The sequence below is a fragment of the Saccopteryx leptura genome, chromosome 8 (genome assembly GCF_036850995.1).
Source record: "Saccopteryx leptura isolate mSacLep1 chromosome 8, mSacLep1_pri_phased_curated, whole genome shotgun sequence".
Taxonomy (NCBI): Eukaryota; Metazoa; Chordata; class Mammalia; order Chiroptera; family Emballonuridae; genus Saccopteryx; species Saccopteryx leptura.
This window is the reverse complement of record NC_089510.1, coordinates 90161570-90233658: the sequence shown is the minus strand read 5'-3', so window position 1 is coordinate 90233658 and position 72089 is coordinate 90161570.

Here is a 72089-nt window from a genome sequence, read left to right as displayed (position 1 = left end):
ATTATGTGAGGTTTTGAATATTAACTAAGTTTATTGTGATAATTACTTCACAATATATACATATATCAAATCATTATATTGTACACCATAAACATACAATTTTATACGTAAATTCTATCAATAAAACAGAAAATAAAAAACATAATACAAGAAACAAAGCAACAACCATATGCAGTGACAACAACTGGAAAATTATGAGAAAAATAACAAAAAGGAAACTATAAAAGTCCTAGAAATGGAGGATACCTAGTAAATGAAACTGAAGGAATGGCAGAAGTCTTTACAGAAAGCTTTCCAGCTGGACAGGAATGGTAAACCCAGAAGATACGAGCAGTAACAGGTCACTAGCAATTCTTAAATCAGCTTTCATTTGGGAAAATTTCACTTAACACTCTGATTCTACTCTATGAGAAAAGCAACTGTTTCTATTTTTCTCTGATGTTCTTTTTTTAAAATTAATTTTAGTGGGGTGACATTAATAAATCAGGGTACATATGTTCAAAGAAAACATCTCCAGGTTATCTTGTATTTCAATTATGTTGCATACCCTTCACCCAAAGTCAAATTGTCCTCTGTCATCTTCTATCCGGTTTTCTTTGTGCCCCTCCCCTCCCCCTCTCCCTACCTCTCCTCCCCCAGTAACCACCACAATCTTGTCCATGTCTCTTAGTCCTGTTTTTATGTCCCACCGAAGTATGGAATTATGCAGTTCTTAGTTATTTCTGATTTACTTATTTCACTCTGTATAATGTTATCAGGATCGCACCATTTTGCTGTAAATGATCCGATGTCATCATCTCTTATGGCTGAGTAGTATTCCATAGTATATATGTACCACATCTTCTTTATCCAGTCATCTATTGAAGGGCTTTTTGGTAGTTTTCATGTCTTGGCTACTGTGATCAATGCTGCAATGAATATAAGGCTGCATGTGTCTTTACATAACAGTGTTTTTGAGTTAGGTAGGTATAATCCCAGTAGAGGAAATGCTGGGTCATATGACAGTTCTATTTTTAATTTTTTGAGGGACCACCATACTTTCTTCCATAGTGGTTGTACTACTTTGCATTCCCATCAACAGTGGATGAGGGTTCCTTTTCCCCCCACAGCCTCTCCAACACTTGTTATTACCTATCTTGTTGATAACAGCTAATCTAAGAGGTGTGAAATGGTATCTCATTGTAGTTTTGATTTGCATTTCTGTAATAGCAAGGAAAGTGAAGGCAAAGATAAATGAATGGGACCACATCAGACTAAGAAGTTTTTGCACAGCAAGAGAAACTGACAACAAAATAAACAGACAGCCAACTAATTGGGAGATGATATTTTCAAACAACAGCTCAGATAAGGACCTAATATCCAAAATATACAAAGAACTCAAAAAACTCAACAACAAACCAACAAACAATCCAATAAAAAAATGGGAAGCAGAAATGAACAGACACTTCTCTCAGGAAGAAATACAAATAGCCAACAGATATATGAAAAAATGCTCATCTTCTCCGATGTTCTTGAACACTCTCTTTTGGTGGTTATATTTACATACTAACTTCTCTGAGACAGTAGATATTGTCAAGTATACCCCCTTCGTGATTACTGGGCAGCCTCACAAGCTATTCAGCAATTGCTTTATGATAAACTAAAAAGTCACAGAATGCTTCAGATAGACTTATATTCTCTTTGGCAATTCAATTCTCTCTAAATTTAAGTCTTAAAAGATAACACAGGAAGACCTGAAGATGGCAGCGGAGTAGGCAGATGCATAGACTCCAGGCTCACACTACCAAACTGCATTACAGATTAATTTAGGAAGAATCAGGATGAAAAACCAACTCTAAACTAAAAGAACAGCTCTCAAAAACCAAAAGCAAAAAAGAAGCCACACTGAGCCTGGTAGGGAGCAGTGAGTAGCAGTGAGTCTTCTCTGCTTACAGGCACAAATGGGGTGTAAGGATGAAAGCCCAGAAGGGCTCTCATTCCAAGGAAAAGAGTAGTAAAAATTGCTCACAGCCATTTGCCTGGGGACCTGGGAACAAGATGTGTTGAAAAGGCTGGGTTATCTTCCAAAAGAAAAGGGGGGAGAGAGAGACAGATGGTGACTGGGAGAGGAATGCATGGAAGGACCCAAGAAGCTGACTAATCCAGTGCTGGAGTCGGCCATAGCTGGGGGAGGGGTTGATCTTTCCACATAACACAAGACAAGTGGTTCCAGGTCACCCATCTCCAGAACATCTCTCCAGCTCCAATCAGTGCAAGAAGACAAAACTGAAAACAAGAAATGCGAAGGAGGGGCAGTAACACAGGTCTCCATGAAGATCTGAGATACACCTCCTCCTACTGAAGGTGAAAAAGTACCTTGCCCCCAGAGAGAGTAACTGGCAGATCAGGCCTTCAGAGTCTCAGGTTACATCCACCACATTCCTGGAAAGAGTTTCAAATAAGCCCCCTACTGAGATCAGTACACAAGACTACCACCAAGATAACTGAGAAGAAAACAAACAAATCAAGACTTCAAAGAGGTTCTACTAGAAAAGCCAGACATGACAGTGGATTACAAACAACAGCTGATGCCAACTCAAGAAGACCTAGAAATAACACAACTAAAAATTGGAGGCAGATAACATCAAACCTAGACTTAACCAACCCTACAAACAACATACTCAAACACAGAGTCATAATGAGAAGACAGAGAAGTGCAATCCAAATGAAAGCACAAGGGAAATTTCCAGAAAAGGAACTAAGTGATATGAAAATAACCAAACTGCCAGATGCAGAATTCAGAATAATGATTGTTAGGATGCTTAAGGATCATAGATCAACAATGAATGATCATTACAAACACCCAAGTAAAGAGATAGTAGGTATAAAAAGGACATTGAAATACAAAAAAGAATCAGTCGGAGGTGACAAATACAATATCAGAAATGAAGAACACAATGAAAAGAATTAAAAGCAGGATGGATGAAGCTGAGGATCAAATTAGCAAGTTGGAAGACAAGATGAACAAAGGGACAAAAGCAGAGCAGAAAAAAGAAAAGAGACTCAAAAAGTCTGAGGAAACTCTGAGAGAGCTCTGTGACAACATGAAGAGAAATAACATCGCATCATAGAGGTTTCTGAAGAAGAAGAGAAAGAACAAGGGATAGAAACTTTATCCAATCAAATCATAGCTGAAAACTTCCCTAAATTGATGCAAGGTAGGGTTTCACAGGTTCAAGAAGCACAGAGAATTCCATTAAGGAGAAACCCAAAAGACCTACACCAAGACACATCATAATTAAAATACCAAAGCTAAGCAATAAAAAAAAAATTAAAAGCTGCTAGAAAAAAAAAGAAGGCTATCACCTACAAAGGAGCTCCCATAAGGCTGACTTCTGACTTCTCAACAGAAACACTTGAGGCCAGAAGGAAATGGCAAGAAATATTCAAAGTAATGTAGAACAAGAGCCTACAACAAAGACTACTTTATCCAGCAATGCTATCATTTAAAATTGAAGGAGAAGTAAAAAGCTTCCCATGCAAAGAAACAAACAAACAAAAAAAAAACCCTCAAGGAATTGATTACAACAAAACCAATGATGCAGGAAATGTTAAGGGGCCTGTTGTAAGATCAAAGTGAGAAAAGAACATAGCAAAAGAGGAATACAGCTTTAAAGAATAAAATGGCAATAAACAACTACATATTACAAATAACCTTAAATTTAAATGGATTAAATGATCTGATAAAAAGACATAGGGTAGCAGCATGGATAAGAAGACAAGACCCATACATATGCTGTCTACTAGAGACACACCTTAAAACAAAAGATGCACATTGACTGAAAGTAAAAGGACAGGAAGAAATATTTCATGCAAATGGAAATGAAAGAAAAGCTGGGGTAGCAATACTTATATCAGACAAAATGAACTTTAAAACAAAGACTATAATAAGAGATAAAGAAGGTTACTACATAATGATAAAGGGAGCAATCCAGCAGGAAGATATAACCATCATAAATACCTATGTACCTAATATAGGAGTACCTATATATATAAAACAGACTTTGATGGATATAAAGGGTGAGATCAACAGCAATACTATAATAGTAGGAAATTTCAATACCCCACTAACATCACTAGATAGATCCTCAAGAAAGAAAACTAACAAAGAAACAGCAGACTTAAAGGACACACTAGATCAACTCAATTTAATAGATATCTTTAGAATCTTTCACCCTAAGGCAGCAGAATATACATTCTTTTCAAGTGCTCATGGTACATTCTCTAGGATAAGGCACATGTTAGGACACAAAAGCAGTCTCAACAAATTTAAGAAGATTGAAATTATATTAAGCATTTTCTTTGATCACAATGGCATGAAACTAGAAATCAACCACAACAGAAAAACCGAAAAATTCTCAAACACATAGAAATTAAATAGCATGTTATTAAATGGATTAACAATGAAATCAAAGAAGAAATAGGCCTTGGCCAGTTGGCTCAGTGGTAGAGCATTGGCCTGGTGTGCAGGAGTCCCAGGTTCAGTTCCCGGCCAGGGCACACAGGAGAAGTGCCCATCTGCTTCTCCACCCTTCCCCCTTTCCTTCCTCTCTGTCTCTCTCTTCCTCTCCTGCAGCCAAGGCTGCATTGGAGCAAAGTTGGCCCGGGCACTGAGGATGGCTCTATGGCCTTGGCCTCAGGCGCTAGAATGGCTCTGGTTGCAACAGAACAACGCCCCATCTCCCCCTGGTGGGCATGCCAGTTCGATCCCGGTCAAGTACATGGGGGAGTCTGTCTGAGTGCCTCCCCGTTTTCAACTTCAGAAAAATACAAAAAAAAAAAAAAAAGAAAAAAAATTTCTAGAAACAAATGATAATGTACAAACAACAACTCAAATTTATGGGACACAGCAAAAGCAATCCTGAGAAGGAAGTTCATAGCTCTATACTCATTCTTTAAGAAGCTTGAAAAAAGTCAAATGAACAGCCTAACCCTTCATCTATAAGAACTGAAAGAAGAACAACAAGTAAGGCCCAAAGATAGCAGAAGGAAGAAAATAATAAAGATTGGAGCAAAAATAAATGACATAGAAGTTAAAGAAACAATACAGAGGATCATTGAAACCAAGAGCTGGTTCTTTAAAAGGATAAACAAGATTGACAAACCTTTAACAAGACTCACCAAAAAAAGAAGAGAGAGGATTCAAATAAATAAAATTAGAAAGACAGTGGAGAAATAACAACCAACACAACAGAAATACAAAATACTCTAAGAAAATACTATGAAGAAATGTATGCCAAAAAATTAAACAACCTGGTGAAATGGACAAATTTTTTGAAATATATAATCTTCCAAAAATCAATCTGGAAGAATCATGAAAATTAAACAGACTGATTATAACAAAAGAGATCAAAACAGTTGTCAAAAATCTCCCAAAAAACAAAACCCCTGGGCCCAATGGCTTCACTGGTGAATTCTAACAAATATTCAAAGAAGAACAAACTCCTATCCTTCTCAAGCTATTTCAAAAAAATTTAAGAGGAAGAAAGACTTCCAAGCTACTTTTATAAGGCAAGCATAATTCTGATTCCAAAACCAGGCAAAGACAACACAAAGAAAGAAAATTATAGGCCAATATCCCTGATGAATTTAGATGCTGAAATCTTCAACAAAATATTAACAAACTGGATCCAGCAATACATGAAAAAAATCATACATCATTATCAAGTGGGATTTATTCTGGGGAGGCAAAGATGGTACAACATTCGTAAATCAATTAATGTGATTCATCACATAAACAAAAGGAAGGAGAAAAACCACATGATAATTTTAATAGATGCAGAAAAAGCATTTGATAAAATTCAGCACCCATTCATGATCAAAACACTCAGCAAAGTGGGAATACAAGGAACATACCTCAACATGATAAAAGACATCTATGACAAACCCACAGCCAACATTATAATTAATGGACAAAAATTAAAAGCAATTTCCTTAAAATCAGAAACAAGGTAGAGGTGCCCCCTTTCAGCATTCATATTCAACATAGTCCTGGAAGTTCTAGCTACAGCAATTAGATAAGAAGAAGAACTAAAAGTCATCCAAATTGAAAAAGAAGAAGTAAATCTATCATTATTTGCAGATTATATAAAACTGTATATAGAAAACCCTAGAGTCTCAGTCAAAAAACTACTAGACCTAATGAAAGAATTCAGTAAGGTGACAGGATATAAAATAAATACACAGAAATCAGAGGCATTTTTATACAGGAGCAATGAACAGTCAGAAAGAGAAATTAAGAAAACAATTCCCTTCACTATTGCAACAAAAAAAAATAAAGTACCTAGGAGTAAATTTAACCAAGGAGGTTAAAGACTTGTACTCAGAATATTATAAAACATTGATAAAAGAAATCAGGAAAGATACAAACAAGTGGAAGCATATACCATGCTCATGGTTAGGAGGAATAAACATCATTAAAATGTCTATATTACCCAAAGCAATTTATAAATTCAATGCAATACCAATTAATATACCAATGACATACTTCAAAGATATAGAACACATATTTCAAAAATTTATATGGAACCAAAAAAGAACACGAATAGCCTCAGCAATCTTTAAAAAGAAGAATAAGTGGGAGGTATCACACTTCTTGATATCAAGTTATACTACAAGGCTATTGTACCCAAAACAGCTTGGTACTGGCATAATAACAGGCATATAGATGAATGGAACAGAACAGAGAACCCAGAAATAAACCCACAGCTTTATGGAAAATTGATATTTGACAAAGGATGTAAGTGCATACACTGGAGTAATGACAGCTTCTTTAACAAATGGTGTTGGGAAAACTGGACAGCTACCTGCAAAAAAATGAAACTAGACCACCAACTTACACCATTCACAAAAATAAACTCAAAATGAATAAAGGACTTAAATGTTAATCATGAAACCATAAGCATCCTAGAAGAAAACTTAAGCAATAAGCTCACTGACATCTATGGCAGCAATATATTTGCTGATTTATCTCCACAGGCAAATGAAATAAAAGACAGAATAAACAAATAAGACTATATCAAACTAAAAAGCTTTTGCACAGCTAAATACAATATGAACAGAATAAAAAGACAAAGCACACAATGGGAGAACATATTTGACAATACATCTGATAAGGGAATAATAACCAAAATTTATAAAGAACTTTTAAAACTCAACAACAGGAAGACAATCCAATCAAAAAAGGGCACAAGAAATAAATAGACACTTCTCCAAAGAGAACGTACAGATGGCCAATAGACAAATGAAAAAATGTTCAACATCACTAATCATTATAGAAACGCAAATTAAAACCACAATGAGATACCACGTCATACTAGTCAGAATGGTGCTCATCAACAAAACAACACAGAATAAGTGCTGGCAATGATGTGGAGAAAGGGGAACTGTCCTGCACTGCTGGTGGGAATGCAGACTGGTGCAGCCACTGTGGAAAACATTATGAGATTCCTCAAATAATTAGAAATGGAAATGCCCTTTGACCCAGCCATCCCACTTATAGGAATATATCCCAAGGGCACCATATCTCCGACTGAAAAAAAGAAATGCACCCCCATGTTTATGGCAGCATTGTTCACAATAGCAAAGATCTGGAAACAGCCCAAGTGGCCATCAGTGGACGAGTGGGTTAAAAAGCTTTGATACATATATACAATGGAATACTATGGGGCTATAAAAAAGAAGGAAATATTACCTTTTGCAACAATATGGAGGGACCTGGAAACTATTATGTTGAGTAAAATAAGCCAGTCAGAGAAAGAAAAATATCATATGACCTCACTCATTTGAGGAATCCAAGAAATAATAAGAACTGAGGAATGGAATTGAGACAGAGGAGGAATCAAAGGGACCAGAGGAAAAGAGGACAGAGGGAAAGGGGATGATAGAATGGGATAAACCTGAAGGGAAGGGGGGAGGGCTCTGTTGGGAGGGGGGCAAGGCAGATGTTGAGGGGAATATGGGGGAGAGGGGATGCATTTGTGGTGACCCTAGAATCTATGCAAACACAATTAATTAAGTAAAAAAAATAAAATAAAATAAAAAATAAAAGCTGATCTGATTGTTTCTGCTGAGTATTAAGTTTTAGTGAGCTTTTACCATTCGAAAAGTTTTTTAACTTCTCCTTTATCTACCAAATCTAAAGCAAATGAACATATTTAATATAGTTATTTTTGCACTCCCCCATTCAGAAATATATTTTATTTTAATTTTAACATTTATATTTAGGAGTATGATCTATTTCAATTTAATATTTTATATGATGCAAGAGAATAATCAACATTCTTTTTATTCTATATAAGTATTCTATGCCTCCTAAAATCATTATTGAAAAACAATCAATTTTTTCACTAAATTGTAGTTCTGTCTTTTATAAATCAGATTACTATATATGTATTAGAATGTATATTAGTTTTATTTGTTTTATTATCTATTTGTATAAGTTTTACCACACTAATATCATATAACATGTCAATGTTAGGTAAATATCCTATTATCTAGTTTTCTTGTACAAAAAATCAAATTTGACTAAAAATTTCTATGCAAAAAAAGGGTATAGATATAACTTTCCTTGTTTGAGGGTATAGATATAACTTTCCTTGTTTGCATATCTATTAAAGAAATACAAAGATATCAATTTAATAAAGAATTAATTGAAGGCATTTACACTGAAGTAAAAAATAAGAGATTGTACCATTTTCTAATAGTATTAAATAATTGGAAGTTCCAGAAAATATATAGATAATCAAATAAAAAAGTTATATTTTATTATTATTTAAATATATACATTTAACAAGAATAATATAAACTTTTATCCTAATTAGTTTAATGAGTATGACAAATGCAAAATTCACACAAAAAATATCAATACTTTTTATATACTAGCCATAAAAAATGTAAATTATAATGAAAGCAGGATTTACCTTAATGTGTGCAATGCAAAGAAAACAAAATAAAAATAAGTTGTTTAAGCACAGAATAACCTAAATTCCTGAATAAATCATTTTAGTATACTCTTGTTTATTTAAAATGCACACACATTCAAAAGCAAATTTTACATTTCTCTGTGCACATGTAGTTCTTCAAAATTTATTTAAATTATCAATAATAGTTAATTGTGTTTCAATCTGGGGAAGAGAATAGAATTTGGGGGAGAAAGTAGATTAAAAGTCACATTGCCTTTTCTCTATTTTATAATGTTTAGGAGAATATAATTAAAAAATTAAAATGATTCTTAACGTATATTTCAGTATATTTGCTTTGGTAAAATTTTCTTTTTCTAATTGAATTTATTTGGATAACATTGTTTAATTAAATTACATAGGTTTCAGGTATAAAATTTTATAATACATCATCACCTGTGTGTTATACATGTTTACCATCCCAAGTCAAGTCTCCTTCCATCACCATTATCTCCCCTTTAACCCCTTCTTCCTCCTCACAACTCACTTTCCCTCTTGTAATTAGCACACTGTTGTCTGTGTGTATGCATTTCTTTATCTTAATCCCTGACCTTTTTCACCCACCTCCCCAACCTTCTGACAGCTGTCAGTCTGTTCTCTGTATTTATGAGTATATTTCTATTTTGTTCTTTAGATTCCACATATAAGTGAAATCTTATGGTACTTGTCTTTCTCTGACTGTCTTATATTATTTGGCATAATACTCTCCAGGTAAATAGAAGAAATAGACTTTCATAATAGTTTTAAGAACATTCCAATCACTTAACTATTGGATATTTTTACTAGCCAGATTTATCCTCAGTCTCCTGCAATATATTTCTGTGTAAGTCAATAAAGGCTCACCACTCTTCTTTTTCTGCCAATTTCTTGTTCTTCATATAGATTATTTTAGTTATGCTTGATTTATTTTATAATTTTCATGGTGTTCCATCTACTAATTTTTGAGTGACATAAATTTATAGCATGTACAAATATTTTTTTTCTTTTGTGTGAGCCAATTACTTAGGGATAGAAATCACTCAAGTCAAAATTTTATTTTATTTTGTTAAAGAAGAGAACAATTTGTACCTAAGGTATAAAAGAAATACTTTTCTTCTGGTTATGTAATAAAACAAGAAATTGATGTTTTAGGAAATATATTTAATCAGCATTTTATTTTTTCACAAAGAGAAATTATTGATTATAGGATAAACAACCTACTCATGATAAAATTGCCAGTGATATGCATACATTTGAATCTAGCTCATATGTCTGATTCTAGTAAAGTATCTTTATTTTATTTTTAATTTTTTATTAAAATGTGACTGGGTATTGATAGATAAAATGGCTCTTCAGCTGTCATCTCAGAACAATGCAGGCCTGAAGGAAGAAGGAATTGCTTACTTAGCAACCTGGTCCAGACCTTCTTTTCAGCTAGATACTGATAGGGACAAATGAGTCAGGGTACAAACAGATTTTGGGGAGCTGTGGTACCACTCAAATCCACAAAGGAAACTGTCTTGCACCAGCCGATGTAGCAACATCAGCCACTTTTGCCCAAAGCCCTTGGATAAATCCAATAAACCCTCCCCTATCTCCCCTTTGGGGCTGATACCCTTTGCTGATTTCAACTCACTTGCACCCAGATGTTTTTAAAATAAATTTTCCTTTGTCAACACACCAGCCTTATGTTTTTGGTTGGGCCCATGGTTTCTGACTTTCAGGTATATGTCTCATTAAAAAAAATATATCTTAATTTAAAAACATTATCATATAACCTATATAAATCATTTATGATCAAAGAATCTTACAAAAAGTCATATGCAGAGTCCTACTTAATAAGATTCATTAATTTTTAAATTTTATGGTTAAAAAATTTACTTAATGATCAATTAAATTTATCTAAAAATGATTCTTCCCTAAAGTGCACTACAATAAAACATTTGCATGTTCATGTACCAGTTTCAAAAAAGCCTTCAGAGTGTGTAACTTGTCTAATTCTGAATTTTAAAGGCTTTAAAAGAATAGACTGAATAAAAATGCAACCTACTGACATTAGTTTGTGGCTTATCACCACAAATACACTTAGGCTTTTGAGGAACATAACCCACCGGGACTCCAGGAAGACCACACTCCTGCAATAAGTAACTCAGTACTACCTTCATGGTTCATAAAAAAGAGTTAAAAAGAATTATCTAAAGCTATAACTTATTACTTACCCTGAAATCATCTAAATTTACAATATTAAATATATATATTATAATCTTGTAAAAATACTGAAATGTTAAATAGATTAAAAAGTATTATTTTTGGAACAGACTTTATTCTTAGTTGTTCTGTAACAAGTCATAACTATTTGCTGTATATCAATGGAATAATATCTCTATTGAACTATTAGTAGATATAATTTATTTTTCAGTGTTAAAGCAAACTAATATACACATATTTACATTTAGGTCTATATATTTACATTTATACTTATATATGAAAAACAATTTAAATGATGCTAAAAGCCTATAAGACCTAGTCAGTTCTCTATTTCCTCCAAAAGCACAAAGGTCATTTTGCAAATGCAGTAGTTCTTCATTCCGAGACACTGACTTTCATAAAGGTTTCTACTAGGTTTTTTAAACATTGTTTATATATTTAGATGATTTATAACATGAAGTGAATTTAAAACTAAAAACTGTATCTTGGAATTAATTTAACAGCATATGTTTCATTTGCAGTTTCTTTTAAATGTGATTCGTGTTTTCACATGGGTGTTTTTAAGCTTTTTTGAGTTTCTTGGTCACTGCACTAAGTTTTCACTGTATTATGAACAAGTGTAGCTTTGCTCAGAAATTTCTCAATGTACACTTCTTCCCTTTGACTTATTACTAAATTATGAACATAATTCTTAATATCTATTAGACAGAGTTTTTAAAATTAATTTTAATATGGTTACATTGATAAATCAGGGTACATATGTTCAGAGAAAACATCTGCAGATTATTTTGACATTTGATTATGTTGCATACCCCTCACCCAAAATCAAATTGTCTTCTGTCAGCTTCTATCTGGTTTTCTTTGTGCCCCTCCCCTTCCCACACCCCCACCCCTCTCATCTTCCTCAATCCCCGCATTACCATCACATACTTGTCCATGTTTCAGAGTCTCATTTGTATGTCCCATCTATGTATGGATTCATATAGTTCTTAGTTTTTTCTGATTAAATTATTTCACTCTGTATAATGTTATCAAGGTCCATCCATATTATTGTAAATGATCCGATGTCATCATTTCTTATGGCTGAGTATTATTCCATAGCATATATGTACCAAAACTTTTTAATCTACTCATCCACTGATGGACACTTGGGCTGTTTCCAGATCTTCACTATTGTGAAAAATGCTGCCATAAACATGGGGGTGCATTTCTCCTTTGGGAACAGTTCTATGGTGTTCTTAGGGTGTATTCCTAAAAGTGGGATAACTGGTCAAAAGGCAGTTCAATTTTTAATTTTTTAAAGAATCTCCATACTGTTATCCACAGTGGCTGCACCAGTCTGCATTCCCACCATCAGTGCAGGAGGGTTCCCTTTTCTCAACATCCTCGCCAGCACTTAATCTGTGTTGTTTTGTTGATGAGCGCCATTCTGACTGGTGTGAGGTGATATCTCATTGTGGTTTTAATTTGCATTTCTCTAATCATTAGTGATGTTGAGCATTTTTTTATATGCTTATTGGCCATCTGTATGTCCTCTTTGGAGAAGTGTCTATTCATTTCTTTTGCCCATTTTTTGATTGGATTGTTTGTTTTCCTGGTGTTGCAATTTACAAGTTCTTTATAAATTTTGGTTATTAACCCCTTATCAGATGTATTGTCAAATATGTTCTCCCATTGTGTAGTTTGTCTTTTTATTCTGTTCTTATTGTCTTTAGTTGTGCAAAAGCTCTTTAGGTTGATATAGTCCCATTTGCTTAACCTTTCTTTTATTTCACTTGCCCATGGAAATAAGTCAGCAAATATATTGCTGCGAGAGATGTCAGAGAGCTTACTGGCTACGTTTTCTGCTAAGATGCTTATGGTTTCATGGTTTACATTTAAGTCTTTTATCCATTTTGAGTTTATTTTTGTGAATGGTGTAAGTTGGTGGTCTAGTTTCTTTTTTTTGCAGGTAGCTGTCCAATTTTCCAAATACCATTTATTAAAGAGGCTGTCTTTACTCCATTATATGCCCTTACCTCCTTTATCAAATATCAGTTGTCTATAGAGCTATGGGTTTATTTCTGGGTTCTCTGTTCTGTTCCATTGATCTATATGCCTATTCTTATGCCAGTACCAGGCTGTTTTGAGTAAAATGGCCTTGTAGTATAACTTGATATCAGGAAGTGTGATACCTCCCACTTTATTCTTCTTTTTCAAGATTGCTGAGGCTATTTGTGTTCTTTTTTTGGTTCCATATAAATTTTAGGAATATGAGATCTATATCTTTCAAGTATGTCATTGGTATATTAATTGGTATTACATTAAATTTATAAATCGCTTTGAGTAATATAGACATTTTAATAAAGTTTATTTTTCCTAACCATGAGCACAGTATATGCTTCCACTTTTTTGTATCTTCCTTGATTTTTTTTATCAATGTTTTATAATTTTCTCTGAGTACAAGTCTTTAGTCTCCTTGGTTAAATTTACTCCTAGGTACTTTATATTTTTGGTTGCAATAGTGAAGGGAATGTTTTCCTAATTTCTTTATCTGACTGTTCATTGTTGTATAAAAATACCTCTGATTTCTGAGTATTGATTTTATATTCTGCCACTTTGCTGAATTCATTTATCAGGTCTAGTAGTTTTTGACTGAGACTTTAGGATTTTCTATATACAATATCATATCATCTGCAAATAATGGTAGTTTTACTTCTTATTTTCCAATTTGGATGCCTTTTATTTCTTTTCTTTTCTTTTTTTTTTTTTTTTTGTCTGATTGCTGTGGCTAGGACTTCCAGAACTATGTTGAATAAGAGTGTTGAAAGGGGGCACCCCTGCCTTGTTCCTGATCTTAAGGGGATTGCTTTAATTTTTTGCCCATTGAGTATGATGTTGGCTGAGGGTTTGTCATAGATGGCTTTTATCATGTTGATGTATATTCCCTGTATTCCCACTTTGCTGAGAGTTTTGATCATGAATGGGTGCTAGATTTTATCAAATGCTTTTTCTGCATCTATTAAAATTATCATGTGGTTTTTCTCATTCCTTTTGTTTATGTGATGAATCACATTAATTGATTTGTGAATATTGTACCAGCCTTGCCTACCCAGAATAAATCCTACTTGATCATGGTGTATGACTTTTTTCATATATTCTTGGATCCAGTTTGTTAATATTTTGTTGAGGATTTTAGCATATATATTCATCAGGGATATTGGCCTATAATTTTCTTTCTTTGTGTTCTCTTTGCGTGGTTTTGGAATCAGAATTATGCTAGCCTCATAAAAGGAGTTTGGAAGTGTTCCTTCCTCTTGAATTTTTTGAAATAGCTTGAGAAGGAAAGGAGTTAGTTCTTTGAATATTTGATAGAATTCACTTGTGAAGCCATCAGGACCAAGACTTTTCTTTGTTGGGAGTTTTTTGATAAATGTTTTGATCTTATTTGGTGTAATTGATCTGTTTAGGTTTTCTGATTCTTTCAGATTGATTTTTGGAAGATTGTATGTTTCAAGGAATTTGTTCGTTTTATCTAGGTTGTCTAGTTTATTGGCATACAGTTCTTCATAATATTTTCTTACAATATTTTGTATTTCTGTTGTGTCAGTTGTTTCTAATTTTATTTATTTAAGTCCTCTCTCTTTTTTCTTGGTGAGTCCAGTTCAAGGTTCAGCGTTCTTGATTACCTTTTCAAAGAACCAGCTCTTAGTTTCATTGATTCTCTGTACTATTTTTTAAGCCTCTATATCATTTATTTCTGCTCTGATCTTTATTATTTCCTTCCTTCTACTACAGTTGGGCTTCACTTGCTGTTCTTTTTTTTAGTTCTTTTATGTGCAGGGTTAAGTTGTTTATTTTAGCTTTTTCTAGTTTCTTAAAGTGTGCCTGTAGTGCTATGAACTTCTCTCTCAGTACTGCTTTTAGTGTGTCCCATAAATTTTGAGTTGTTGTATGCTCATGATCATTTGTTTCTAGGAATTTTTTTATTTCTTCTTTGATCTCATTCTTAATCCATTTGTTATTTAAGAACCTGCTATTTAGTTTCCATGTGTTTGAGAATTTTTGAATTTTTCTGTTGTGGTTGATTTGTAGTTTCATGCCATTGTGATCAGAGAAAGTGCTTGATATGATTCAATCTTTGTAAATTTGTTGAGTCCACTTTTGTGCCCTATCATGTGGTCTATCCTAGAGAATGTACCATGAGCACTTGAAAAGAATGTATATTCTGCTGCTTTAGGGTAAAAGGTTCTGAAGATATTTATTAAATTCAGTTGATCTAGTGTGTCCTTTAATTCTGCAGTTTCTTTGTTAATTTTCTTTCTTGAAGATCTATCTAGTGATGTTAGTGGGGTATTGAAATCCCCTACTATTATAGTATTGCTGTTGATCTCCCCTTTATATCCATCAAACTCTGCTTTATATATTTAGGTGCTCCTATATTAGGTCCATAGATATTTATAATAGTTATATCTTCCTGTTGGATTGCTCTCTTTATCATTATGTAGTGACCTTCTTTATCTCTTACTATAGCCTTTGTTTTAAAATCCATTTTGTCTGATATAAGTATTGCTACCCCAGCTTTTTTTTCATTTCCATTTGCATGAAATATTTTTTCCATCCTTTTACCATCAGCCAATGTGCATTTTTGTTTTAAGGTGTGTTTCTGGTAGACAGCATATGTACGGGTCCTGTTTTCTTATCTATGCAGATAAGACTTTATGTCTTTTGATCGGATCATTTAATCTATTTACATTTAAGGTTATTATTGATATGTAGTTTTTTATTGTCATTTTATTCTTTAAAGCTGTATTCCTCTCTTGCTATGTTCTTTTCTCAATTTGATCTGTTTACAACAGGCCCCTTAACATTTCCTGCAGCATTGGTTTGGTTGTAATGAATTCCTTAAAGGGTTTTTTTGTTTGTTTTTGTTTGGGAAGGTTTTTATTTCTTCTTCAATTTTAAATAATAGCCTTGCTGGATAAATTAGTCTTGGTTGTAGGCTCTTGTTCTGCATTACTTTGAATATTTCTTTCCATTCTCTTCTGGCCTCAAATGTTTTTGTTTAGAAGTCAGATGTCATCCTTATGGGGGCTCCTTTGTAGGTGATAGGTATTTTAATTATGATTTGTCTTGGTGTAGATTTCTTTGGGTTTCTCTTTAGTGGAGTTCTCTGTGCTTCTTGAACTTGTGAGAGTTTCTCCTGCATTAATTTAGGAAAGTTTTCAGCTATGATATGATTGAACAAAGTCTCTATCCTTTGTTCTTTCTCTTCTTCTTCAGGAACCCCTATGATGCAGATGTTATTTCTCTTCATGTTGTCACAGAGCTCTCTAAGAGTTTCCTCAGACTTTTTGAGTCTTTTTTTTTCTTTCTCAGCTTTCATGCCTTCAACTTGTCTTCCAACTCTCTGATTCGATCCTCAGCTCCATCCATCCTGTTTTTAATTTCTTCCATTGTGGTCTTCATTTCCAATATTGTATTTGTTGTCTCTGACTGATTCTTTTTTAATATTTCAATATCCTTTTTTATACTTGCTATTTCTTTATTTAGGTGTTTGTAATGACCACCCATTGTTGTTCTAAGAACCCTAAAAATCCTTACAATCATTATTTTGAACTCCGCATCCAGAAGTTTGGTTATTTCCATATCACTCAGTTCATTTCCTCGATGTTTCTCTTGTGGTTTCATTTGGATTGCACTTCTCTGTGTTTTGGGTGTATTGTTTGTAGAGCTGGTTGAGTCTAGGCTTGGTTTGTCTGCTTCCAGTTTTAAATTGTGTTATTTCTATGTCTTCTTGGGTTGGCATCAGCTATTATTTGTTACCCACTTTCAGATTTGGGCCACTTTGAAGTTTTGATTTGTTTGTTTTTTCAACAGGTGATAGTCTTTTTTACTGATTTCAGAAGAGGGCTTATTTAGGACTGTCCAGGAATGCGATGGGTGTAACCTGAGACTCTGAAGGCCTCTTTCTGCCAGTTACTTTCTCTGGGGGCATGGTGTTTTCTCAGCTTCAGTAGGGGGAGGTGTATCTCAGATCTCCATGGAGACCTGAGTTACTGCCTTTCCTCTCCACTTCTTGTTTTCAGCTGTGTCTTGTTGCGCTGATTGGAGCGGCAGAGATGTCTGGAGATCTGTGACCCAGAAGCAGTTTAATATTTTGTTTTGTGGAAGGATCTGCCCCTCCCCCAGCTTTGGCACCTCCAGCACTAGATGAGCCAGCTTCTCAGGTTGTCCCATGCATTCCTCTGCCCCTCTCCATCTGTAGCTCTTTATCTCCTTTCTTTTTGGAAGACAAGCTGGCCCTTTCAACACACCTCATTCCCTGGTCACCAGGCAAGTGGCTATGAACAGTATTTTCTGCTTTTTTTCTTGGAGTGCGAACCCTTCTGGGCTCTCAACCTCACCTCATTCTGTTCCTGCAAGCAGGGGAGATTCAGGTGCTCCCTACCAGGTTTGTTGTGACTTCTTCTTTGCTCCTTGGTTTTTGAGAGCTGTTCTTATAGTCCAGAGTTTGTTTTTCACACTAATTTTTCCTAAATTAATTTGTAATCCAGTTTTTTGGTGTAGGCTGGGAGTCTGTGTGTCTTCCTACTCCGCTGCCATCTTCAGGTCCCTCTATTAGACAGAGTTCATGGAAGATTGCTTTCTACATTCTTTCTCTAAATCTATTCAGTTGAATTATGTTCTAAGTAAATACATCAATTTGAATATTAGACCATGTATTGGTGACTAACTTTCAACTGAGTTGTGTTCTTAAAAATCAGGCATTATATGTGAGGACAGATGATATATATTTAAAAGTAATCTTTTCATGTAATATTTTCATTCATAAGAGAAATAATAACAGAATAGAAATATAGCAAACTGGAAATATATCACACTTCTCTTCAGCTGTGGAGAAAATGACAATAGTTAATTATCTGATCACCAAACAGAATAGAGAGCTAAAAGAGTCTGTAGTCCCTACTGTTTAAAAATTATTAAGTTTGGATAAAGTTTTGTATGATAATAAGTAATATAAAGCAACTAATTAGAGACTAAAGGGAAAAATGTATTGGAGAACAGAAAACAATGCTTTACAGAAAAAACTCAGAAATAGAGAATCTGATTGATCTAATAGGCTGTCTTATTATAGAAGTAAAGTTACCATGTCATTATTCTGAAAACTGATAAATAAAGGGGTGGAAAAAATCTGATGTTTAGCCTGCTTTTTATGTACTAAATGTATTTCAGTGTAACTACATTACTGAAAAAAAAATCTTATTTAGAGACATATTTCTGCTAATAAATGCTATAGAAATGATAAATTACAAAACTACCATTTTGTGATTGCTAATGACAACAACAGATCTAAGCAACAGTCACTAAAGACTGTTGAAACTTAGGTGACAGCTTGACAGGGGTCTTTATCGTAGATCAGTGTTTTTCAGTTGCCAGTCCATGGGCCAGTGCTAGTCTGCCAGACATTTCATGCTAATCTATAAAGAATTTAACCATTCTGATGTTGTATGAAGATTATAGACCCAAAGATTTTAGCCAAATTTACTTAAGCTCAGGGTAATTGCCACTTATCAACTTGTATCATTAATGCAAATACTATTTAGGTTGTTTTAGATAACTTTGGAAATTGTAGGCTCCTTTGAACAGTCTTTTGCACCATGCAGAATATTTACAAATCATGTGTAATAGACAAAAAAACATTCAGTCTAACTTATGTTATATTCAGTGCATCATACATGTTGAGTTCGAAAATCAAGCACCAGCTTGTACTGTATTACACTGCTATGCACAATAAGATAAAACTTCGTTGTATGTTTTTGTTTTTGGCCAATTAAGTTATACACAGGCACAAACTCCCATCCTCTCTCTCTGTTGTTCATTTTTTTTATGTTTGTACAAATAGACAAACAAGTAGCATTCACTGCATCGTACAAGTAGCATTCAGAAAACAAGCACCAGGTTGCATCTTAAAGCACTATTAAGTACAGTATAAAACTTTATCTGTTGCATGTTTTTGTTTTAAATCCCTTCTCTCACTCAGTACTACACTTTTTTACACTTGCACAAATAGTCATACATATACTTGCCTTTTCAGAATGTGTCTATATTTGCAAATAAGTTATTGTGTGTTTTAGTGTCATTGTGCTGTAAACCCCTGCAAAATGGAAAGAGAAAAACAACAAAACATTTTAATGTTCTTCAAAGGCAAAAACAATATTCAAAAGAAGAGTAAGGATAACACTTAAGGTACACCAAGTACTAGTGCTTTAAGTTTAAAAGAAACAGTGCACTGATCTCTTTCCCTTCTCTGATCCCATCCTCTCATCCCCTTTCCTTCTGTCCGCTTTCCCTCTGGTTCTTTTATCCTGTCTCTGCCTCTATTCCATTCCTCAGTTCACATTGTTCATTGGATTCCTCAAATGAGTGAGGTTATATGATATTTTTTTCTCTGCCTGGCTTATTTCACTTAACATGATAGTTCTCAGGACCATCCGTGTTGCAAAAGGGATAATTTTCTTCCTTTTCATGGCCCCATAGTATTCCATTGTGTATATGTACCACTGTTTTTTAATTCACTTGTCCACTGATGGGCTCTTTGGCTGTTTCCAGATCTTGGCTATATAAACAATGCTGCCATAAACATGGGGGTGCAGTTCTTTTTTTGAATCAGTGATTTGTTGTTCTTAGAATATATTCCTAAAAGTGGAATTGGTGAAATTACATATACATAACACAGCATTATAGAGAGCAGAAAAGCAAATCCTGGAGGGAAGGGGAGAGGGAGTTTGGGGGAGGGGGACAAGGGGAAGTTGAAGGAAATGTAGGGGAGGGGAAGATGTATTCAGTGGGACACTTGAATCTATGTAAACACAATGAATTAAAATTAATAAAGTATACAATTCAAAAAAAAAGAAAGTGCAAATAAAATGTGTTGATAATTTGGAAGGTACAACAGAAATGAAAAAGAAAAAATCTTTGTGAGGCAGTGTGATAATGACTATTTTTTAAAGGCATCTGAATCTTTTTTAAAGACTTTATTTATTTTAGAGAGAGGAGAGAGAGAGAGAGAATAGGGGGAGGAGCAGGAAACATCAACCCCCATTTGTGCCTTGACCAGGCAAGGCCATCTCAGCATTCCAGATCGACACTTTATTTGCTGTGAAATCCAGGTCAGGCCACAATAATGAGTATTTAAAATTTGTTTTTTGGGGTTTTTTTGTAGCAACCAGTAGTGAATTATTGCCATGACATTTGTGTGTTGTATGTTCTGAAATTCGATCAAATGATGCAGTTAAACCTTCCAAACTTACTTGTCATTTGCATTAGTAACACAGTAGTCTTATTAAGAAACCACTAGATTTTTGAAAGATAATATAATGAAATGAAAAATCAGAAAATTCAAAGGAAGAAAATGATGACTAGTGATAAATCATTGCTTTGGGTGTCTTATTTAGCTGCCCTTTAAATCTCAAAAATGAAAAAAAAAAACATTCACTATGGGTGAAGAATTTGTAAAGCCTAGAGTCTTAGATGTCAATTGGGAAATTTTAGGTCTTGAATCTGCACAAATACCTGAGTTTATATTACTTTTGTACAATACTGTTCAGAAAAGAATTGCTGATATGATCAATGACATTGAAGAATGAAATGTAGAGGGTATAAAGAAATCAAAATGTTTTGCCATTCAACTTGAATCAGACAATAAAGAATTTAGGGAAAACATATTCTGTTGTCTTGATCTACCTGGTCAGACCACTAGTTCAGTGATATTTAATGCTCTTAATGAATACTTTCAAGTGAAGGGCTTAGACAAGGGTAAGTGCATCAAAGTGTGTACAGACAGTGCTGTGAGCATGATTGGAGCAGGGTTAGTTGTGAAAATAAAGGACACTGCACATCTAGAAATATTTTCCACACCCTATATGATTCATTGGCAGCATTTAGTTGCAAGGAAACTTTTCCCTAAATTGAACACAGTGATGATGACACAGTGAAGATAGTTAATGATATTCATAGTTGATGTTTGAACACCAGAATATTCACAGAACTATATGAAAGTATGAATTTTCAACACCAATACCTCCTGCTCTACATAGAAGTGAGGTGGTTCTGAAGAGGAAGGGTTTTCTCACTCCTCTGAGAGAGGAAGTGAAACTATTTCTGGAAAAGTGAAGTTTGCATTAGTAGAGTTTTTGTTGGATAAAAAATATGAATAAGCTATACATGACAAATATATTTAGCCTCTTCAATGAATTAAATATTTCTCTCCAGGGGCTTAACATGAACACATTTACATTAATAAATAAGACAAATATATTTAAAAAAATTGTTCTTTGAAAATTTGCATACAGGAAGATGTTGAAATATTTTCACTTTTCTAAGACTTTTGATTGCTGCAGACCTCAACTGGACATTCATATTTAATATAAGTCAATATTTAAGAATATTAGTTCAAAACTTTATTACTTTTAATATGAGGATTCCCATAAAGGTAACCACTGGGTCAATAACCCATTCATAGAAGATATTAACACCTGCTTCCTTAATTGTTGTGATAAAGAAAAACTAGTAGATTTACCTTCTGATGTCATTCTGGTGTCCAAACATGAAATGTAATCTTTGACACTATTTTGAATATCACTGAAAGAAGAATATCCATCTCTTAGCTACAAAGCTGTTAAATTTTTTATCTTATTTCCTACTACCTACTTGTCTGAGAAGCCTTTTTTTTACCCTACCACTATTAAAAACAAAATAGAGAAACTGAAGGGATGTCATTGCAGTTTTGTCTCTGTTTTCCTGCAAAGAAGTAGCAGCAGATTTTGTACTAGGTTTACTTAATTTAAATATTGCTCTCTAGAAATTTCAGTTGTGTTTTATTAAAAAATATACTTTTTTTACTATTTGCTTATTTTAGAGTTTTCATTTTATAGCAGTATAATGAAAAAGTAATGCATAAAACACTAATAATGGTTTTTATTTCTGCCTTAGTGGTCTTCAAAATAATTCTTTTATTTTCAATGATCCCCAAGTATAAAATGTTTGAAAACTGCTACCATAGATGTATCAGGTTTACAATATCTTCATCCACTTGTATTAATTTTCTTCTGTTTATGCCATAACAAATACCACAAATTTGGCAACTTAAAACAACACAAATTTAATATTTCATAGCTCTTAAGTAAAAAGCCCAGGTTAATTGACATTTTTTTTTTTTGCTCTAGACATGAGAAGGCCAAAATCAAGGGATCAACCAGCCTGATATCTTACTAGGAGGCTCTGGGAAGAATCTGCTCCCATATTTACTAAGGTTGTTGACATAATAAGTAGAACTGAGGTCCCTCTGTTGGCTGTCACCTGAGTACTGTCCTTAACTCTTAGAGACCTCAAGTCACAGCCATTTTTTTTATGTATCTAATGCAAACAGCTTTAGGCCTTTTGTGAGAGAAGAGGTTGTTTTCTGTTTAATAAGGGTGATAAAATGAATATCAAAATAGCAAAGAATAGAATGTAAATTGTAGTAAATGTCATTTGAAAGGGAAGATATATTGTTAAGAAAGTTCAGAGGAAAGAACATTGGTTTAATAAAAGTTTATAAACTCATTTTGTTAATGGCCAGATAGTAAAAAAAAAAAAAAAAAATAAGCTTTTAGAGCCAAGAGACGAAGTTGAGACTAGCATTCAGGTACTCATATATAAATTTTAAAAAAATGAATGCTCACTGACATTTTATTGTTAAGTTAAAACCATAATTGTATTATTCAGTTAGGGCTTTTATAACAAATAGAAGAGGGTGCTGGCTTAATAACAAAAATGTAGTTTGTCCATAGTTCTTGCACCTGGAGATCTGAGAACAAGGTGCTGGCAAGTTTAGTTTCTCCTTAGGCTTCTCACCTTGACTTGTAGGTAGTTGGCTGCTTTCTTGCTATTCTCTCACATGTTCTTTATTCTGGTCCCACACATTCTTGGTGGCTCTTCCTCTAGGAACACCAGTTCTTTCAGATTAAAGCCCCACCCTTATGATCATATTTAACCTTAATTACCCCCTTAAAGGCCCTATTTCTAAATACATTGAAAGGTAAGGCTTTAACATATAAAATTGGGAGAACACAATTCAGTCCATGATGACAAAACAACAAAATAACTGAATAAGACTTCTGTAATGAGTGTAAGGAGAAGAATGGGGTATTTGGAGGGGGTACAACATTTTGCTTAATAAAGGTTCAAAGTTAGTGCTCCTTGCTTCAAAATCTATTATAAAAGTTTATCGGTTAATGGTCATCTGTAAGAGATTTTACATATTTCATCTTAAAAGTATCTTTTCATTCAGGTAAAGTACAGAGGTGAAACTTTAAGTGTTGTGAACTTATTACTGTATCACTGAGGTTTACATTGTAGATAGGAGGGAATGGGGAAAGAAAAGGCAGCCATGCAGGCCCAGGAACAGAACAGAACAGAACACAGGGTTTTGTCCAGTGATTTTCTGCCTGTCTTCTTTGCAGGCACCACTGAGTCTGCACTAGCAGCATAAATAAAAAATGAATACATTATCTAATATAATTAAACTCCTACAAGTTAAATGGATACTCTGTCTCTAAATGTATCATGGGTATAAATTAAGGCAGGTAAGGTGTACCTACTACCCAAAGGTAAATCATCTTTCATCACACATTGCAGTATGTAGATCCTGTATAATAGAAAGCTACAGTTGATTTTTATAGCATTAACCAATGTTACCCCAATAAATTAAAAAAAATAAATATATACATTAAAGCAAGTAATATGCAATGAAATTGATTAGAGTTAGAATCTAAATTAATTGAAAGATATAGTTCTAGTCATGCCCCAAATGTATCTTTGTAAGATGTTTGTGTTTGTGCTAAGTGATCATCCTCTTGAACACACATGGTAAACTGAATATTTAAATGTTCTTCAATTTTTTCTTTTATTTCTCATTCACTTTTATTTCTATGCTCTATAAGAAAAACTTAACCTGTTTATTATTCTTATATACATTAAAGATTTTTCTATTCAGCTGTTTATTTTTTTAGTCTAATTTTACTTTTTAATGTCTACAGAATTAAAAAAAGGATAAAAGCACATTAGAAGTAAAGGTGATGAGAAAGTATGAGAAATAATATGGCTGAATATATAAATGGACTGATTATTAGCATATATTTTACTGAAAGAAAATTTATCTGGTAAGGAGAATATAGTAAACGTGCTACTTTAGAACCTTATATTGTCAATTTAGACTTTTAATCAAACAAACATGTACTATGAACCAAATGTTTAATGATTAATAATTCAAAAAATGTCAGAATGAAACTAATAAAATATGCATGCCATTATAACATGTTCAAAGTAGTTCCTGTTTTCAAAATTGTAGTCAGTATTTCAAGAATCACATACATTTTATAAAAATGAGTAATTGTCCATCAATATAATCAATTAAAATTGATTAAAAGGAAATTTATTTTATCAGAAATATAAGTTGATTTAGTCAATATTGCATGTTTGGACTTCTTTTATGTCATTTTGAAAGAAATTATAGTTAGATTTTTGATAACATTATTTTAACTATTCCCACCCATTTAAATATATAATATTTAAAACCTGGAGTATAAATAAGTTTTAGTAAAGCAACTGTACTGAAGTTAAGTAATAATGTATTGTACAATTCAGGGTAGCACCTGAATTTCCCTGAAAGTTTAATTTATGGGTAATAATAAGATTGTGAAACTATTCATCAACAAAATTGGAAGAATCAACTATATGTCTTTTTTCTTTATTGCAACAAGGGGCATATAAACACTTCTCATCATTGTCAACATTTATTTCTTCATGGTATTTTATAAAGAAGCTCTTATTATTATAGAGGAAAATAATTATATTATTTTGAATTATGTTGATAAATTTTGAAATGTAGACATTAGTTGTTTTATGAAAATATCATTATAGACATTGTACAAGACCATAATCCTTTGAAAGTTGAAACACAGAATTACCACTTCCATAGCAATAAAAAATTCAATAAAAATTAAGAAGAAGGCCCTGGATGGTTGGTTCAGTGGAAAAGCGTCGGCCTGGCATGCAGGAGTCCCGGGGTTCAATTCCCGGCCAGGGCACACAGGAGAAGCACCCATCTGCTTCTCCACCCCTCCCCCTCTCCTTCCTCTCTGCCTCTCTCTTCCCCTCCCACAGACAAGGGTCCATTGGAGCAAAGATGGCCCGGGTGCTGGAGAAGGCTCCATGGCCTCTGCCTCAGGCGCTAGAGTGTCTCTGGTCGCAACAGAGCGGCACCCCGGATGGGCAGAGCATTGCCTCCTGGTGGGCGTGCCAGGTGGATCCCAGTCAGGCGCATGCGGGAGTCTGTCTGACTGCCTCCCTGTTTCCAGCTTTAGAAAAATACAAAAAAAATAAAATAAGAAGAGTTTTATAGGAATTTACATTTCATTTCTGAAATGTAAAACATAAGTTAATAAACATTTAATAAACTTATATTTGTAATGTATTTAGTTATGAGCCATGTTTAAAGCCATTTAGTCCAGTTGTGACATGATGATTATATCTTCTTTGCATTGATTTTGTCAAATGATCATCACAATGAGTACACTGAGTAATAAGAACTCAACATTTAATAAGATATTGCATTCTGTCTTTGAAAACCTATTACAAAGTATTTATCATTGGAAAAGATAAAGAAAATATTACTTAAAAAATCTGGAAGGGCTTGACCTGTGGTGGCGCAGTAGATAAAGCATCGACTTGAAACACTGAGGTCACCAGTTTAAAACCCTGCACTCTTCTGATCAAGGCACATATGGGAGTTGATGCTTCCTGCTCTCTCTGTGACCCTTTCTCTCTTTCTGTCTCTCTCTCTCTCACTCTCTCTCTCCTCTCTAAAAAGAAAAAACATTCTGGAATATAGTACACATTTTATATTTATAACAACTGTAACAATTTCAAATCATAAATGCTTTATTTTTATTCTATTCAGTCTCTCTTATATAGTCAATGAAAGATATATAAATGTAAATAATACATGACATCACAACATTTTAAAATATTTATTCATTGGAGAAATAATATTTCTTCATTTATATGTTCACTTGGGTATTCTATTTTATACATCTAATATATAGTGGATAATTTATGTTATAATCGTATGTTCATATCTTTTAAAGTTTAACTAAAAATTTAGTTATATTCTACTTAATACTATACTCTTCATGGTATGGATTAAGTATACTATGAATAGTTGTTGAGTAGTTATATACCAAATTTATGGAATTTAAAATGCTTTATTCATTTAACTATTACATTATTAACTATTTAAAATTTTTTTCATTAATTTTCAAAGCAATCTAATAATATTTTATTCTTATTATAGAAATTTGTAGTTTAAAAAAAATCTAAAATATTTCTCTATTTAAAATATTTTTAATTAAACCACATAAGTATTTGATAATATAATATATATGTATTTGTGCCACTTTTTTTTCTAAAAGTAAGCTAACAAAAAGAGTATGATAACTTTTAATATTGCTTTACACAGTTTTCTTTAGTGAATGTTACACAATGTACTCAATTCTCAGTTATGTTCCAGCTTTTTTTTTGAGGGTCAAACAACATTCTTATTAAATTATTGGGGTAACATTGATTTATAAAATTATATAGTTTCAAATGTACAATTCAATGAAACATTATCTGTAATTGCATTGTGTATTTATTACCCCAAATCATGCCTTGCCACAAATGCTACCATTTGCAACATGCCCCAGGTTTTATTATCAATTTTATTCCCCAGTATTATTTTCATGTATATGGTTCTCCATGTTAATTAGAATTTATGCTTCATTTAATTTCAAATATTTCTTATGCAAAATTTTAAAACCAAGACTCAAAATACAAGGTTGTGTTTCTAAGATATGTTGTAAAAGCTGTATTTGGCATTATATCATGGAATTTTTGTAATACTACAACATATAGCCCCTCAATTAACAACTGTTCATTCAAAAGATTGCACATATGTGCTATAGTTTAACAGTTGTTGAGTATCACTGTTTTGTAGTTCTATTCTTATATAATCCTATATAAATACAACTTTCAAAATAAAAATACATTTTTCAGTCCTTAGTCAAATCCAGTTATATGCTAACCATTTTATAAACATATCATTTAATCTTTACAAGTACCTAAATATAAGTATGTTATTAAATTTCTTTGTTAGAAAAGGAGTATGAAACTTCTTTTAAAGGAGTTTAATAATTTTTTAGAGGTCACAGAATTAACAAAAACAAAAGTAGGAATTGAAAAAGATTCTGTCTTAACTGAGAAGCATACATAGACTTTTACAACTACTGGCTTGTAAAATTGAGCTTTCCATTTAAAAAGTTGGAGTCATATATTCATCTAATTCATCGGTTATCAACCTGTGGGTCGTGACCCCGGCAGGGGTCGAATGACCAAAACACAGGGGTCGCCTAAAGCCATCAGAAATACATATTTTATTTAAAAATGTATTGTATAATAAATATGTATTTTCCGATGGCTTTAGGCAACCCCTGTGTTTTGGTCGTTCGACCCCAGCCGGGATTGTGACCCACAGGTTGAGAACCGCTGATCTAACTACATATTCATACTGATATAAAAGATTTCTCTTTAAATACTTTTAAAATGAAGTGAAAAAAATAAGAATGAGCTTAGAAATAGTTGCCCAAATGATCAATAGTCCAAAAATTAATGTAATAAGACAGGAGAAAAAAAAGAAATCAATAGCCAAAATAACAGTAAACTAAAATTTATAAAAAATTGTTCTGCTGCCAAATGGCTGATTTGAATACTAATTTTTAAACTTATAGGACTGGAGATTTCCATTAAAATTAAAAGGACAAAATAGTAGCCTTGTCTCTTAAAGCCAGTACCTCTGTCAGATCCCACTGTAATATTCCACAAACATCCTCAAAAGTCAGAGCACTGGTGTCGTACAGAAGTGTCATTTCCCTTTCTGTCTATAACTAATCATGGAAACTCCTCTCATGAATGCAGCTTTTAGCTGGGCAGCTGTGTGCCATACAGTACAAAGGGCTGCCACTCATATCTGTTCGGTGGGAGTGGGGCATGTAACTGGGCAGTGTGGTGGCCCTGTGTCTTGTCATCTCCACTTTCATCTCTATGCCCCTACACTCTGGAAGGAAAGAGGAATTGGAGTCTCTGGATGTATACGTGTGTGCATGTGCACATGTGTGTATAAAGTAATATATATATATATATATATATATATATGTATATATATGATTAAAGGTTTATTTCTGGTGTCTGAACTAATATTCTCACTTTTAAATCTCAGTTTACACTTGCAGTGCACTAAGGGACTGAGTTGATATGTGCATATTTGTGTGTGCACCAATGTATTTATTTTAGGGAGGGAAGTTCATTTTTAGTATCCCATTCTGAGGTTCTCAGATGCAGTGTGTGTGCACAAACATGGTACCTTCTGAAGTGTGGTTCTTTCAAATATACCCAATATTGGAAAATGTGAGTCAAAAGTAGAGTCAGGATGAATTATTCTTAAGGGAAATAAAAACTAAGTTGAACATCTATAAATATCTCAACATTGAAAGTGATAAATACTAAAATGAGTAACAGATATTATAGTGTCTTATTTTTTAAAAGTTAAGAAAATATGTAAAATACTGTGGTGAACAGAATAATGACCCCCTCAAAGATGTCCACATCATTGTAGATGTTAGGTTACATTGAAAATTGCAATTAAGGTACTGGTGGAATTAAGGTTTAAAGTGAGCTGACTTCAAGACCTGAAGATGGCAGCAGAGTAGGCAAATGCACAGACTCTTAACTCACACCACCGAACAGGATTACAAACTAATTTTTAAACAATCAATATGAAAAACCAACTCTGGACTACAAGGATAGCTCTCAAAAACCAAGGAGCAAAGAAGAAATCACAAAAAAACCTGGTAGGGAGCACCTGAATCTCCCCTGCTTACAGGAACAAAGTGGGGGGTGAGGCTGAGAAGCCCCCAGAAGGGCTTGTACTCCAAGGAAAAGAGCAAAAAATATTGCTCACAAACACTTACCTGGTGACCAGGGAACGAGGTGTGTTGAAAGGGCCCACTAGTCTTGAAAAAGAAAGAGACAGAGAGAGACAGACAATGAGGGGCAGAGATATGCAGGGGACAACTTGAGAAGCTGACTCATCCAGTGCTGGAGGTGGCCATAGATAGGGGAGGGGCTGTTCCTTCCACAAAACAAAACACTGAAGTGCTTCCGGGTCACAAATCTCCAGACATCTCTCTAGCTCCAATCAGTGCAACAAGACATGCTGAAAACAAGAAGTAGGAAGAAGGAAGGGCAGTAACTCATGTCTCCATGGAGATCTGAGATACACCTCCCCTTACTGAAGCTGAGAAAACACCCTTCCCCCAGAGAGAGTAACTAGCAGAAGACACCTTTAGAGTCTCAGGTTACAACCATTGCATTCCTGGAAACAGTTTTAAATAAGCCCCTGGCAGAGATCAGTAAATAAGACTATCACCTGTTAAGAAAACAAACAAATCAAGACTTCAAAGTGGCCCAAATCTGAAAGTGGATTACAAATAATAGCTGATGCCAACCCAAGAAGACATAGAAATAACACAATTGAAAACTGGAGGCAGACAACACCAAGTCTAGACTCAACCAGCTGTACAAACAATACACCCAAACACACAGATATAATGAGAAGACAGAGAAGTGTAATCCAAATGAAACCACAAGAGAAACATCCAGGAAATGAACTGAGTGATATGGAAATAACCAAACTTCTGGATGCAGAGTTCAAAATAATGATTGTAAGGATTCTTAGGGATCTTAGAACAACAATGGATGGTCATTATGAATACCTAAATAAAGAAATAACAAGTATAAAAAAGAATATTGAAATATTAAAAAAGAATCAGTCAGAGATAACAAATACAATAATGGAAATGAAGAACACAATGAAAAAAATTAAAAACAGATTGGATGGAGCTGAGGATCGAATCAGCGAGTTGGAGAACAAGTGGAATGAAGGCAGAGAATAAAAAAGGACTCAAAAGTCTGAAAAACTCCTAGAGAGCTCTGTGACATGAAGAGAAATAACATCTGCAACATAGGGATTCCTGAAGAAGAAGAGAAAGAACAAAGGATAGAGACTTTGTTCAATCATATCATAGTTAAAAACTTGCCTAAATTAATGCAGGAGAAACTCTCACAAGTTCAAGAAGCAGAGAGAACTCCATTAATGCGAAACCCAAGGAGTCCTATACCAAGACACATCATAAATAAAATATCAAAGCTAATTGACAAAGATAAAATATTAAAAGCTGCTAGAGAAAAAAGGCTATCAGCTACAAAGGAGCCCCCATAAGGATGACATTGGACTTCTCAACAGAAACAATTGAGACCTGAAGGTCTCAATATTCAAAATAATGCAGAACAAGAACCTACAACCAACACTACTTTATCCAGCAGGGCTACTATCATTTAAAATTGAACGAGAAATAAAAAGCATCCCAGACAAAAAAAAACTCAAGGAATTCATTACAACCAAACCAATGCTGCAGGAAATGTTAAGGGGCCTGTTGTAAACAGATCAAAGTGAGAAAAGAATATGCCAAAAGAGGAATACAGCTTTAAAAAATAAAATGGCAATAAACAACTACATTTCAATAATAACCTTAAATGTAAATGGTTTAAATGATTCAATCAAAAGACATAGAATAACCGCATGGATAAGAAAACAGGTCCCATACATGTGCTGTCTACAAGAGACAAACCTTAAAACAAAAGATGCACATACACTGAAGGTATAAGGAGGGAAAGAAACATTTCATGCAAATGGAAATGAAAAAAAAAGCTGGGGTAGCAATACTTATATCAAACAAAATGGACTTTAAAACAAAGGATATAGTAAGAGATAAAAAAGGCCACTATATAATGATAAATGGAGCAATCCAACAGGAAGATATAACTATTATAAATATCTACGCACCTGATATAAGAGCACCTAAATATATAAAGCAGACTTTGATGGATATAAAGGGGAGATGAACAGCAATACTATAATGGTAGGGGATTTCAATACCCCACTAACATCACTAGATAAATCCTCAAGAATGAAAATTAACAAAGAAACAGCACACTTAAAGGACACACTAGATCAACTCAATTTCATAGATATCCTTAGAACCTTTCACCCTAAAGCAGCATAATATACATTCTTTTCAAGTACTCATAATACATTCTCTAGGATAGACCACATGTTAGGGCACAAAAGTGGTCTCAACAAATTTACAAAGATTGAAATCATATCAAGAACTTACTCTGATCACAATGGCATGAAGCTACAAATCAACCACAACAGAAAAACTCAAAAATTCTCAAACACATGGAAACTAAATAGCAGGTTGTTAAATAATGAATGAATTAAGAATAAAATTAAAGAAGAAATTAAAAAATTCCTAGAAACAAATGATAATGAGCATACAACTCAAAATTTATGGGACACAGAAAAAGCAGTACTGATAAGCAAGTTCATAGCACTATAGGCACACTGTAAGATGCTAGAAAAAGCTCAAATAAACAACTTAACCCTGCATCTTAAAGAACTAGAAAAAGAACAGCAAGTAAAGCTCAAATGTAGTAGAAGTAAGGAAATAATAAAGATCACAGTGGAAATAAATGACATAGAGGCTAAAGAAACAATACAAAGGATCAATGAAACTAGGAGCTGGTTCTTTGATAAGGTAAACAAGATCACTGAACCTTTAAGTAGATTTACCAAGGAAAAAAGAGAGAGGACCCAAATAATTAAAATTAAAAATGAGAATGGAGAGATAACAACTGACACAACAAAAATACAAAATATTTAAAGAAAATATTATGAAGAACAGTATGCCAAAAAACTAGACAACCTAGATGAAATGAACAAATTTCTTGAAACACACAATCTTCCAAAAATCAATCTGGAAGAATCAGAAAACCTAAACAGACCAATTACACCAAATGAGATCAAAACAGTTATCAAAAAACTTTCTACAAATAAATGTCCTGGTCTTGATGGCTTCACAAGTGAATTTTACCAAACATTCAAAGAAGAACTAACTTTTATCCTTCTCAAGCTATTTCAAAAAATTCAAGAGGAGGAAAAACCTCCAAGCTCCTTTTGTGAGGTGAGCATAACTCTGATTCCAAAACCAGGTAAAGACAACACAAAGAAAGAAAATTATAGGCCAATATCCCTGATGAATATAGATGCTAAAATCCTCAACAAAATATTAGCAAACCAGATCCAATAATATATGGAAAAAAACATACACAATGATCAAGTAGGATTTATTCTGGGGAGGCAAGGCTTGTACAATATTCACAAATCAATCTATGTGATTCATCACATAAACAAAAGGAAGGAAAAAAACCACATGATAATTTCTATAGATGAAGAAAAAGCATTTGATAAAATCCAGCATCCATTCATGATCAAAACTCTTAATAGGCCCTAGCCGGTTGGCTCAGTGGTAGAACGTTTGCCTGGCGTGCAGGAGTCTTGGGTTCAATTCCTGGCCAGGGCACACAGGAAAAGCGCCCATCTGCTTTTTCACCCCTCCCCCCCTCCTTCCTCTCTGTCTCTCTATTCCCCTCCCACAGCCAAGGCTCCATTGGAGCAAAGTTGGCCCGGGCACTGAGGATGGCTCTGTTACCTCTGCCTCAGGTGCTAGAGCGGCTCTGGTCGCAACAGAGCAATGCCCCGGATGGGCAGAGCAAAGCCCCCTGGTGGGCGTGCTGGGTGGATCCCAGTTGGGCTCATGCGGGAGTCTTTCTGACTGCCTCCCCATTTCTGGCATACTTCAGCATGATAAAAGCCATCTATGACAAACCCACAGCCAACATAATACTCAATGGTAAAAAATTAAAAGCAATCCACTGAAGATTATGAAGAAGGCAGGGGTGCCCCTTTCACCACTCTTATTCAACATAGTCCTGGAAGTCCTAGCCACAGCAATCATACAAGAAGAAGAAATAAAAGGCATTCAAGTTGGAAAAGAAGAAGTAAAACTATCATTATTTGCAGATGATATGATATTGTATATAGAAAACTCTAAAGTCTAAGTCAAAAAACTACTGGACCTGATAAATGAATTAAGCAATGTTGCAGGATATAAAATTATTACTAAGAAATCAGAGGTATTTTTATACACCAACAATTAACATCAGAAAGAAAAATTAAGAAAACAATTTCCTTCACTATTTCATCCAAAAAAATAAAGTACCTAGGAGTAAATTTAACCAAGGAGACTAAAGATTTTTACATGAAAAATTATAAAACTTTGATAAAAGAAATCAAGGAAGATACAAATAAATGGAAGCATATACCATGCTCATGGTTAGGAAGAATAAACATCATTAAAATATCTATATTACCCAAAGCAAATTATAAATTCAATGCAATACCAATTAAAGTACCAATGACATACTTGAAAGATATAGATCACATATTCCAAAAATTTATATGGAACCAAAAAATAACACGAATAGCCTCAGCAATCTTTAAAAAGAAGCATAAAGTGGGAGGTATCACACTTCCTGATATCAAGTTATACTACAAGGACATTGTACTCAAAACAGTTTGGTACAGGCATAAGAACAGGCATATAGATCAATGGAACAGAACAGAGAACCCAGAAACAAACCCACAGCTCTATGAACAACTGATATTTGACAAAGGCGGTATGGGCATACAATGGAGTAGAGACAGTCAGTCTCTTTAATAAATGGTGTTGGGAAAATTGGACAGAAACCTGCAAAAAAATGAAACTAGACCACCAACTTACACCATTCACAAAAATAAATCAAAATGGATAAAAGACTTAAATGTAAGATGTGAAACAATTAAGCTTCTTAGAAGAAAACATAGGCAGTAAGCTCTCCCATGTCTCTTGCAGTGATATATTTGCTGATTTATCTCCATGGGCAAGTGAAATAGAAGACAGGATAAACAAATTGGACTATATCAAACTAAAAAGCTTTTGCACAGCCAAAGACAACAAGAACAGAATAAAACGACAAACTACACAATGGGAGAACATATTTGACAATACATCTGATAAAGTGTTAAATACTAAAATTTATAAAGAACTTGTAAATCTCAACACCAGGAAGACAATCCAATCAAAAAATGGGCTATAGAGGCCCTGGCCGGTTGGCTCAGCGGTAGAGCGTCAGCCTAGCGTGCGGAGGACCCGGGTTCGATTCCCGGCCAGGGCACACGGGAGAAGCGCCCATTTGCTTCTCCACCCCTCCGCCGCGCTTTCCTCTCTGTCTCTCTCTTCCCCTCCCGCAGCCAAGGCTCCATTGGAGCAAAGATGGCCCGGGCGCTGGGGATGGCTCTGTGGCCTCTGCCTCAGGTGCTAGAGTGGCTCTGGTCGCAACATGGCAATGCCCAGGATGGGCAGAGCATTGCCCCCTGGTGGGCAGAGTGTCGCCCCTGGTGGGCGTGCCAGGTGGATCCCGGTCGGGCGCATGCGGGAGTCTGTCTGACTGTCTCTCCCTGTTTCCAGCTTCAGAAAAAATGAAAAAAAAAAAATGGGCTATAGAAATGAATAGACACTTCTCCAAAGAGGATATACAGATGGCCAATAGGCATATGAAAAAATGCTCAACATCACTAAACATTAGAGAAATGCAAATTAAAACCACAATGAGATATCACCTCACACCAATCAGAATGGTGCTCATTAACAAAACAACACAGAATAAGTGCTGGCGAGGATGTGGAGAAAAGGGAACCCTCCTGCACTGCTGGTGGGAATGCAGACTGGTGCAGTCTCTGTTATAAACAGTATGGAGATTTCTCAAAACATTAAAAATCAAACTGTGTTTTGATCCAGCTATCCCACTTTTAGGAATATACCCTAAGAACACCATAGAACTGTTCCAGAAGGAGAAATGCACCCCCATGTTTATGGCAGCATTGTTCACAATAGCGAAGATCTGGAAACAGCCCAAGTGTCTGTCAGTGGACGAGTGGATTAAAAAGCTTTGGTACATATATACTATGGAATACTACTCAGCCATAAGAAATGACGACATCAGATCATTTACAATAACAAGGATGGACCTTGATAACATTATACAGAATGAAATAATTAAATCATAAAAAACTAAGAACTATATGAATCCATACATAGATGGGACATAAAAATGAGACTCAAAAACATGAACAAGAACGTGATGTTGTAATGGGGGGTGGGGTGGGGGGGTTGGTTTGGGGCGAGGAAGGAGAAAGAGGGGCTGGGGGGAGGTGAGGGGCACAAAGAAAACCAGATAGAAAGTGATGGAAGACAATTTGACTTTGGGTGATGGGTATGCAAGATAATCAAATGTCAAAATAATCTGGAGATGTTTTCTCTGAACATATGTACCCTGATTTATCAATGTCACTACATTAAAATTAATAAAAATAAGATAAAAAATCAGCTGACTTGAGAAAATGTGATATATGGCACAATGACATTACCAGCATGCCTATATTTGAAAGAGGGAGCCAGAACAGGAGTTTGGTGATGAAATGTGAAAAAGATTTGACACTGTGTTGTTATTGAGTTTGAAGATCAAAGAACAGGGTCATGATCCAGGAAATAGCATGGAAATAGATTCTCCTATAGAGCCTCTAGAGAGAAACAGAATCCTCCTGACATCTTGGATTTAGCCCTGTGAGACTTGTTCTAAACTAGGACCTCCTTAGTTGTTAGACATTAAATTTGAGTTATTTCAAGCCACTCAGTTTTTAATTGTTTTTATTTCACAGCAGCAACATGAAACTAATATAATACTTTAGGAAAACAATATGTTCTATTATAATAATATTTTTTCCCATTTCATAATTATAAATTTTATTTCAAAATAACTTTTGGAAATAAAGCTATTTTAAATCCAAAATATTCAAACATTAAATATATAAAACAATAAATTGTAACAGCCATCTTAATTTTAAGTACAAATTATCTCATTTTCCCAGTTACACAGATAAATAGACTAATTAAGATGCTATGTTGGCACTGTCATCTTAAAAATAATTTTTCTAGATTATTTTTATAATATTCTGTTTGTGTTTTTCTGCACTTTGATGTAAACATAATATTCATCATGATTAAGGTTTATTGTTTGTTTATTTTTGGAATTTGTATAATAAAGTATTACATCATTCTTAGAAAACTTATAGCTTTTATTTTTTTTTTTATTTTCCTTATTTTCCTTTTCCTCTTTTTCTGGAAATTTAATTAAAATATTTCAGATATTCTGACTATTTTTTATCCTTTTGACTCTCCAGTTTATTCCTGGAATTTTTTAAACTTCTTGATCAATTCACTTATTTTTTCTTTATCTGTGTTTAATCTATAATTAAATATGTCTAATGATTTATTACCTTCACTTCTTTTGTTAGTTTTAGTCAATTTTATTTCCCAGAAAAATCTGTTAAGATATGGTACTTACTCAAATATTTGTCATCTATTCAAAATATTATACATTTATACAGAAAAATAAAAAGGAGTAAACATGCATAGCTTTAATGCTTTCAGTGAAGTTTGGAACTGTTTTCCTCTTTTTGTGGAACCTCGAATTTCAGATCCTGCAGCAATAAAAACTTTCTCCTGTGGCATGTTAAAAACCCCTCCTAGGTCAAGTTTTGCAATCTTCTGCCCTGGTAAAGTCTTCAACACTGCTATGACTTCTCCTTTCTTCATGCCAAAACAACAAACTACCCCATCACGATCCTCAAAAACTGACAGTGACCACCAGACCCCAGGCCTCAAAACGAAAACAGTTTGTGACCCCTCTATGGGTAAACTCCACCTTTAGCAGCCTCAGTGGGACAACTTCCATTTTTCTGTTTCTACAGTATATTTGGTTAGTTTTGTTTTGGTTTTTAGCTTCTATGGTTTCTAATACTTTGGTAACATTTTAAATATTTTTTCATCACCTTAAACATAATATTAAACCCCTTTTAAAATCTGTTTATATTAATAGCAGTATCTGGAATCCATATATTTTTTTTTCTGATACTTCTGCTGATTTCATGTATGATAGTATTTCCTAATCTCTCAGATTAGTTTTCATCATGTTTGTCTTTGTTTATAATTTTTTTCTAGAAAAAACTAAAGCATAAGTTTATTATACCATACTCCTAATAATTATTCCCTGATTTACGTTTTCCTGTCTGCTGCTCACACTCACCACTGATACATACAATCCCACTCCTCCAAAAATAAATTGAACTGAATTTCTTATGGTCACACACTCATATGTTTAAACTAAACTGCACTTTGCATACAAACTTGTTTACTTCTAGTCCACTCTGAATTCTACAGTACAATTTACTGTAGTCCCAATACAAAGCACAGAATACGTACCAGTGCCTTAATTCTTGGCAAGTTGTGTCCTTCAATTTTAAACGATAGCCTTGCTTGATAAAGTAGTCTTGGTTGTAGGCTCTTGTTCTGCATTACTTTGAATATTTCTTGCCATTCTCTTCTGGCCTCAAGTGTTTCTGTTTAGAAGTCAGATGTCATCCTTATGGGGGTTCTTTTTTAGGTGATAGCCTTTTTTTCTCTAGCAGATTTTAATATTTTCTCTATCACTTAGCTTGGTGTAGATTTCTTTGGGTTTCTCTTTAATGAAGTTCTCTGTGCTTCTTGAACTTGTAAGAATTTTTCCTGCATTAACTTAGGGAAGTTTTCAGCTATGATATAATTGAACAAAGTCTCTATCCCTTGTTCTTTCTCTTCTTCTTCAGGAACCCCTATGATGCGGATGTTATTTCTCTTCATGTTGTCACAGAGCTCTTTTAGAATTTCCTCTGACTTTCTAAGTCTCTTTTCCTTTTTCTGCTCAGCTTCCATGCCTTCATTTATCTTGTCTTCTAACTTGCTAATTCAATCCTCAGCTTCATCCATCCTGCTTTTAATACCTTCCATTGTGGTCTTCATTTCTGATATTGTATTTGTCATTTCTGACTGATTTTTTTTTATTATTTGAATGTTCTTTTTTATATTTGCTATGTCTTTATTTAGGTATTCATAATGACAATCTATTGTTGTTCTAAGATCTTTGAGCATCCTAACAATCAATATTTTAAACTGTGCATCTGGTAATTTGGTTATATCTGATTCATTCAGGTCCTTTTCTGGGAATTTCTCTTGATTCATTTGTGTTGCATTTCTCTGCCTTCCCATTTTGTCTGTGTATAAGAAGGTTTTGGCCATTGGTGTCCAATGGGTGTGGCCTCTGTGTTCTCTAGGTGTGGTCTGTCTGCAATCCCGCCACCCCCTTTGCCGCTGCTGCCCAGGGCATTTGGGTATGGGCGCCGCTGGTGCCAGCCCACTGAGGCTGTCATGGTGGTTTCTGTCTCTCCTCTATGGGAGTTGCTGTGATTACATGCCTGAGTCTACAAGCCTGGCAGCCTCAACTTTGCTCCAACCTCGCAGGTGTGGTTATGTGCTGTTTCCGGGCTACAAGCCTTGGCACCGCAGGCAGGAGTGAGAAACTTTGCTCAGCTGTAGGTCTCCGCTGTTTCCGGGTTTCGCCCCCGCCCCATAGGAGGAGTCCGCTCATGTGTCAGCTGCAAGCCTCAGCTCCACTGCTCAGGCAGAGCTGCATTCCTGTGCTCAGTTGTGGAACTCCGCCTGTTCTGGGCTTTCACCCACACCTGTGGGAGGAGCCGGCTCCCACGTCAGGCCACAAGCCTCAGTTCCTTTGTCTGGGCAGGGCTGTGCACCCACGTGCCCTGCTCAGTGGTGGGTCTCCGCCCTTTCTGGGGCTCCCGCCCTTCCCCCCACAGGCTGGATTGCAGGCAGGCCCACAGCTTGGCCCACCACCTTTGTATGTTTCCTCTGCCCCCACCAGGCAGGACTGAGCTCACACCTGGGCCTCGGTCATGGCTTGCCAGCTGCTGCCCTTGCCGGTGGAACTGTGTTTCCAGGTCTCACCGTCCTCCACCCTCTGGTGAGCCCTCAGCCATGTGGGTGGGGGCACTGCAGCACAGACCCTAACACTCCATATTCTAGTCCTGAAAGCTTCCTCCTTCTAAGTGACTCTGTTCTGAGTGCTGCAGGAGAGCTTGTTTGTCTGGTGTCCTGCTTTCCTTTGCTGGTATGGCTGTTTCCAGGAAAAATATTTGCTTCAGATTTGGGTTGTGACTCTGCCCAGGGGTTAGGATGGCTTTCCCTCAAATGTTTCTCCCTGTCCCTCCTAGATTACACTCTCTTCCCACTGCTCCATTCATCTCCTCTCTCCCATCTCCCAGATGGGTGGTTTTGAGAAAGGTTTTCTGTATGGTCCCTTTAAGAATCCTGGGTCTGAGAAATCTGTCTCCTTCTCAAAAACAGTATCCTGAATTGTTTTGCAGCTAAATACTGTCCATACACCTCTTCTAGGCTCTGGGGCTGCAGGCAGGGGCTTTGTTCCTGGGGCTCAGGTCCCTCCTCTCTTTGCCAAACTCAATTCCTGCCATGCAAGTCTCTCCAGGCTGCTGTTCACTCCTGGGAGCTGGGCAGCCCTCTATGAGTTTCTGCTTTTCCTACCAGTCTCAGTGTGGCTTCGTCTGTGTTATTTGGTTAAAGAGTCCTCTTAGTTTAGTCCAAAGTTGGTTTTTCCAGATGATGGTTCTTAAAATTAAGTTGTAATCCACTTTGGTTCTGGGAGGTAGAAGTTGGTACGTCTGCCTACTCCATCACCATTTTGCTGCCCCCTCCTTTTTTATGAGAGAGAAAGAGAGAGAGAGAGGTGATAGACAGAGACAGACAGGAAGAAAGAGAGATGAGAAGCATCAACTCATAGTTTTGACACGTTAGTTATTCATTGATTGCTTTCTCATACATGCTTTGATTGGGGGGCTCCAGCCAAACCAGTGACCCCTCACTCAAGCCAGCAACCATGGGTTCAAGCCATAACCTTGAGGTCATGCCTATGATCCCACACTTAAGCTGGTACCTCAGAGTTTTGAACCTGAGTCCTCAGCATCCTAGGTTGACTATCCACTGTACCACCACCTAGTCAGGCTTAAGGGTACTTTTAAAAGTGCATATATATGAGTTCCACTTAGAACTACTGAATCAGATGCATTGGTGCTGTGGCTGTTCATATTTAGTGTTTTTAGTTCATTTTGTGCATATACGGTAATAATTTGATAACCTTAGTAGAAGGTATAATAGGGCAATGTGTTACAAAAGTAAATTTTTCCTTATTTCTATTCCTTATTATCATTATTAATTATTATTATTAAGAAACAAAGTTCTCCAAGGGTGGTCAGAAAGAAAGAAATCATATATCTGTCTAGGGTTCTTAGAACAAGTGGCCCTGTGATAAGATTTTGAGAGTAAAGTATATTTCAGGTAGAGGAAACACATGCAGAGACATTATTGTGGAAGTATGCAAGTGATTGTATGGAGATGAGCATAACAAATTGAGTAAATTGCAGATGAGGAGTATAATGGGAGAAAAAATAAAAGATTATTTGGAGCAATGATGTGGTCAAATTTGAATAGCAGCAGTATTAATGCTATTTAAATAACACATATTTAGTATATTTCTGGAGGTCAGAAGTTCAAATTATATTGGCAGAACAACATTCTTTCTGGCAGCTCTAAGGGACAATCTGTTTCTTTCCCTTCAGTTTCTAGATGCTTCCTGCATTTTTTGGCTTCTTGCCCATCCAGCAAGAGCATCTGACCTCTGTTACATTTTCAACTCTCCCCTTCTTGCCTCCTCCTTCACATTTAAAAACACTTGTGATTATATACTGGGTCTGCATTATCTGATTTAAAAATATTGGTTCAAATTTAACTCAGATTATTTTATGAAAACACTCTAAGTAACATTATTCGTGGTGAAAATTAGCATGCCACATTATTTAGGGAATCTTACTTGTCTTTGCTATTTGTATTTTTATGGCTCAGATGTATCAAATAAATATCATATTAAAATAAAAAGTAAAAATTTCAATATGGGGTTGCAATTTCAGTATGTCATTTAATGACAAATATGAGGATTGTTTGAAGTAGGGCATTATACACCCATATAAATTATGATTGGGGCCAGTTTAATTTTTTCTGGGTTACATGAGAATGAGAAAATAGATGTTAACATTTTTATGAGGTCCAAAAATGTCAATTATTAAATAATGATTATGAATAAATATCTTTGCAGAATTTTAATTTTTCCGTTCTACTCTGAGAGAACCGCTTCAGTAATGGATAGGCACTTCCTGTCTACCATTTCAATTCAGGACTCACTTTAAAAACACTCTTTACCATTTAACAGCTGTTTTTTTTATTTTTGTCCATTTTACATTAATCAGAGACTTCTCTCCTTACTACTTCCTTGCCATAAATTCCTTGATATTATTGTCACAATAGTGTAGTAAGTGAAATATAATATGATCTACACACACAAGACAGGGCAAGAATATATGTAATAGGATTGTTGTATCATGTTTGTGTAAGTGGAACATTGTATTATATTATATATTGGAAAGCTTGTTTGATCTGATGATGTGCTGGGATGTGATAAAGTAATCAGGCAGATGACAGCAAGGAATAAGTTCTATGGCCAATGAACTTTAAGAGGATATTATTTTGGTTTTGTTTCTACAAGAGCTTTGTGAAAAGCAGTATCAGCTACCAAGGCATCATTTTTAAAAGGCCCTTATCACCTAATTATATATCCTGGGATAACTTGGCTGATAATTACATTTGGAGTAGCAGAAGGACATGGCATACTAGCTGGAGAAGGGGGCTGAAAAAAATTAGAGAGAATTATAGTAGAAAAATATTTTGAAGGAAGGAAAAACAAAGTTCCCTTACCTGTGAACCTTGTCCCTTCAAATATTTTTTGCCCACTGTTTTATAGTATCAATATATTTTGTTTGTTTTGTTCTTTTTCAGTTTCATCAAGATACAATTGACATATAATATTATATTATTTTTAAGCATACACGTGATGTTTTATATAATTATATATTGTAAAATGACCACTACAAGTTTAGTTAACATCACCTCACATGATTACAAATGTTTGTTGTTGAGACAACTGTTGAGATCTAGTCTCTTAGCAACTCTCAAATATATGATCCATTATTGTTAACCTTACTTGCCAGGCTGTACATTACATAACCAGAACTTATTAATCTTACAACTGGAAGTTTGTAACTTTTAAACATCTTCACCTATTTTAGCCTACCCACCATCCTCTTTTCCTGGCAACTGCCAATCAGTTCTCTGTATTTATGAGTTTTTTTTTATTTCCTTTCACATATAAGTAAGATAATATAGTATTTGTTTTTCATCATCTAACAGTATAACATCAGTTTCAGGAATCAAGATGGAAGAAGGAAAGAACATTGATTCTGAATTCAGAAAGACCAAGGTGATTCCTGGTTCTGTCACTCAGCATATGGGACCTTCAAGCTACATAACTTTCTGAGCTTTGTTTCTTTGTGCTTTCACATCACAGATTGTGGTGAAGATAAATTTACATGTGTAAATGTCTAAGATTACCTGGCAAAGCATGGGGCTTCAACAACTGGGACTATTTTTTTTTCCTCTCAACTAGCTTTCTAATTTTTATTTTTAAACATATTTATGTTTCTTTTATTTTGAAGACTTTATTTTTAGTCTCACTTTCTCCAGGAACTACTCTTTTTTGTTTCTTATTCATTAATTACTAATATGTTCACAAAATTGGTCAACACCCATTTTTTTACCATCTACTGACTTCTTATACCTTGAAATCTGTGTCTTACTCTTATCACCTGGTAGACTATGCTACAGGCCTGTTAGCTGTGCTAACTCACCCATTTTTAGTTCTTATATCACACCTTTCCTTCCGTAGCATCTCTGCCTTTGGCTTTCCTAACTTCATTTTTTTTTTCTTGAACTTCTAAAAGTCTAACTGCACTTTTTAATCTTTATAGCAGACTCTTTTTTATGTTGTTAAACTTAAGAATCTTATTTCCTAACATTATGCACTAAGTTTTTTCCAATTGTCTCTTAGAGCTCTCTTCTTGAATAATCTACTCCACAAATTTCAGTTAGCAGGTTTATGTTTCACTTTTGAATGCTACTTCTGACTAATTTAGCTTCAGACCTTTATTTCAGGCTGGATTGACCAATATCATGGATGTTCAGCAAAACATCGCATATTCAGTATATTCAAAATGAAGTGTTATTAACTATGAAAAAGTGATTCTCTCTTTAGATTCTCTTCCATGTTTTAAAGTATCGTCATGCCTTTATTTTTTCTAAATAGATGTCTTCAGTAATTTTTAGCACATCCCTTTCAACAATAGGGATTTTATCAATTCTTTCTAATTCTTAGCTTTGAACAGATTTTTCTTCATCTAGTCTATCACAGTTCCTGACTGTTATTCAAAATGAGAGTGAGCTACTCTGGTCAAAAAGTTTTAGGATAGTTCAAGTAAAAATCTTTAGTGAGACATCAAGTGTCTTCTATGATCTGTTTTTGCCAGTGTCATGTGCAAAATGTTATTCAAGCATCCTGTATTTCAGTTACATGGAAATAATGCCCATTCTCCAACCAATCCATCTACTGCTTTTGTTTAACCATTATTACCTTCTTCATGCTTTTACCACATTTGTTATGGTAGCTCTTCTCTTTCATTCTGCCCCTAATACAATTTAAATTGACCTCCAGAAATCATAGAAGGCATTTCTCAGCCTTAATAAAATAACCAATTATGATTAGTTGATAGTTTTAATTAGTTAATCAGCATATTGGTGTTTAACTCTTTAAAATTAATTATTTGTGACTTTCTTCTGGTATACTATAAAGTAAAAGATTTATTTCTCCCTTTCTCTCAATACACCATGGAATGCTTGAACGTCATAAACATTAAAAACATTTAATTAAATGATATAAAATGAGAAATAAATCAGGTCTAATTATACAATTTAGGAGAAATAAATATAAATCTCTTACAATTTAGCAGCACACTCATGTTTGGTGGCAGATTATAACAGTGGTTCCATCATAAATTTACATGTCTCTATGTATTTGTGGCATTTATTATTTTACTACATTTTCAAACTCTATCTCATCCCTTTTCTCTCACCCATTTATGTTTGACAAGGGCAAGCATGTGCAAGTAATTAATCAGCTGTGACTTAGGGATTTCTCTGCTCTCTATACATTTCCAAAGTCCAATTTTCAAACCTGAGCTTTTGAATAGATACTGTAGGATTTTTCTTTAGATAATATTTGCTAGAAATATCCTCTTTCTTAATTAACCAACCTAATGGGAAAGAATAGCAGCTTGGTTTTGTATCAGTGGTACATTTTGAATTGCTCCACCCTCCCAATTAAACAATGTCTTTTGCAATTTCACTATGACCCTGGGTTCCCTTCATACTCAAAACTTTTCTTTAGGAACTCCATCTCATCATATCAATGGTTTCTTAAGGTGGAATTCTGGATTCTTTCTGCCTCAGCAGCTCCTTTAGGGACCTTGAGGAGCTAGAAGTACTCAAAGATTGTAAATAAAAGTCAGGACATTAAATTCCTTAATATGCACTCATATTCCCTGGGTGGGAAGGATATAATCCCTTCAGTATTATGTTTCCTTCGTTTTTGAAGGTGAGCAGATATTTATTCTTGCTTTACTTTTTTTCAATTTAAGAAACAAATTATGCAGGTGGGGTATTAAAAGCAAAGTAGTGTTTGTTCTCAGTTCTGCTTAGGCAAGCTGGGGGTCAAATATTGCTCTTAAATCAGACTATTCTAAATGAAACACCAACTGAGATTAAGAATCCCTTCCCATCCTTTTGTAATCTTTTTTTTTATTTTTAGCACTCATCAACACACTGTAGTTGTTCTCTAATGTTTAGAAAGCTGACTCTTATATCTCTGGAATTTTCACTTTGCCAAGTCTCTGGTTTAAAATGCTTAGGTATTTATACAAATCTATTAGTCATTAAATAAATTTGCAAGACATAATATACAAAATATACCCTTTTGGAGTTTTACAGTGTAGATTAGCATCATAAACCCTCTAAACCAGCAGTTTTCAACTGGTGTGCATAGCAGTGTGCTGCAAGAATTTTTAAAACATGCAATACCTGACTCTTTACTCAGGGAACTGACCTCATTTCTTTTAGACTGTCAACAGTCCTGGCCAGCTAGCTCTGTTGGTTAGAGCATCATCCTGAAGAGCAGAGGTTGCCGGTTTGATCCCCAGTCAGGGCACTTACAGGGACAAATCAATATTTTTGTCTCTGTCTCTCTCTCTCTCTCTCCCTTTCTCTCTCTTTAAAATCAATAAATAAAAAAATATTAATAAAGTGTTATGATATGTTCAGAGATTTTGTCTTTTTTTTTGTGGATTTATTTTTATGGAACAACTAGTTCACAGCAAAATGTAGAGGAAGGTACAGAGATTTCTCATCTGTCCCATTTTCCATACATATATAGCCTCTCAAATTATCAGCATTTTCGACCATCGTATTACATTTCTTACAACTGATGAATCTATATTGACACATCATAATTACTCAAAGTTCACAGTTTACATTATGGTTCACTCTTGGCGTTGCGCATTCTATGAGGCTAGACAATGCATAACGACATGCATCCATCATTACGGTATCATACATAGAATTTTCACTGCTATAAAATTCTTCTGTACTTTCTGATTTGTCCTCCTCTGTCCCCTATTTTATCTTTGTAATAGGGATTTACAGTAACTAAATATTTTACTTGATACTATTTATACATTACAGCACTGCCATGTCACAGTTGCTCATCAATAAAAGCATGATATTTTATTGATCACATTGTACTGCAAAAATATAAAATTCATGAGTTAGACATTAAAGTTTCCAAGACAATGGGGCAAGCAATTTATCACTTTTAATGTAGTGATTTAAATGCTCTTTAAACTCCCCTATCTCAAATATTATAGTAAAGTTCTTATTGAGCCTCTAAGCAACTGATTAGTGGCCCTCAAACTTCATCCCATTGTGTCATCTTAAACATCTCACATTACACAGGCTGATCTCCCTCAGGTTTATCTCTTTATGAAACAATACATTATGTTGAATTAAAGCTGTTTTCACTTTCAACTCATAGGACTTCTGGCATTATGAACTCTACTTTGCAACTAACACCTTTATTTTCTTTTCTCTCCTGATAAAATTCTAAACCCCACATAAAGTAGCAAAGAAAGATTAAGCTATTTTTATTTCAATTTTTAATTTTTATTAATATTTTAATTTTTAAATGATTAATTATTCAAAATAACTAAAATTTTGGAAAATAATGATCTTGTAGAGGGTGGAGTAATACTTTTCCATTAATTAAAATTTTCATCTCTGTCTCTTCAGACTTCTACCACATCTATTTAGTATTTCATTTTTATGTAGTTTGGCTGGCCATGCTATAATAAAGTGTACATTATGAAAGACTAATAAAAAAGTGATGATTTATTAAAGTATATACTGTTATGTAACATTTTAGGTACTCTAATAAATATATTTTGCAAGTTATTCCTAAAGTCACCACATGCAAAATTTGTAGTTTTAAAATACATTTCTTCTCCACCATACACTTCAATTCATTCAACTAATCGGACATATGATAAAAATCACCCTGAGTGTTGTCATATATTTAATGGGTGCTGGGATATCAGAAATAACTCATTCACTTTGCTGCTTCTCATGTCCTTCAGGTTATGAAATGCAGATATACATGTAAACAAATAATTATAAGTTAATATTACGATTACTAGAGTAGATCTTTAAATTTTATATGGAAATCACAGATGGGAAAATCTAATACCACTTTTCCTCAGAAATAGTTACCAAGTAGAGGTTGCAGTAGACCTAGACCTTGAAGAAAGTTTCTTCTTATTTTCAGTCTTCTATAACACTTGATATATTTTGCAAAGTGTAGACCAGTGGTAGTCAACCTGTTCACTACCGCCCACTAGTAGGCATTCCAGCTTTCATGGTGAGTGGTAGCAGAGCAACCAAAGTATAAATAAAAAGATAGATTTAACTATAGTAAGTTGTTTTATAAAGATTGATTCTGCCAAACTTAGCAAAAATTCAACATAAAGTATTTGGTAAGTAATTATTATTATATGCTTTTACTTGCTGTCACTCTGCTTTATAAATTTTATAAAGTAAAGTTAATTCCCTACTTTATAAATCACCATTACTGTGGAATCGGTGGGCAGTTAGAAAATTTTACTACTAACAGAGGTACAAAAGTGGGCAGTAGGTATAAAAAAGTTGACTACCCCTGGTGTAGACCCACTACACTACTATTTATGTTGTAGAAACAGATGGCATTCAGTAGAAACCTTATATTATGTTTCAAAAGAATAACTACAGATAATAAAACTGGACTCATTAGAAGCACAAGAACAGCCTGACATGTGGTTGTTCAGTGGATCAAAGTGTTGACTTGAAACACTGAAGTCACCAGTTCAAAACCCTGGACTTGCCTGGTCAAGGCCTATACAAGAAGCAACTACTACATGTTAATACTTCCTACTTCTCCCAGCTCTCTCTTTCTCTCTCTCTTCCCTTTCTCTAAAAATAAATAAGTAAAAAATATCTTTAAAAAAAGCACAAGAATAAACAACTTATGAGAGCAGTAAGATCAGAAAAAATTATAGGTTTTCTCTAAATACTTAAAAGAGAAATAACAGTTTTTATACTATCTTAAAATAACAACTGTGACTCTTAATATTTTGTAACATTATGCCAAAAAATGCTACATTACTTAGAGAAAAATTTTAATTTTATGAATCAGCAGTATTATAAGTATTATAATCTCAAAATAAATACCTTCTATTATTCATTTTATATTTGATTCAATGATAATGCAATTTTGATATTATAGTAGCTTTATAAATTCATATAATGTTTTTAAAAGGTATTCTATTCTGAAAGAATATTACTGTGCTATTGGTAAATAAAAGATATTTTATAACTTAAATTAACTAAAAAAATTAACACAATATACCTTTCATAATTTTTCACTTCACAAAGAATATCTCTGAAGTAAATTCACGGAATATTGTTTTATGCTCACTTATGTATTTTTCCTGAACACATCATGCTGATTCATGAATCCTTCGTATCTTCAGACATTTTCTTCTAGCTTTTAGAAAGCTGTAACCATCAATATATCAGCTAAAATGCTGTCTATCTTTCAATCTCTGATTGAATAACCTCATTTGGAAAACTAAGCACTTAATTATCTACTCTTTCAAGTGTTAATCATGACCTCCATAATGCTGAGTCTGAATCTTATTTACATTTTATATTTCTCTCTCCTTATACTTTGTAGTAAAATTTGCATTCAAATCTACCTTACTTTGTTTTGTGTTTCTATTTTTTTTTCTAAAGTGAGAAGTGGAGAGGCAGAGAGACAGACTCCTACATGCACCTGACCATGATCCACTCAACAATCCTACTAGGGAGTGATGCTTTTTTCCATCTGGGGCCATGCTCACAACCAAGCTATTTTTAGCACCTGAGGCTGAGGTTCCACAGAGCCATCCTCAGTGTCCAGGGCCAGTGTACTCAAAACAATTGAACCATGGCTGCTGGAAGGAAAGAGAAAGCGAGTAGAAAAAAGGGGAGGGGGAGGAGTAGAGAAGCAGATGGTTATGTCTCTTGTGTGCCCTGACTGGGAATCAAACCCGAACATCCACACCAGACTGACACACTACCACTGAGCCAACCGGCCATGACCAGTGTTTCTATTTTTTTAATCAACACAATATTTTTACAAAGCAGGTACATTAAAAAAGGCTTCAATATGAATAATCTGATTTAAAGTATATTTAAAACTATTTTCTACTTGTATAATAAATAAATCTCTTGTATTGGAAGAAATAAGTGTGTTCCAGCATTTTTCCAAACAAAATATATCAGCCTATTTTCCTTCAGTATCTTGGGAAAAATTTACTTGTGTCAATGTTGGAGGGAATGAACAAGAACATTTGGAGACGGGGAGAAACTAGATTATGAGGTACAAGGTACAAAGAGTGAAAGTCAAATATTAGAAGTATTAATTAAAGAAATTTTAGGTTAGAGGTTTCTCTACCTTACCAATAAGATTTTGTAAACACCAGTCAGCAATATATTTTTACTATGATGTATCATTCTCTCCTAGCTTTATGCACTTCAGTTGTTATATCATAGAACTTATTTTTCTTGTTCTAATTTAATGCACACAAACCATCTTTTTTATTCTCATTTTGCTTCTTTGTCTCTTGCTTATAAAAAATATATATATGCTAACCTGACAAACTGAATTTAGTTCCATTAACATTTAAGGATTTTATAATAAATTAATTCAGCTATATTCTGCTTTATTAGAAGTGAAACACAAAACGTCTTTTTGTGTGGTACATGTTCTTTGGAAACATAAAGTTGCTCTTTCACACCTTGAAAAAATGTTGCTGTCTATAGACACTGAATAAAAAAGGATAACATATTGGAACTGAAAGTTTTATCTCTCCATTGTTAAGGCCTTTTGATCTCCTTATGCTTTCTCCCACTCTAACTCTCATCCAAATTAATGCCTAATTAACAGCAGAGCAGAATCCAGAAAAGAATCCAAAAAAGCAAGGGGCTTAGGGGACAATCCCACTTCCCTGTGCCCTAGTATTGCCCCATTTACTCATTTGCTCATTTATTCACACATTCATTTGCCCACTAACCTTTATTTATGGCAATATGCCAGTGCTGATGTAATGGACACAAAAACAAATAAGATACCATCATCACTACAACATGGAGGTCAAAATCTGGTCGAACACAGAACTGAAGTGTGTTGGGAGCAACACTGGATGTATTTGAAGTGTAATAAAGGCAGAGGAGAGAGAGTAATCAATTCTAATTGGTGAAGGTGGAGTAAATATTAATAGTAATTACAGTTGTTTAGAACAAACTCAGGAACCCCATCAAGGGTATGATCTGTAATTATAATACTGTAAGTATATCACTTTAGAAAACTCATTGTAAAATAAACCGTCTTTTCTCCAATATACTTGATAATAATGTTGCTGAAAATGTAATCATTGCTTTCTAAAGATGCTATGAGAAAGGTCTAAATGTGAGAAAAAACCTTCCACTCACTGTCTTTCTTCTCTTATGTATGATAGCAATTTTCAAAATAAACTACTTAGAAACTAAGAAAGAATAACGCACAGATGCAAACATATATATGCACACAAAATAAAGTAAAAAATTTTTATATTGATATATATTGTATTTCCCCATGTATAAGATGCACCTGTTTTCAAAAAAATTGGTGTCTAAAAACTGGGTATGTCTTATACAGTGGTTGTAAATATTTTTGCTTGCATTTCCCACTTGTTAACACTTGTCTTTACACTCATTGTTTTGCACTTGTTACCAGTATATAACAATAAATTATGTTTTGCTACATTCTTCCCATAAATGGCTCAGAACAGATTTTTGTACAGTGCTGAATTCAAGTGAAAAGTGATCCAGTGTGTGAAAGTGAATGGAAATCATGCTGCTGAACATATGTTTGGTCCTCCTCCAACTGAGAGATCAATCCGAGACTGGCTACGGGAAGAAGAAACCCTACTGAAAACGCCACACAGAAGAAGGCCATGAGAGGCAAGTAAGCAAAATGGCCTGATTTAGAGAGGGAATTGAAGATATGGATTGAAGAGCACAGGGCAATTGGAATTCCTGTGTCCACAAAGATGGCTCAGCATGAGGCAAGAATTGCTGATGACAATTTGACACCAGCAGGAAGAGTAGAAACCAACTGTAAGAGAAGTTTGTACCTGGGTGAAAAGATTGAGATTGTTGTCAAGTCATTTAAGAAGTGTAGCATTTCAAATGCCACAGATGAAACTGAGGATGAGGCAATTTATGAGGAAAGTGATTCGTCATCAGACGCTGATGAGGACAAGCTAATGGATGGGAGCTAGTGATGGGGAGTTGTATGAATTTTATGATGAATAAACTTGAGTTCAATAACTTTATATAATACTTTTTTTTCAAATTTTGGACCCCCAAATTAAGGCACATCTTATACATGGGGAAATATGGTATAGAAATATTTAATTCTACTTGGTTGTCTAGTAATAATTTTAAACCACAAATTTCCAGAGGAAAAATCTTAACTTTCAATGCAAACTTGTCTTTTTTAAGTAAAAAATTGAGTAATCATTCTTGATGCCTTCTTTTCTAGAGTCTTTATATAATTCATAAACAAGTGTATCAGCACTTCCAAAATCATTTCTATCACATCTCTCTACCCTCAGTGCTCCCACTTTCGCTAAATCACATCTGGATTACTACATAATTAATCACATGGACCCAATTTCCATTTACCATATTTTAAATCTATTCTGAACACAAGAGTTAAATTTATTTTAAAAATGTATAATTAGGTCAAATTCCTGAAAAAGAGAGCAAGAGAGAAGAGGAAAGAGAGAAAGACAGAGAAAAACAGAAAGAAGGCAAGAAAGGAAAAAAAGAAAAAAGAAAGACATTAGAAGGTTTCTTCATTGCTCTTCAAATTAAATTTAAACTTATTGGGGCTCTAAGATCCTTTTAACTCTGATCCCCCCTAATTTCTCTGGTTACAGTTAGCACTAGTATCCCGTATTCACTGGCCATGATCCAGTCACACTGACTCCTTCAGGTTCCTCCCACAGTTAAACATTTTCATAACTGTGACTTTGGCGCGTGTCCTTTTTATCTTCTCTCCATTCTGTCCCTTCACTGTTGCCCTTGACTGCTTTAGTTTCAAAGATCATGATTAACTCTATTCACATAATTTAGAGCATCCTGGAACTGGCTTGTTTACATACTTAACTTTGTCTCCAACTAGAAGATACCGCCCAAGGAAAGGGCAGTATCCACCAGGTTCAACAGTCATCAACTTATGCAGTACACAGTGAACATAAAATAAACATTGTTAAGTATTAGTAATCTTAAAATAATTTAATTTGAGCTTGACTTGTGGTGTTACCGTGGGTAAAATGTTGGCCTGAAATGCTGATATCACCAGTTCAAAACCCTGGGCTTGCAGGGTCAAGGCACATACAGGAAGCAAGTACTATGAGTTAATGCTTCTTACTTCTCCCATCATTTCTCTCTCTCTCTCTCTCTCTCTCTCTCTCTCTCTCTCTCTCTCTTTCCCCAAATCAATAAGTAAAATCTAATAAATAAATAAGATAATTCAATTTGAGGAGCATACAATCTAGTTTGTATTATTAACTGTGTTTTTGTGTTTCTTACCATCACAGATGCTTTTGTTTTTAAGTGAGATTCACATCCCTAGCTAACATAGGACGGTCTCAGGTGGGAAATGTTGATCCCACTGGTAAGATTCAAAGTTTCTTGGAGAGTCTTTTCCATGTTTGCTTCCTAGATGTGGTCACCAGTCCAACTCTTACAGAGTCAGGTTTTACTCCACTACTTTTCTGCTTGGCTTCCAAGAGCCTGCCTAATCCTGGGCCTACACAGGGGATGGAACATATTGTAGCTGCACCCAAGGTTCCTCTACAGACATTCCTGCTGTGTCCTTAGGCCCAGCTTCACCTTGACGCCCATCTCAGTTCTCTTTGCCAGAGCATTTTTAGAGTTTGACTTTTATTCCTGAATTACTTAGGCAAAAACTGAAGTTTTCCTTAATGTGTTGTCTTCCAGAATGTATCATATACCCACACAAAGTCACTATCTTTTCAAGCCAAATTTTCAATCCCACCTGATTCTCAAACATTCTAGATAACTTTTCCTCAAGTAAATAATTTAATACTAATATAAAGAAAAAATAAACACATATTTATTGTAGATAAAGACATGCTAAGGAATCATCTTTCATCAAAATCCTAAGGATGGCTAGCTTTTAAGCAATAACATGGCATTGGAAGGAGATGACTTGTTAAAAAAGCTTTCAAATAAAGATTGTTACTAAAAGTTGTCTGCATTAAAAACAAACTGTGAGGCCTGCTGCCCTTTTAAGATGAGTTGTTGAATCATCTGGCTTGACAACTATTAACTTTTCTCCATTTCTCACATGCTGCAGTAAAAATTCAAACAAAAAATATTTTCTATGAATAAAATTGATTTATTATTTAGGAATTACTATATTGTATACCTTAGTAGCTTTATCACTACAAGAATTCACAATATTTTGAGCACTTACCTAATAATTTAATAAGAATTCTCAGAGTTACCTAAATATTGTTCTAATCCCTAGGAATAATTCTATATCAGGAAATCTTGGTTTGGATATAGTATAGTTTCTTAACATATGATTAGATACAATAGTGGTCCTCTTTTTTTTAATATAGACTTATGGTTGTAAAATCTTAAGTTTCATTATGGACTTGACATTTAGACATTTCTATACTTTTTCATTTTATTATTTAATTTTGTGCAATTTTTCAGTGAAGGAGAAGTTGAGAATTGACTGTGAAAAAAAGTATTTGTCTTAGAGAAAGAAAGGAATAGATAATTCCCTCTTCAAAAATTTTGAGGACCTCTTATTGATATAAATTGATTATTCTAAATCACTTCATTGTTTTATTTTTCTTCATTTTAACTTCAGCAAACTGTTTTTAAAAATTATGATTTATGTATGTGGGCATATGTTTTTATTTTATTTATTTTTTATTAATTAAATTTACTGAGCTGACATTGGCTTGCAGAACCGTACAGGTTTCAAGTACACAGCTAACTATAACACCCTCTCCAGACCACATCGTGCACCCTCCACCCCAAGCAAAGTTTTTTCTGTTCCTATTCCCCCTCTTTTTGCCTACCTCTACCTATACCATAAATATTTTAATAATGAAAATAAAATGTAGAAAATATAAGCAAATCTTTAAAAAGAACTTTCAATTATGCCATTTATATTTAATTATTTTTAATTAAAGAAAAAGGATATATAATCTACATCTGCACATGGATATATTAATGAAGATCCTCCCAACCTTACTCCAGCCAATGCATTTAGGCATTTATGTGAAAAAAAATACACATCAACATAACAGAGAAGTGTATGGTTTTCAATTCTTTTTTTTAATGTTATCTGTCTCTTTTATCTTGAATCAATATATAAATATAAGGAACAAATTTAAATGTTCAAGTATGCCAGAGGCAATAAGCATATTTAAAAGTGAAAAACCATACAACTAGCTTTATGAGATTAGTTCTTCACTCGCCCAATTTTCACTTAATATTTAAATAGAGACAGTTATTTAATATCTGTTTTCCTGCTGAAAGAAAACATACTGCGATGTATTGGCAAATACAGAAAATAAACACTGTCACTGATCTTTTCTTTTGTAGATTATAATTACTTGTAACAATTTCATAAATAAATGCATTAAATGGTTAAGTTTTCTTTTCTTTCCTTCTTTTCCAAGTGAGAGGAGAGAAGATAGAGAGACAGACTACCACATGCACCCTGACTGGAATCCACTGGGCGACCCCTCTTTGGGGCCAATGCTCTGCCCACCTAGGGTCATTCTCACAACCAAGCTATTTTTAGCTCCTGAGGCAGAGGCTCCATGGAGCCATCCTCAGGACCCAGTGCCAATGCACCTCAACCAATTAAGCCATGGCTGCTGGAGAAGAAGAAGAGAAAGAAAGAGGAGGGAGAGAGGTAGAGAAACAGATGGTCACTTCTCCTGTGTGTCCTGACTGGGAGTTGAACCCTGGACACCCACACACTGGGCTGACATTCTGCTAAGCTTTCTTGAGCACTTACTGAAGGACTACCAGCAAGCTTAGGAATAGCATGTTTAATTGTATCAAAATATTTATGTGGTAAATATGATCACTAACCACATTTTATAAAAGATATTGAGGAAATTAAATCTTGATTTATTAAGTAACTTTAATATTATTTAGTTTACACATTTACAAACTCAGTTAGCTATTATTGAAATTATCAATTAGACATGTACCACAGAATTTTTTTTTTAATATTTTTTTATATTTTTAATCTAGAGCTTCTTTTTGGTGTTATATTTTATATGTTTTTACTATTCAACAAACATTTCAACAAGTATTTACTAAGTGCTTATTTATATGCTAGGGATAGCCTAGATGCTGATGATACAACAGCTAAAAACAGATCCAAAGTTTACCATGTATTCTGTCTTTTTTTTTTTTTTTTTTTTTTTTTTTTTTGCATTTTTCTGAAGCTGGATACGGGGAGGCAGTCAGACAGACTCCCGCATGCACCCGACCAGGATCCACCCGGCATGCCCACCAGGGGGGATGCTCTGGCCCTCTGGGGCATCGTTCTGTTGCATCCAGAGCCATCCTAGCGCCTGAGGCAGAGGCCACAGAGCCATCTTCAGTGCCTGGGCCATCTTTGCTCCAATGGAGCCTTGGCTGTAGGAGGGGAAGAGAGAGACAGAGAGGAAGGAGAGGGGGAGGGGTAGAGAAGCAGATTGGAGCTTCTCCTGTGTGCCCTGGCCAGGAATCGAACCCAAGACTCCTGCACGCCAGACCGATGCTCTACCACTGAGCCAACCAATGAAGACATAACTTCATTCCCCTGGACAACTGTTCTTCTCCCAAATTGCCATAACATACTCCCTCATTTTGATAATTTAACTCTTTTTAACTAACAACAATTTATTTTAATTATAGCCTCTTCTCCTGCTATCTATCCTTAAATTCTGAACCATTGAGAACAATATTTGTCTATTTATATATCTCCACTACAGATCTTGTCCTCAATCTTGCAAATTCCCCTTCCAGGCCATGAATACTCACCTAAGGCATTGTTTATACACTGCCTATATTTGAATGTGTAATCAAAAACAGGTTTTCCTTTCATTCAAAGTACATGGCCACCTAATACTAAAGGTTCCCTCCATTGCGTAGATTCTCTCTTGTAATAGTGGTTCAAAGCCACCTCATATACCAAACTAAATTCATTCTTAAATCAAACTGTGAATCCTTCCTTTAGGACAGGGGTTGGGAACCTTTTTGGCTGAGAGAGCCATGAACGCCACGTATTTTAAAATGTAATTCCATGAGAGCCATACAATGACCCATGTACATTACACATTACCCAATAAAAATTTGGTGTTTTCCCAGAGGACAGCTGTGATTGGCTCCAGCCACCCACAACCATGAGCATGAGCAGTAGGAAATGAATGGATTGTAATACTCGAGAATGTTTTATATTTTTAACATTATTTTTTTTATTAAAGATTTGTCTGCAAGCCAGATGCAGCCATCAAAAGAGCCACATCTGGCTCACGAGCCATAGGTTCCCGACCCCTGCTTTAGAATCTCCATGAGGCATAACTCATATGAGTACCCTTAGAAATGAACTGTAAAGGTTCTGGTGCAACAGTGATGTTCGACAGGAATAGTCTGAGCTGCTGTCACACTCAGCTTTCTTATATCCTCTGTACTGCTCAGTTGATATCCAGGATATACCACTTCATCATACAATAGGTCATTTTATTATTTCTCGGCCAACATGACCTACAGCTATGGTGGGTATGACATCAACCAGCTCATGATGGGTACTTCTGGCAACACTTGATATATCATGCTTGGATAGGCTGTCTCAGCAGGATCAAGTAGAATGCCAGAAGTTTTTATCAAAGTTGTAAAATTCTATGATACATATAACATGGCTTTATTCCAGAGTTCTGGTGAACTTAATCAAAATTTTTTCAATGGTACTCTAATATCATAGGATTATATTGAATCATATTGGTTAAAACAGCAAAATATTTGTACTGTATCCTGGATACACTGAAGAGACTGTTCTTGAAGTAAATTCCTTTCACACTTGGTAGTCCTCTGTGTATGGAAACAGTATTTCTGGTATGGTGTATGATGACACCAGGACCCAACAAATCTTACTAGGTATTGTGTGGCCTTATTTATGGTTAAAAGAAGAACATAGAGCAGTACATCCATTATTTTAGATGACACTGGCTTATTTCCCATAGTTCTGAAGGCATGTGTTCACAAAGGTTACTAATGCACTGGTTTTCATTTGGCATTATTAGCTTCATACAATTGATACAGTGATCTAGTGTGATATTCTGCCAAATGCCCAACAGGTTCAGGTCTGTTTATATTATATTATGAAAGAAGGCAGGAGAGAGATAATAGCTTTCACACAAGGTTATAAATGTATAGTACTGGCCTTTCCAAATGAATGATAACTTTTTGCAATCTTATTTTGAGAAAGAAATGAAAAGCACATGTTTAGAATATCAATGACTTGATGTTCTGCATGTGAGACTTAATCTGCTGAAGTAATGATACATCATTTGGAACAATACCTATACAAGGTTTATTATTTGTTTTAAATTTTAAGAGTCTACTATCATATACCAGTTCAACAGGTTGGTAAATAAACTGGAATGAGAATGATGATACTCTACCTGCATTCCTCTGGTTTTAGAAATGATGCTTAATTATGCCACTCACCTAAAGGTGTAACATGTTTTATATCTAGTGTCTTACCTAAGAGAATAGTTTCATTGCCTTTCATTTCACCTCTCCTACACAATGAAAACTCTCACCCCACATAGGCCCAATAGCAAATGTTAACATTTTACCAAGCAACAAATACGTCGGCTCCACTCATACATTCAGCAACCAGGAAAATGACCACTGAGAGTGTCCTCAGACACTTTGGACTCACTGTGAGCTGAATGTTGACCAGAATCTATTATTACCTAGACCACATATGCACCCATTTTAACTGGAAGGTCATAATAACACATTGAGTCTATGGGTATCAGCGTTAACATAGATCTGGTGTACCACAGTTATCAGAGTATGTTGTTGTGTCCTTTTTTCTCAGTGCAATTACTTAAGTAAAATATTTATAGAAGATAATGGGAAATAATCTGGGATTTATTATTGTGTACAATTACTGTGGAATTATGGGTCATTCCTTCTGGGGTTTTGACTGTTCCTTTAGTCAAAAAGTCCTGTTCTGTTTCGAGTCCAAAAACTAACACAGTAATGAAAGCTGCCTAAGAAATTGTGTTACCTTTGAGCCGTCTGTTCAGATAATCTATTATTACCCCCTCTCTTTCTTCCTCTTCTCAATATTTTCCCCAACTCTTTCTGAATTTCTTTTGATTGTAGATTTTGAGTAGTAAACTTGTTGGCTGTTCATTTATCTTGTCCTATTATTAACATACTCCATAACACTTTGCAAATTAAAGTTCCCATGGCTGCCACTATGATTTTGATATCCATTATACTAATTAAGTCAGCTTATCTTCTGATGGCTAAATACCACCATATAACTTCTGGGGTTTTTTTGTTTTCTTGTTTTTTTTGTTTGTTTGTTTTTTGTAAAGTAATGATACTGAACCTTTGTTTTCTGGAAGCCTGATTTTTCTTAACATGTCTTTTTTTCTTTCTTCCTTTTCTTTTTCTTTCTTCATTTTTCTTTCTTTCTTTCTTTCTTTCTTTCTTTCTTTCTTTCTTTCTTTCTTTCTTTCTTTCTTTCTTTCTTTCCTTCTTTCCTTCTTTCCTTCTTCCTCTTCATTCTCTCTTCTTTTCTCTCTTTCTTTCTTTTTTCAGCATCAGACAAGCCCTAAAATAAAGAACAATCAGTGAATTTCATAGTGAGATTGGTACCTCCTCATCAACACATTTGGATTTGGGAAATGATGTACCCATTGAGTCCTCTGTGTAACACACTCTTTCTTTCTTCTTCTTCTTTTTAAATCTTACAGAGTATATTCATATGAGTACATCATTGCTTTTAGCCATTTAATTGTTTCTTCCATCATCTACCATAATTTGGGCTTTTATACCTCCAGCTATTAGTTTTTTATTACCTTTTAAACCTATTGATACAAACTTGTTGTAAGTAAGAAATTGAGCCCTGGCCAGTTGGCTAAGTGGTAGAGCGTCGGCCTTGTATGCAGGAGTTCTGGGTCTGATTCCCGGCCAGGACACACAGGAGAAGCGCCCATCTGCTTCTCCACCCCTCCCCCTCTCCTTCCTCTCTGTCTCTCTCTTCCCCTCCTACAGCCAAGGCTCCATTGGAGCAAAGTTGGCCCAGGCGCTAAGGATGGCTCTGTGGCCTCTGCCTCAGGTGCTAGAATGGCCCTGGTTGCAACAGAGCAATGCCCCAGATGGGCAGAGCATCGCCCCCTGGTGGGCATGCCGAGTGGATCCCGGTTGGGCACATGAGGGAGTCTGTCTGACTGCCTCCCCATTTCCAACTTCAGAAAAATACAAAAAAAAAAAAAAAAAATTGAAGTTCTGGTAAAATTATTGTCTTACACTAAACACAGAGCAAAACCACTTTGTTATGTTTTACACATAGTGTGTAATTAGGGGCCTTTACAAAACAAACTTAATCATTAATTATTTATAATATCCCAGCCCCTGAACTGGGTACTAGAGATTCAAAAGAGTGTAAATAAAAAAGAAATACACAAGAAGTTAAAAAACAAAAATAACAATCTTATATTATAATAAAGCATTTGGTATAAATAAACTGAGTGATGTAATTAAATATAACTTATGAAGATATTTTAAATAAAAATTACTTAATATTACAATAGTTAGGGTATCAATACTTATTATACCTTTTCATAATTTATAAATTGCTTGAGGCCAAGTATCTAGTTGGATTTTTATTCTCCCACATTCTGTTTATAATTCTTTATGAATCTCTTCCCTTCCATGAATTCTGACAAGTTTCTAAGACAGCAGTCACATAGCACAAGGTTTACATTATCTCTTAAGCTATTGAATATCTTAAACTAAATTAACTGCTCAATTACATATTTTCTAGGATATAAATATTGAATATAGGTGCTATATTATTGCTTTCTTTCTCAAGTTCTCTTTGATTCCACTTTTAATATTAATAGAAATAATTGACATAGTATTATTAATTATAAACAATGGTAATTACTAAACAAAGGAAGTAAAAATTAATATTTTTATATATAAAGTTGTTTAGTTGATCTGTGTTTTTTGTGTGCTTAACATTTTGCTTTGTTTCTCTTTTCTTAGTGGCCATACCCTGTGTTGTTTTTATTATGAACCATATAATTTATCCCTCCTGCATGGTTTGACTGTAATCCTGTCATTACCAAGTAGTAAAATAAAAAGAATCTTTCCGTGTGGTAGCAGAAGTAATTTTGAGATTAATGGATGGCAAAAATCTCAAGATATGCAAAGCAGTGTTGGTTGTCACTGTTTCACTCTTACCCCTTTTCCTAAAGAAATGAGTGTCTATAGCAATGCCTAGAATAAAACAAGAAAAATATAAACACAAGAGTAGAAAGCTCAATGATATAGTTTTTTAAGTGTTTTGAGAATGAGTTCTGTGAGATGAAGTAAAGATTTGTATGAATATTATCATAAATTTACAATTGAATCAATATTGAATCTATGTTTTAACATGTGATGATATTTATTTTGTTTTTTTCTGATTAAAAAACCCTGCATTATATGATTTTTGTAAAAATAACTAATGAAACTACTTCACGATTAAAATTCAATCTTTTGTTATTGTCAGAGATTTTAATATTTAGCAGTTGGCCCATTATCACTTTAATACTTTAAAAGTTTCTACTTATCTTAACATTACCAGTAATTAAGTTTAAGGGAAAATTGGTTTATTAAAATACTTTTCCTTTGAAATAAATATAATAGTCTTCACAAGCTTATTGCCTTTGTAATTAGATAATTTTTTCCTAAATATGTTTTTTATTATAGAAAAGAACATATTTGTAACATAAGAACTACTGCAGATTTAATATAAAACTAAATTATTAACACTTTTATTCATATCAGTTATAATAACATTATTATTTTTAAGAGCTATGCATCTCACAAGAAGGTAAAAATAAGATATAATTATTTTAATATAGAGGAATGCTTGATATATATATATTAAAATACTAAAGTTATATATTTAGATATATACATATTTTAAAATAAATAATTTCAATCTACATAAAGTCTGTTAGGGCAAAATATGTCCTCAGGGCTTGAAACTGCCCCCCTTCCAAACCTTCTTCAGTCAGTATGTGATGAACTGTACTTAACCTTTAAGTTGATCAAATAGGAGCCCATTGCCAATGGAGGCAGGAGGCAAAACAGTAGAAGGAACTTGTTTTCAATGGAGGCAGGAACCGAAACAGAAGAATACCTAAGCCCAGGCCAGAGGCCTGATATCCAGAATAACAGAAACTGCCAGAAGGAGGCAGCAGAGTGTAAAAATAACCTTCTCACCCTTGATGGGAGCTGACTACCTTGTTAGACTCAGTCCGCCTGTACCCAGGCGCTTAAAATAAACACTCTTTTTTCACTCTTTTTTACACTTTGGACTCTGTGTTATTGATGCAACTCCTACTGGGTCTGGGACCTTTCAAATTCCTCCTCTAAAATTCTGAAAAAGGATTTTTAGATCTAGGTAACAATTAAGAATTACAAAACAGTATTAAGTATTTTTATTATGTGAGGTGATTGACCTGTCATACCCATAGTACCTTTTCATCTTTTTTTCAAATAAATTGACAAATCATAATATATTTTATCATTTTTTCTTATAATAATCTATCATATCTTGATTAGAATAATATTTATATAATAACAAGGGTAGATATTTCTAAAATTTTGAAAAATATTTTATCAATTATGCTTTATAATCTAATAAACTATAACTTACATGAAAATATCATTGTTCTTATTGACTTCGATTAATGTAAAACTTAGTAAAATTGTGCCTTTTGATACAATTTTGCTATAAAATTGCTCCCAAAACACTTTTCTTTAATAATCCCAAGCACATAGACATTTTAATAAGTTTTATAAAAAATATTAAATATTTTAGCTGTGTTCAAAAATATCCATTTGTTAATTTGGCTACTTTAATTTTTTTATATGTAATTTCTTTTGGTCATTTTGTTAGTATATTAGGATCACTGTAACAACATACCATGGAGTGGATGGCTTGAACAACAGACATTTATCTCGCACAGTGCTAGAAGCTAGGAACTCCAGATCAAAGTGCCAAATGATTTGGTTCCTGGTATGAGCCTTCTTTCTGGTTTGCTGATTGCCACCTTCTCATTATGCCCTCACATGGCAGAGAGAAAACCTTGTTCCCTCTTCCTATTTTTATAAGGACACTCATGTCATTATAGGTGCTACATCCTTATGATATTAACTGAACCTAATTATCTTCTAAAAGCCACATCCAAAAACCATTACATAGGGATTAGGACTTCAATATATTAATTTTGGGAGTACACAAACATTTAGTTCATAGAAGTAGGCATCTACTAAAACTTAAAGCCTTGTTTCTTTGTTGTACACAATGATAAATTCTTATAGTTAGAAATAACTCATGTAAAAATAAATATTAAAACTCTAGTGTTATTTCCTTAAACACTCACTGCAAGGAGAGAACATTCCATTCCATAATAGCCCAGTTGTCTTTGTGAACACAACAAAAACAACAACAAAAATCAACATCCCCCCAAAAAAGAAATAAAAAAACAGAGGACCAAAGCACTAAGTTTATTAAGTACTAATTTTAAACTCTATGCAGGTTAGATAAACTCTGTGAACTTCAGTTTCGGCATCCCTACAACAAATACTAACAAAAAATCCTATTTATTCTCCAACTGTTTGAATGAACAAATAAAATAAAATATGTTAAATCATTTTTAAAAGCAAAATACCACAAAATTTTAAGTTGAAATTATTTTTTGCTTGGAGCTAATAGATGAGAAGATCAAGATTGTGTGTGTGTATGTTTGTATATATATTTAACCAGTTCTTTATTATTTATTATATTTTATTAAATAACATATTTGCCACATAAACTTATATGAAAATTAAACATAATTTTACTCTGGAGTAAAAATTTATTTTAAGGTAAAGTTCTATCTTTAAAGTGGTTGGTGAGAGTCAGTGTTTTCCTAAATCTTAGTGTCTGTCAAACTCAAATTTGAAAAAATCACTTGTGAATTTTAGGATAATACTGCAGTGTGATTATAAAGCTGTTTTTTTAATGACTCCTATATGTATGTCTTTTTATAATTCACATGAGAAATGTTATATAATTGAAAATTTTCTATTGAAAAAGGCCTGAGGAGATGATGGCTGGACCTTGTGGCATGCCCATACTTACCACACTGCTATGTAAATTTTACCACAGAAACTTCAACATGTGGTAGATTTTTCTTCAAAATACCACCCTTCAATATAAGTCTTTTAAAAGTACACTTTCCATTTAGTCCTCTCAGGCAAAGCATCATAGTTCAACTCAGTGCTCTATTTTAAGGATTGTTTAATCTAATAAAGTGGTTATATACAAAGCTTTGTTTTACCCTTTTCAATCATTAAGCAGTTGGGTCTGATGACATAAGAAAGTGCACAGGCAAACTGGAAGGTAGCTATGCATCTAGAAGAAAATTTTAGAAAGGAAGAAAGGTCACATCACATTTTTTTTTCATCTTTTTTTTTAATTTTTATTTTATTTATTCATTTTAGAGAGGAGAGGGGGGGGGAGAGAGACAGAGAGAGAGAGAGAGAGAGAGACAAGGGGGAGGAGCTGGAAGCATCAACTCCCATATGTGCCTTGACCATGCAAGCCCAGGGTTTTGAACCGGCAACCTCAGCATTTCCAGGTCAACGCTTTATACACTGTGCCACCACAGGTCAGGCCCACATCACATTTTTTATTGCATTTGTGTCTAAAAGGAATGCTGCTTGCCTTGGCATCTGCTCCCCAGCATTCAATTGAAAATGAGGCAATTATTTTGGGCAAAAGAAAATCTCAATAGAAGTATTCAGTTTTTTAACGATGAACAGAGATCTTGCTCTGTACCCTCAGGCTGTGACTTCAGCTGTGTCAGTTGAGAGGTACTGATTCTGAATGTAAAATCTGGTTCATAACAAGTTTGACACATGCTGCTTAGAAGCAGTGAAAGAGGCTCCAAGTCTCATTCAGAGCTGCAGTCTGGCAGCAATTTCATTTCTGTATTCTATGTTGTTGTTTTTTCACTTTTTTGCCTAACAGAAACTCAGAAAATGACTCTAAAAGGAACTGCACAGGGTAACAGATGTATCACATATAAATACACAGTAACATACAGAGAGCTCTTGAGAATATAGTTTGGTGTTATCCACAAAATCTGTCAATTACATAAAGCTTAATGACTAAAAAAATAAATAAATATTACACTGATCTTGCCAATCATTGTGAACAAAAAAGCTATACTTCCAAAGAAATGACTACAAAAATCTGCGCTGCTGATAGTAAATAAAATCCAAAAGTGGACTATTCTTGTATGATACCCAAAGAATCAAGAAAGGGCCCTGGCAGGTAGGCTCAGTGGATAAAGCACTGACCCAGCAGGCAAAAGTCCTGGGTTTGATACCCGGTCAGGGTACACATGAGAAGCAACCATCTGCTTCTCTTGCCCTCCCTCTCTCCCTTCTCTCTTTTTTTCCCTTTCACAACCAGGGGCCCCAGTGGTTCCAACATGGCCATAGGCACTGAGGCTAGCTCAGCTGGTCTCAGCCTTGGCCTCAGGCACTGAGGCTAGCTCAGCTGGTCTCAGCCTTGGCCTCAGGCGCTGAGGATAGCTCAGCTGGTCTCAGCCTTGGCCTCAGGCACTGAGGATAGCTCAGTTGGTCTCAGCCTTGGCTTCAGGCACTGAGGATAGCTCAGCTGATTCAGGCATCTGTACGAGATGGAGGTTGCTGGAAGGATCCCAGTTAGGGCAAATGCAGGAGCCTATCTCCCAACTTGTCACTTAAAAAAAAAAAAGAATCAAGAAAAAATTTTTGTTTAATTTGTTAACATTCTTTTTCCTCCACAGTATCTGATTTTTTCTTTTTACTGAATTTATGAATTATTTTAAAAACTCAATGCAAGGAGTATTCTTAGCTTAAAATCACCTGGGTGAGATGACGTCAGAGTAATGGCGGGGAAGGAAGCGATACCGATAAATCTCCCCCAAAACTCAACAAAATCTTCAACCAGAAACAGAAAAACCTATCCTTGGAGCCTCCAGATGTTTCGCAATACACCCGAAGGTATGATCGAGTGAAAAATTGGCTAAATATATAACCAAACCCCGAAGGAAATAGGGAGTAAGAAATGCTCCACCTTCCTCACTAACCTAAACAGGGTGGCTTTCACTGGAAACTGAGAATATAGAAACTAAGGCAGGCAAAGGGGGTGAATAGATCCAAGCCACTGCACAAACAGCCGAACCAGGCTGTGGCACGGAGATCCAAGCTGAGGAAAAACTGTTCCTGTGGCAACCCGGGCAATACAGCTAACACTACTGCCAAACCCAGACAAAGAAAGACAAGTGGGGCAACCATTTTACCCGATCTCCTGGTCAGCGCGTGCAGATAGTGGGCGAGAGATTCCTTCCAAAGCCCCGGGAGTGTGTGCCCGTGTTGTCCCACAGAGAGGCAGAGTCAGAGTCATTTGTGTGGGCTGAAAGTGGAATCTCCAGGCTGCCCCAGTGCCCTGGGGGAGCCACGCACGGGGAGGGAATGAGAACTAATTACAATGCTGGAACTTTTCCGTGTGGGAGGGGGTTTCACTCAGAGGGTGAGGCCGCTGGTCTGATATCCTGGTCTGCGCGTGCAGATAGTGAGTGAGAGATTCCTCTGAGTGCCTCGGCAGTGCCTGCCCATGTTATCCCACAGAGGGGCAGAGTCAGGGGCCTTTGTGTGGGCCTAAAGCGGAAACTCGGGCTGCCCCAGCGCCCTGAGGGAGCCGCGCACGGGAAGGGAGCGAGAATTAATTCCAATGCTGGAACTTGTCCGTGCGGGAGGGGTTTCACTCAGAGGGTGAGGCGGCTGGACTGATATCCTGGTCGGCACACACGGAGAGTGGGCAAGAGACTCCTCCCAGCACCTCAGGAGTGGGAGCCCGTGTTATCCCACAGAGGGGCAGAGTCAGGGGCCTTTGTGTGGGCTGAAAGCGGAATCTCAGGCCGCCCCAGGGCCTTGAAAAAGCCACACATGGGGACGAGATGGAGCGAGAGCCAATTCCAACACTGGAACTTTTCAATGCGGGTGGGGGATTTCACTCAGAGGGCGAGACTTCCGGCCTGACATCCTGGTCTGCGCGCGCAGATAGTGAGCGACAGTTTCCTCCAAGCGCCCCGGGAGTGGGTGCCTGCCTGTGTTACGGTACAGAATGGCAGAGCCAGAGGTCTTTCAGTGGGTGGAATCCCCGGCTGATTATGCTAGCAGCTCTGACTGATTGAGCCTTACTCAGAGCCCTGTGCTGAGCGGGAATAGAGTGGGGAGTTGCCAGCTCTTTGAGCCTCTTACTATCCAGGCAGAGGCAGCAGCAACCCCATAGCTGGATTATCAGAATACTAATTGAGGAAGGAAAGACTAGGAGAGAGGCTCCAGGAACACGGACTCTCTCACTGTCGGAGCCTATAAATGCTAATGAGCCTCAACTGCCAACGTGACTAAAGCACAATACATGACATCGCCATAGAGACTTATCAACTGCAAACCTCTACCTGAGCATGCCAAAGGGGCAGAACCCGGGGTACAGAGTCACCGACCAGGAAGAGGGAGAGAAAAGAAAAAGCAAGAAGATAACCTCTCAAAATCAAGAATAATCCGCAGACTTTATAACCTATCCCATTTTATTATATTTGTTCGTTTGTTTCTCTTATCTTAATCCTTGATTTTGTTTTTCCTCCTCCAATTTGGTCATTTAACTCTCGACCGGTCTTACTCTCTCCTCTCCTTGAACTACATTACCCATAAGTATTACATCTCCCATTATCTTTTCTTTCCTCTTCCTTTATCTCTATAAGGGTTGCACTCCAAAACCCTTAACTCTCTCTCTCTCTCTCTCTCTCTCTCCTCTTTTTTCTTTTTTCTCCTTTTAGTGGTTCCCTCTTTTTTTTCTCCCTCTCTCTCTTTCTTTTCTCCCTTTATATTAGTTTCTTCCTTTCTCCTTTATGTCTCCTCTCATTCAAACCTCAATAGCGAATAAATTATCTTATCTGGGACTCAAACTTATGTTTGTGGCATTTTGGGGGGGTTTTACTTCATCTTTTTAATTCACTAGCAGTGCTCCCATCCCTAGCTCTCCATTTTATCAAGCCCTTGTTCCACTAAATACAATAGTAATTTTTTAATTTGTCCCCCCATTTTCCTGTTTTCCTCTTATTCCTCTCATCATAACTCTTAGTCAACCAACACCTAAACGCAAATCATTTTATTCTTGATCAAAATTTTTTCCTTATTTGCTTTTTGTGGGTCCATACCCCCACTTTTTTTTCCCCTTTATTACTTTTCCCCAATTCAGGCCCTCCATTACAGGCATTGTTTGTTCTATTTAATACAATATAATTCACAGTTCACCACAAGATTTTCTCAAGAAAGAGGGGAGAGGAGAAGAGAGGAAAAAAGGAGGGGGGGAATAATTTCCTTTTTATTAATTTTTATTTTATTTTATTTTTCTTTATTTCATTATTAATTTAAAAAAATAACTTTTTTCGGTTTTTTATTTTTTTAACTTTTTATTCTTCATTAAATCTGATTAATACTATCAACAAAACCACCCTCAGATGCCATTAAGGAAGATAAAATCAAATATCATGGATACAAAAGAAAGAGAGGTAACACAGATAGATGAGGAAAAATCTATGGAGAAAAAATTTAATATATTGGAAACCTTGGAGCTAAATGACAGAGAAATCAAGATAGAAATCCTAAAAATATTCAGAGATATACAAGAAAACACAGAAAGGTAATATAGGGAGCTCAGAAAACAACTTAATGAACACAAAGAATATATTTCCAAGGAAATTGAAACTATAAAAACAAATCAAACGGAGATGAAAAACTCAATTCACAAGATAAAAAACAAGGTAACAAGCTTAGCTAATAGAACAGGCCAGATAGAAGAGAGGATTAGTGAAATAGAAGACAAGCAACTTGAGGCACAACAGAGAGAAGAAGAAAGAGACTCAAAAATTAAAAAAAATGAGATAGCCCTACAAGAATTATCTGACTCCATCCGAAAGAATAACATAAGAAAAATAGGTGAATCAGAGGGAGAAGAGAGAGAAAATGGAATGGAGAACATACTCAAACAAATAATAGATGAGAACTTCCCGAGGAGTGATGTCACGGAAATGGCGCCGTGAGCAGCGCATCCGACAGATCTCCCCAAAATCACAACAAATTTATCAACTAGAAACAGGAAAATTTATCCTCTGAGCATTCCGGAGTTCCACACAAACTGAAAGCGAAAGGACTGTTATCATTTGAATCTGAGAGACGAGGGTGTAGAGGAAGCTACCGCAGGGACGTTTATTCAAGCCACGAGGAAGTGCGCCTGTGGTGAGTCAGCCCACACTCGGGAGCCGCGGGCAGCAGTCACGAGCAGCAGCCACTGGCGCGCCCGGTCCGGTTGCAGAGCGAGCACCGCTAACGTTCCCAGGGGCCCGCGCACTGCGAGTGAGAGTCGCCAGCCACCGGTGCCCGGAGCACCCCATTCGCGCGTGTACCCTGGGCATTACACGCGCCCAGAGCGCCCTGCTGGCCCGCACACCCAGGGTGCTCCATCATACTGCGCCCGGTGCGCCCCAGCCGCCAGCAGCGGGGGGAGCGGGAGAGGCCCCAGGGCGGTATTCCCTACTTGGAAGATTCTCTCCGTGGGCGGGGCACCTCACCCAGCCATTCAAGCTAACAATCAAGCGTTGGGGGAGGGGCGCGCGAAGGCAGCCTGAAATACCTTCGGGAGCACAGCTGCGACCCAATCACTGAAATTAGCTTAACCCGTGAAATCTGCGCACCCTCGGTTCTAATTGATAAGATCTCTCTCAGTTCAGCGACCCAAGACAAGAGGCGTGATATTTTTTAGTGCCTCTCGCTAAAGGGGCGGGGCAACTTCTGATTGATAGAGCCTCCATATTCAGGGATAAACGCTAACAAGAAGGACTTGGCAGATAATAAGATCTATACTACACTAGTCGCAAGCAGAGACTAGTGCCTCTTCTTCCCAGCCGAAACAGGCTACAAAGTGTGGAAAGCCTGGGTTGAAAGGTCCAACTGAATGCTAGGCGCTGAACAGTCACCTTGACAACAATTGACTCCCACCCCCGCCTGATTACACTGGAGGCCCTGACTACCAGAGCCTTTCCCAAAGCCTTGCACTGAGTGGGGATAGAGTGGGGATTTTCCAGCTCTTTGAGCCTCTTACTCCCCAGGCAGAAGCAGTTGCAGCCTTATAGCTGGATCACCAGGCTGCTAATTCAGGAAGGGGGGACTAGGAGAGAGAATCCAGGAAAGCAAACTCTCTCATTGTTGGACCCTGCAAACGCCAACAAGCCTTGACTACCAGCAAGACTAAAGCCAATTATATGACATTGCTATAGAATCCCATCAACTGCAAATCCCTACCTAAGTGTGACACAGGGGCAGAGCCTGGGGTAGAGTCACCGACCAGGAAGAGGGAGAGAAAAGAAAAAGGAAGAAGTTAACATCTCAAAATCAAGAAAAATCCACAGACTTTACAACTTGTTCAACTAATTTTTTGTTGTTGTTGTTGTTTGTTTCTTCTATCTTATTGCCTTTATTTCCTCCACCTCAGTCCTTCTATTCTCTGCCCATCTTATGCTTCCCTTTTCTCGAACTACACTACCCATAAGTGTTACATTTTATTTCTCTTCTTCATCCTCACCCTCCTTTAAGGTTATACTCCAAAACACTTAACTCTCACTCTCTCCTCTTTTGTTTTATTTTGTTTTGCTTTATCTTGTTTTTTTCTCTTCCTTTTTTATTTCTTCCTTCATTTTTCTCTTTCTTATTTTTTCCTTTCTATTCGTTTTTTCTTTTCTCGTTTTACTTTCATCCCATTTAATCCTCAATCACGAACAAATTAGTTAATTTGGGACTCAAGGCATTTTTTGGCTTTATTTTTCTTTTTCGCTTTTGTTTTTGTTTTTTTCTTGTTTGTTTATTTTTGTGGCATTTTGGGTCCTCCCAACCCAAGGTCTCCATTGTATTTAGTCTTCGCTCCACTTAATACAACAGATTTTTACTTATCATTTTTATTTTTTTCTTCTTTATTATTCCTTTTTTTTGTCCTTTTTTCTGGTTCCCTCTTATCCCTCTCATTATATCTCTTAGTTGATCATCACTCACAAGCAAATCATCTTATGCTTGTCTAAGATTTTCTTCCTTTTTTTTTTTTTTTTTTTTTTTTTTTTTGCATTTAGTAGGTCCCTACTCCCCTTTTTTTGCCCCTTGAACTCTTCACCCCAAATCAGGCCCTCCATTATAGGCACGATATTTCCCTGAGGAGGGGAGAGGAGGGAAAGAGAAGAAAGAAAAAAAGGGGGAAATAATAAATTATTACTGTTTTTTTTTTGTGGGGTGTTTTACCTTTTTTTTTTATTTTTTATTTATTTATTTATTTATTTATTTATTTTTACTTTTTACTCTTTATTAACTCTAATTAGTGCTATCAACAAGACCACCCTCAGATGCCAATAAGAAAGAGGAAATCGAATAGTATGGATACAAAAGAAAGAGAGGTAACACAAATAGATGTGGAAAAATCTATGGAGAAAAGACTTAACATATTGGAAGCCTTGGAGCTAAATGACAGAGAATTTAAAATAGAAATCTTAAAAATACTCAGAGATATACAAGAAAACACAGAAAGGCAATATAGGGAGATCAGAAAACAACTCAATGAACACAAAGAATATATTACCAAGGAAATTGAAACTATAAAAACAAATCAAACAGAAATGAAAAACTCAATTCACGAACTGAAAAACGAGGTAACAAGCTTAGCTAGCAGAACAACCCAGATTGAAGATAGGATTAGTGAAATAGAAGATAAACAACTTGAGGCACAACAGAGAGAAGAAGAAAGAGACTCAAAAATAATAAAAACCGAGAAAGCCCTACAGGAATTGTCTGACTCCATCAGAAAGAATAACATAAGAATAATAGGTATATCAGAGGGAGAAGAGAAAGAAAATGGAATGGAGAATATACTCAAACAAATAATAGACGAGAACTTCCCAAGCCTGTGGAAAGAACTAAAGCCTCAAATTCAAGAAGCTAACAGAACACCGAGTTTTCTTAACCCCAACAAACCCACTCCAAGGCACATCATAATAAAGATGACACAAACCAATGACAAAAAAAAAATTATCAAGGCAGCCAGGGAAAAGAAGAGTACAACATATAAAGGAAGGCCTATTAGATTATCATCAGATCTCTCAGCAGAAACTCTACAAGCTAGAAGAGAGTGGACCCCAATACTTAAAGCCCTGAAAGAGAGGAACTTTCAACCATGAATACTATACCCATCAAAGCTATCCTTCAAGTATGAAGGAGATATAAAAACATTCACAAATTCAGAAAAGATGAGAGAATTTATCAACAGAAAGCCCTCACTCCAGGAAATACTAAAGGGGGTTTTCCAACCAGATTCAAAGAACAAAAGAAAACAACACCACAAGTAACAGCTCCACCAAGAACACAATAAAACCAAACTTAAACTGTGACAACAAAGGAAAAAAAGGGGGGAAAGAATGGAGATTAACAGTAGCAAAGGACGATGAAATGTAGAAATACTTTTAAGATAGGGTACTACAATGAATATGGTAGGTACCCTTTTCATTACTTAATGGTAACCACCCTAGAAAAAACCACCACAAAAACACTTGACTTAAAAAAGATAGAAACAGAGGAAAGAAGTATGGAACACAAACAAACAAAAACAAATGATAGAAAAACAAAAGAGAAGAATCAAACTAGATACAAAACTAACAGAAAGCAATTTATA